Genomic DNA, 57,661 nt, shown 5'->3' on the forward strand with positions numbered 1-57,661 from the left:
CCAAAGCAGCAATCTGTTTTCAGGGAGCAGAAGACAATTATGGAGGGGTCTGGTGCTGTTTCGCTCAGAGTAACATGTGCCTCTGAAAATCAGATTATGAAGAGAGGAGAAGCAGGAGGCCCAGGGCAGCCCAACTCATTAATCATTTTAGAAAAAAAAAGACATTAAGTGAGAGGGGACAGGACTTGCTCCCTCTTGGGAATGGTATTTTTCCCGAGGCTTGTGCTTCGTTTTAAATTAATCATGATTCAAGATACTCCCAAACTGTTGCTTTCTGCACTTGCTTATCCTCTTCTAGCACACTCCATCTGGCCTCTTTCCTATGTGCTCAGCCCCCGGTCCCTTTGCATTTCCATTATGAGAATCTGCTAGACAAACCCCTCCCAAACCAGCCCTTTAATCATGCCAAGTCTGAGTTTGCCTCAGTGACTATTAATCCAAACTGAAGGGCATGACTCCAGTATACCTATGTAACCCTTAGTATGTGATCGTAGCCATCAGTTAGATCAGATCCCCTATGCAGACATATAAAGGAAGCTGTGCCTGCCCCCAACGAGCTCACAATCTAAGCCTAAGGAATACATGCAGAAACTATTTCCAGCCAAACTCATTTAGTGTAATGCCCCACCTCTAAGAGTGCCATACCCAGTTGATAACATTAGCAGTTAACACCTGCAAGAAGGAATATTTTTAGCCTGAAAAGCTTAAGTACCAAAATTTAAATTGTGATACAATCCCTTCTGCAGGTCACTGGGATCTGCAGAAATAGGTCCTTAAGCAGTCTGGTTTTGACAGGACGTCTAGCTATTTAAAGTGACAGTTGCTGTACTCCATATATTTACAGAACCCAAAAGTGTTTCTGCAAAGTGCCTAGCACGAGAGATACATGGTGTGAGATCTCCACCTCTGCACTGGCCAGGCTAAAAGGGCGTGAGCAGCGAAAAGGGGCCCTAAAAGCCCCTGTTCCAGCCAGAGGAGGCCTCTCCCGGCACAGGTGCTGTGAAGGACCCTATTGGAAGCTCTGGCACAGAGTTCACATTGGGCCAAGCTGCAGCACACAGTACTGTGGAGAACCCAGACCGCCAAGGCTATGGTGCATAGGGCCACCCTAGGAGGCTGCCATAATTTAGGCAGGCCCTCAGGGCTGTGTAATTTAGGCCAGGGCCTCTCCAATCCCTGGAGCAGCCCTGGATCAGGAAGGCACAAAGGTGGCTTTAAAGCCATCATAGCCCTCCTCCCCCTGGCCTGTACCTGTTAGAGGCTCAGCACATAATCTCACCAGCTGTAAACTCTGTAGGAGAAGGGCAATATAAATGTAGACTGACATGATGAGTACATCAGGGAAGAGATGGTTGGGGTGAGGACAACAAAGGGTATGAGCAATGGGATAACCTGGCAGCTCATTTCAGAGGTGCACATTCTGATCGTTCAGTTACAAGTGATTATATATCATGGGATTATTGACTCACTCGTGGGCAGCATGGAAGGAGCGAGTCATAGAGGGATTAGTTAGATTAAGTTTACTTTTAATAGAGTCTAAAACGTTGCAAACAGTTGCTTACCTTTGCTTTCTCTTATCCTTTGCGTCCGTCCTTGTCAACCTGGGCTTGTTACAGAAACATTGATACTCCTGAAGAGACGCCAAGACAAACCTTTTATAAAAAGCATCTTTCAGGTAAATTGCCATATATACTCTCTTAAAGATTGAAAACGTTGGTATCCAATGTGATTCAGTACTGAGGCAGGTATTCAAATCCAAGATATAAACTATACGGCCTAGTCCTAAACCCACTAGCCTCTTTCCACTGATTTTAGTAACTTTAGTTCAGACCCCTAATTTTCTTGGAGGACATACATTTTTTCATGTTTCCTAACAATAAAACTGTGTATGGCTTTTAACTGATCATATACAGTTGATACAAAGTGTATTTTGTACTTTGCTCTATTATGTATCTTACAAATCCGGATTAATTTGATGTAGCATTGATATTTCTGTACCTATATAAAAATAACTACCACCTCCGGGTTTGTGACCCCACTTAAAGGGCCATATTTGGTCATCTGTTTTTAAGCAGAACTACCTGTTGAAGTTGGTGGGAAATTCTGCTTAAAAATATACAGCACAATATGGTCCATGGTGTCACTCCTGCAAGTGGTGCACCTGGTTTTTGTTTTAAGTACTCTAAGAACTGGTTCCATACCACACTGAGTTGCTTTTCAGCATTTGTCCTCTACATGTGGTTTGCTTCCCTCAAGTATTGATTTTTCATAATTAAAGAGATTTTTTCCCCTGCCTTTTATCTGCCAGTCTAGTCCTGGGCATTATTAGTCTCCATTTATTGTGAGCTGATATTCAGCTCGGCACCATATAAATCAGAGGAGAGAAAGTCCCTGCTCCAGGAAGTTTACAATCTAAAATGATCAGCTATGAAGTGGGTATGTGTCAAGAGGATGGTCACACACAGCCTCATGCTTGTGTTGATTATTTGCCACCAAGAACTTTTCCTCCCAGCAGTCTGCAATATGCCTTACACTAGTGGCTCTCTACCTTTCCAGACTACTGTATCCTTTTCAGGAGTCTGATTTATCTTTCACCTCACTTAAAGACTACTTGCTTACAAAATCAGATGTAAAAACACAAAAGTGTCATGGCGCACTATTACTGAAAAATTGCTTACTTTCTCATTTTTACCATACAATTATAAAAGAAATCAATTGGAATATAAATATTGTACTTATATTTCAGTGTATAGTATATAGAGCAGTATAAACAAGTCGTCAGTATGAAATTTTAGTTTGTACTGACTTTGCTAATGCATTTTATATAGCCTGTTCTAAAACTAAGCAAATCTCTAGATGAGTTGATGTATCCCCCCGGAAGACTTCTGCATACCCCCAGAGGTATGTGTACCCCTGGTTGAGAACCACAGCCTGACACGGCCCCAAAGAGTGGATGGTTGGCTTCAACACACATACCCAGTTGCCATAAACCTTCCTTCCTCCTCCTCCTGCTAACTGACTAAGCCTCTTCATCCATACTCCCCACTAGTGACAAGCAACCTGACCTCCCTCCACAATTCACCAAACCCTTCCATCTTCCCTATAAAAATGAGCACATACTCCCATTAGTATAACAAAATATGATCCATCCATCTGTCCAATCCTGTCCCCACCTCAAAATGGACCTGCATGCCATCCTTCCCATGTGGCCATGCTAATCATAGGGCCAGCCCTGTCTGACAACTTATAAAACTGTAGAAACTTGAAGCCAAAACCTCTTTCCCTAAATATCCCAGACCTGTTGTTCATGCACACTCATTCAGCTATGGAGAGTGCTCTAGCAAATGTGCCTGATTTGGGAGAGGCATTATCAAGAGTTTGTGGTCCTGCACCGAATGTATGGCCTACATTTCAAAGGTGATTAGTGATTTTAAGTGCCCAAATTGAGACACCTTAAAGTGGCCTAATTTTCAGAAAGTGTTGAGCTCCTACACTCTGAAAATCATCTCCCCTTTAAGTGTCTCAAGTTGGGCACCCAAAATCACTAATCACTTTTGAGCAGTTAGGCCTATGGTTTTAGGTGGATCTATCAGAACTCCATGGTGCTTAGCTTTGTCTTCAAATCAGGCAAAACAGCTAGGTTCAAATCCAAAACTCAAGGAGACAGAAAACAAAAACAAAAAAATCAGGAGCTCTGAACCAAGAGTGAAATAGTAACAAATTCCTGCAAGCCAAATCTGCTGAGTTAGACACAGCTCTGCTCATCAGCTCAGCCTTGGAGACATGGATTTGATTTTCTACATGCACTGAAACATGTGTTTTGCACATTTTTAATACAAAAATTCATATATAAAAATTACATGGACTTTGCAAACAGATATAAAGATGAAAAGATTAGGTCTGCCAACTCTGACAGTGTTTCTTTACCAGTGTTAAATGATCAACAACTTAATTTCAGTTGATAAAAATACTGACATATTTCAAAAAGAAAAAGATTATTCATTGACGCCCACAAACAAAGGAGAAACTTTATAAGGTTTAATTGCTGAAGCTGAAATTTTTGCTCATATAAGCTGGGAACCTGAAACTACTAAGCCTGAAGGAGAAGTGTTGGGTTTTTTTAAGGCCCTTAATACCAAAAGTTATTTTCACTATATAGAAGAAGCTAGTAGTCAAACATTTCCAGTGCAATACTTCACTGCCTGCAAGGGAGGATCAGAGAGATGGGGGAAAGGAATCAGGCTAACACAAAAAGATGATAAGGTACTTGAAATAGCAGCTTGCCAGAGTTCCACCACTTCATCCAGTTTGGAGCACTCTGTCAATGTAGAGATGCACACATTCTGGAGATCAGGAAAACAGATGATCAAAAGGCCTGGAGGATCTTAGTTATGAGATGGTGAAGAGCTTAAGCCTACGTTGTTTGGAGAAGACAAGGTTATGGAGGCAAACAGGGAATCTTCTTGCATGTATAGGTTCTTAGAGAGGTGACAAAGGCTTCGGTAATGATCTATTTATTTTATGCAACATATGAGAAACACATGGACAGTCTGGAAACGAAAGACACATGCAAACCAAGTTTAGGTTACATCAAAGAAGGACTTGCCCCCATTCCCCATCACCAGTGTATGAAGCAAGTGATTCTTGGGCACGAGCAGAGTTTAAATCACCACCAAATTTGGGGTCATGAAGGAATTTCATTCTACCACACATAAGCAGGGAACTTACTGGTTTTCACCTCTCACTAACACTTGAACAGATTGTTCTCTATTAGGATAAGATGGGGGTAAACATCCCATGTGACCAGATTGTTGTGGCTATAAAAGGTAAGAACATAGCACAACGGGGGAATCCTGATGGTGTTTGCCTGTTTCTAATATAGTACACAAAAACACTGTTGTGAGAGTTAAGGTTTCTCTATACACAACACACCTACCACAAAACCAAGAAAACAAAGTTAAATCATCCAACACAATATATCTTTCATTCCTCAACCCAAAGACACACATCTCACTACCAGAATGACCTTTATAACAATGCCAACACTGCACAACTTTAACTCTGCCCCTGTTAGGATGCCAACTCATCAATATCGCCTTCCCAAGACCACCACCAACATTAAGAGCCAAACTTCCCCCAGCATTCACTCCTACTCTCTATTCTGGAAAAACACTCATTCGTATTTGGGGAAGAAGTTAAACGATTTTCTTGAAATTGTTCAGAAAATTCAAGCTATACTCAAGAGATTATATGCCGAAAGTTTGGGGCAGATGCACTGTTTTTCCCACAAAACAAGCTTGAACTTCCATTTTAACTGCAAAACTGAACACAGCCTTAACTATGACTGTACAGTGGTGCTGGCATATGATGTGCTGCTAAGAGCACAGCTTGGGCTACTTAATTTCTCCAAGCCTGAGGGCTTTTAGAAGAAGCCCAATAAAAGAGACATTAAGGAAATGTGTATCTTATATGCATTACATCCAGTAGTATAGTAGTGGAGAAAGAGTGAAGGATTTTCCTCCTTTAATACAAGTTATGACAAGGAGATGAGGAGGGAGAACAGCAGAAGGATTGAGACAGTAGTGTGAGAATTCCAAGGTATTTCTGCCCTTTGGCTGCTGTTCTGAAGCGCTGGAGAAAAATCAACATTCCAACTGAAAGACCAGGGCCTTGTGTAAAACCTAGGATTTCTCTGCAAATTCAGGTCTTAGATCTGGATGCTCTTCAACTCGGTGGCAAACATTTCTTCCCCTGCATCCCTTTCCAGCGTACTTGATAAAAGTGAACCAAACTCTGTGCATGTCAAGCAGGCTTTCCTTTTATATCCATGTTATGCTATTTACATCATCTCCATTTGCAAGTGAGTGTTTCTGTCCCAATCCTTGATTGTTAACAATTGCTGTGATCTATATCAGTTCATTACCTACCTTGTTTACACTAGGAAGTTGACCCACTGGTGAAACGGGCAGCTGAACCAGCTCTGGAAACCAAGGTTAACTGCAAGCGTAGCCAGGACCAAACCATGTTAATTGCGGTTTCAGAAACCATTAGATTGAGCATACCGTAAAACGTAACTCTCTTTTCTTAATGTATTTAGAAGTACAGTGGTGATGTAAAGTACTATTATAACATGACAATGAATATACCAATGGAAGAAACTGGCAAGATCCCCAATGTTGTGATTTTGTTTCACTGGATCATATTGTGGCTTCAGTTTTGAGCAGAACGCTCCGAGGATTCCAGAGTGGAGTTCTGTTTATGTTTATGCAACAATATAGCCTGCATTATTTTAATTTAGGTACAATTAGAATGTGTCATTATTACAATGTTCTGTATCTTGTGCGTATACCAATTACATCCATTTCCTTTATCATTCTAAAGGGTTCAGTAAATACTTTGTCTGCAGTTCCTATATATCAGGAGCAAACATTATGCGGCAGATAGAGGCCTTGAAAACTGGAGTACCAAATTGAAATTTTAAAAGACTTTTTTTGCTCTGAAAGAGTTCAAATCTAATCTTTCCCTGAAACTGTGTGTCAAAAATGCTGTTCAGAGTTCATCTGCTGAGTACCAAAATGTAAAAGGTAAGTTTTGTAGAACAGGAACAGTCACTTAGTCTTAAGAGTAAGTGCATGATTAAATGCAAGAGATTGCTTTCTCGGACTTCAGTTCCAGTTTTTGCTAGTTTGGATTCTTTTCAAGTAAGGATTGTTTTAGGATGGTTGAGATATCGTCTGCAGATGGGCCCATGACTGTCAAATGGTGTCAAAATACCCAGTCAGCAGGTTCATGGGTATGTTTTTGATCTATAAACTTTCTGTGCTTGAAATTAGTAGCATTGGGCGGTTATTTGTTTGCATAAAGGAGATCTATCCAAACCCCATTGGATAATGGCAGTGTTTTCTGAAGGGAAGTCGCTCATTTGGATTTGCCAAGAAATTCTTGAGTAGCTCCAAAGGGTAAGAACCAGTCAACCACAATCTTCAAAAAAATGAAAGTAAAGAAGAAACCACTGCTTCTGGCGATCGCTGCTGGCCTCTTGCCATATGCTGCCACAATGACTGACAAAAGGGGGCAGGCAGACAGCAATGTCTGAGATACAGCAGCTACAACCAAGTGACCTCCAGCCAGTCAGCAACTCTGTTGACATTTAATAGCTGAGCTAACAAACCCACCAGCTAATCTTTTCAACCATATACCAGCCTCATGAAGCTGAATGAAAACCACCCTGAATATCAGCCTTTTTGGTTTTGTATTCTTTTCCCATTTTTTACTAGTATAGGGATACCTCTATCTTAACATGCTCGTACTTGGGGTTTGGGTTGTTGTTGTTGTTTTTTTTTTTTAACTCCAGAAGATGGCTGGTAGTGGGCATGTGGATAGAATCCATAGAATATTTCCTCAAACACCTAAAACTGCCCCAGGTTAGCATTGCTATCTAAAGGATCGCACATATTTCAGGGTTTCAGGGTCATATGCTTAAATCCTGAAACTTATTTTCATCTAAATTTTTGTAACTGTTTTAGAGGAGATGGGAAAGACTGTTGCCTAATCATCTGTCATTTGGGCAGGGAATGCCACATTGGCCATCAGAAAATTTCAACCTGGGAGTGATTTGACCCTTCCTGTTGCTATGACAAATATATCAGTTGGCATTGAAATTGACAATGTCCTATTATTTTGGGGCTAATAGCTAAGACTGTCTTCCAAATGATTAGGTAAAGCTTTTTAAGAATTTTAGGTTTATCTGGTATGATTTAATCAAACGGATACTTAGATTAATTCAAAGATTTGATGTTAATTCATGTTATTTTAATTTCATAGAATCATAGAAGATTAGGGTTGGAAGAGACCTCAGGAGGTCATCTAGTCCAACCCCCTGGTAGTCAAAGCAGGACCAACCCCAACTAAATCACCCCAGCCAGGGCTTTGATTTGTTTATATGTATTTTATGCTTTTTGCTTGTTTAGTTTAGCTAACAAATATATAAAATCAGAACATTATGTGAGATATTCTTCCCCAGACACTGGGTTCTCTACAATGAATCCTGCAGTAGATAACAGACTACTCTGTCACCCACTTGGTGGTGGTCCATAGAAAAACTGGCCCCAATAGTCCTCACAGTATGCACCATGAAAATCGATTTGTATAATAAAATTGACAAAAAAGCCACACAGAATAGGAAAAGCATATTTAATTTTCTATTAAACATTTGACCAGAATACATTATTTCTCCAAAACCGAATAAAAAGGAATAAGAATTTTTTACAGTATTCGGTAAGAACTTAAAAGAATTATCAGCTCTAGGAACATTTTATCAATAAGTATTTAACCAAAGCAGATGCTATCTGATTTTCCTCTCAATCTTATTTCAAGGTGATGAGTCGTTACAATTAATGCTGTGAATCTCAAAGCAAATCTTGGTCTGACCACTAATTTTGAATGTTTTTATTTACTTCTAGAGGTTTTTTGTTTTTTTCTTAATTTCCAAAGCAGTAGTATGGAAGATATTTTAAAAGCAGATTCCTAAGAGTTTAAAAAGAGTTATGTGGCTGTAGAGATTCCTCTCAGAAAATAATTTTAATTAAAGAACCAATTTGTTAGATTTAAGTTCAATGACAGCAAAGTGACCTCTCTCATTAAAAATACGTAAGGCTTTTAAAAAAAAATTCAGGCTGGTTAACACCAAATTTTGTTTATATAATTCCTTGCATTATACTGTTTATAACCATGAATGCCTCAGTTTAGTCTAAAGTCACAATTACTACATTCACTTTGCACTAGACAGATATATGGAGTTCAGCAAGACAGTACTTAAATCTCTATTAACGTTCTATTAAGTTTAGGAAAGATGGATTTGATTACCCAAATTTAGAAAAACCTGTACTACTGTTACTTTCAATGTCTAGTTCCACTCTGGATTTTGACAAATATAGATATCAAGTCTTGTGTGTGAAGTGCAGTCAAATGAATTCAAAGTTTAGCTTTGCCTGGCTGAAGCTGTAGGCTCTGAAGCTTCATAGCCATGCCCATGTTCCCAGAAATCTTCAATTTACCTTGAAAGAAAGCCTGCAAAGAGGAAATGAAGAATATTATTTTGTCCTTTGGTTTTGATGCTTCTAATCCTTTCAGGTGACAATGTCTTGTCCTTAGTGCACCACTTCATCCAAAGTTTATACTTAATATTCGGAGGTTTTAAACAGTATGGCAATACAGAATATAAAGACTTTGTAGCATGGGCTGTAATTTCTTTATAGACTAAACACATCACCTCTGCGGCACTTACACGTAGACTCAGTTAAAGAATCAAGGAAAGGGAAAAAAATTGTAGAGAAGCAGGCATATAACAATTCCCCATGTGAAAATGCTGCATTATGTTTTGTACCTTTTAAATACTGAATCCAAAATGTGATTATAATGGAAATCGCCAACCCCAACTGTCTGTGAAGAATGAACAGAATATCTAGAATACGGGCCTTTGAGAATTAGGTCCCAATCCTGGAGAAATGTATGCATGTGAGCAGTCCCAATAAAATCAATGAGATGATTCACATACGTAAAGTTAAGCGCATATGTAAATCTTTTCAGGATCAGGGCCTGATGGAACTTCCTGAAGTTTATATATAGTGCTACGTAATTGTGGTATCTAAGCAGTTAAGTATATTAAATGTCAGAAGTCTCTTTTCCTACATAAGGAAGGACTTGGACTCCACAAAAGCATGTCAGAACCCCTGAAATTTCAGTGACAGACCACAAAACAGAGTTAATGGTTACTTCATACAAATTACATAGAAATATTGGAAAACAAAAATGTATTTGGAAAAATTAGGATTTCAATATTCTATCTAAATATCTTACCAAGCTTGACAAAAAAGTTTTGGGGTTGTTGTTTGTTTGTGATATTCTCAGCTTTGCATAGCAAGTATACAGTGCAAAGAGAGAAGTTAATTTTCATAAATTTCATTAAGCCACCATCATATATGTTGGAGGGGGCTGGTGATGAGGAATGCCAGACATTCCCAAATTGAATGGGATGGCTAACTACTACTTTTTTTCATTTCAGACTGCATCCTTTCTGTATACCATGAAGCCTCCTCATAAGTGATTCATAGGCTACACACTGGAGCTCACAGTGGAACATGGTTAACATCAGCTGAAAAGCCTTCCCAGATTGAGCATTATTGGCACTACTGTCCCCAAACAACATTAACTTTTCTGTAGTGACACAACACAGTAACTATATGATTCTGATAAAGGCACTTTAGGGTTATGTGGTGCCTGATCAGATTAAACAGATTTGTAAAGAGATTTTTTTCTCTCACCCCCATATTGTATCAGTACAGGACAGTTAAGGTTGTTTGGATTTCTGTACTTTCACATATTTGGATATTTAAGTTTAAGGTTAAATCTGAATTCCTGGGTTTGCAACATTTGTTATTTGGGATAATTAGAAAATCCCTATAATGTATTTTACCCTAAATTAGTAGTGGGTAAATTCAACCTTAACTCCATTTTATCACACTGTTAGTCTGGGAATTCCTTGAGTAATTTTAATAATAAAACTCAAGGGAACTCCCAGACAAAAAGCGTTATATATGAACCACAAGCAAGAATCCCAAAGAGAACGTTACCCTGAGATATTTCTGATGATTTGAAAATATAAAGTATCAACTTAAAATTAAAAATAAATTTAAACTTTTAGGCCAGATTCATCAGTATGTTCTGATGGCTTTATGCCACGCTGAAGCACAGCAAATCAGCAAGAGCATACTGCCCAATTCAACTGGTTTTTTTTGGGGGGGGGGGGGGTTGGTTTGTTTTTTTTACAGCTGCTTTGCATCACCAGAGCAGCACAAAACAGCCACAGCGTGTACCTCTGTTTCTTTCTCTCTCTTCTTGCCCAAATTCTCCCTGCTGCTTGTGCCTGCCTCTATCTCCCTGTACACAACACCAGTTTCTCCCTCCTTTGTGCACCCCACAATCCCCTGCATACAGATACTAATTTCCCCCTCCTCTTCTCCTGCAACCTTCAGACCTCAAATTTCCCCTCCTGGCCTATCTGGTGAGTACATCCAGTATAATGTGTAGCTTTTCAAAACAATTATTTAGGATTAATGGTCTTTTTTGCCTTTATTTCAAAAATGAAAGTTTATCTGTCACAGAGGCTGATTAATAAAAATCGGAGAGACTCAAGAATCGCCCTCTTTCTCAATGGCCATCCTCTCCCATGGTTTTCAATGAGACAGAGCATTAGCTGCCACCCTCAGTCAAACTGACCACTGCCACCACTTGTTTCCAATAAGTGAAGCCCCCTATACTATCAGAAGGCAGAGAGGAACACTATGGGAAACAATCCCTTATAAAAATGACCATCTGAGAACAGCCAATGTCTTCCATCCTATTGAAAATAATGGGAGATGACAGCCATTTTGAAAGAGACCAGTTCTATGTAAAATTCTATGCAGAAGAACAAAATTCTTCATCTCCATGCTAAAGGAGAAACTACCACTTATGAAGAACAGGGGGAAAAATGACCATTAATCCTAAAATTGTCTTCAAAAATAGCCTGCACATAAGATTTCAGTGAGTTTTTAAATATCAGAAAAGTGTAAAACATCTGTGTTATTCCATTATTAAGATTATTCAGGACAAAGATAAGGTCCAACATCAGGTGCTAAATTACTCAAAGGACTCATTTTAAAGTAATAAAATTTGCTTGTAAACTAATTAATATATTTGCTTGTAAAGTCTCACAAAATTGTAGTCTGTATTCAAAGAGTGAATGCTGTGATTTTGGTGAGGATATGCTGTATTCTTCGTACACAACAAACTGGTTGAATCTCTGGATTAAGTGCAAAAATGCTCAATTCACCCTTAACTATGGAACTGTGAGTGGCACTTTCATAATTTTCTAAATGTCCCAGTAGTGCAGTTACAAAACAGCAGGAATTTAATAAACAGTTTCAAGAATGAGAGTAACATTTTTAGAAGCAATATATGACTAAAGCACCTACAGAATCTTAGAATTGTGGCACAGTAACTGCCTTGTTTTAGACTGTTCAGTACTTAGGTGTTCTGTGACTAGTGTACTTTCTGCTATTCATTTCTTCAGCATGTAGCCTTGTCGTCATAAGGCTGAATAATGAAGCAATTCCAAACAGGAAATTTATTCATTGCACTTACTGATTGCCAGGTAAACATTCTGCCAAGTACACTGGAAGTACATTAGTGTAAAAACCTATATTTGCTATCCTTTAGAGCTAATAGGTGTTCAAAAAATACTCTTGCATAAAAAAGTATTGATCACTTAGCCAAAAGATCCAGAAAAAAATAAAGGTGTTGCTTCATAGCCTATGTAAAATAAAAACAATTCTAGATATTCATCTTTTCATTTAATCTTCATTTTACTTACTGTCTGTGGATTTATTTTGCCCGTCATTAAAGCCAACAAGTCAGAATCAGCCATTGTAATTATACAGTCAGCTTTCTTATCTGTAACACATAACAGAGACAGAGTTTGACTGTTTAGCTTCAAGTTGAGAGAGACAGAGCACTCTCAGGCATGAGTCACATTAAAGCTCCTGCGAATGTAGAGTAGTGGAATGATATTAAAAGAAGTCATGGTCTATAGGGTCACATGCTGCTTATTAACAGAGCTCAGCAGAAGTTGGAAGGAAGGGATAAAATATGAGTGAGCCTCATTAGCAGGTATAGCAGCATAGGTACTGCATAATCACTTTGTAGGGTGTCAGAGGGAACTTGATTGAGAAACCCTGTTACAGAAGGATCAGCAGGAGTTCCAGACAGGGCTTTACAATATAGCCTATATAGTCAGGCAGTATTTAAATCTAAGTATTAAAGCATTTGCTACAAAAATAAGCCCATTAATAATAAAGGGCACTGGGATTAGGTGGGCTGGAGTATAGCAATAAGATTTAAAATCTCTCTCTAGACTGCTAGTACAAATCAGACCCAGGTCACTGGCAACTGGAAGTTGCTAATATCTGAGGACTGTTTGGGGCCTGTAAAGTGAGTCTGTGATCACAATCCAGTTCCAAAAGGATTCGAGTCCACAGCAATAATCCATCACAATTGTTAATCTCAACTGAGATGAGGGAGAGATCCTCAACCACACTTTAGCCCGTTTATGCTGGGGAAAGGATCAGACATAAATGGCCTCTAGAAGTCCTGGCTGGTTGGGATTTCCCTATTGCTGGCACTGCAGAAAAACAACTATAAAACTGTCTTATGAGGACCTCTTCACATGCCCAACTACAGGGGGTGTGCCAAATGTGAGAGGGAAACATCAGATGTAGGGTCCAGCATGCAGTGCGACAGTGATCCTAGGGGCCACCACAGCCCCCAGAGCTGCCTAGGATCAGGAGCCTCTTAAGGCCTCCCCTTCTCCTGGTTTGCGAGTTTTGTGTTTATACCTCTGAGGGTATGTCTACATTGGAATCAAAGACCTGCAGCTGGCTCAGGTCAGCTGACTCGGACTCACAGGGCATGGGCTGTGGGACTATAAAATTGCAGTATAGACGTTTGGGTTCTGGCTGGAGCCAGACTTTGAAATGCTGCGAGGGAGGAGGATCCAGAGCCCACGCTCTAGCCAGAGTATCAACATAGCAATTTTATAGCCCTGCAGCTCAAGCCCAAGTCAGCTGACCTGAGCCAGCTGCGGCAGTGCCACGGGTCTTTTATCACAGTGTAGATGTACCTTTAGAAATGCAGCACAGAACTTCACCTTCAATGGGCATGACATTATCTACTCTACATAGTCCCCCCAGAACCAGCTTGATGCTCATTTGCAGGGAAGGGAAATGTCACTTCCTGTTCTGCTCTTGGAACTACATAGGGGATTTTAATATTTGTGAAAGGTCCTGAAAACTAAGAAGTATTATTTCGTATTAGGTTTGGGAAACATTATTTAATTCCCCATTCACTGAGAAACAGATCCTTGTGATTAGTTAAAAGTTAACTCCAGGAGTTAGATTCATATTTTTCACCCTTTTGATTTGTATTGTGAACTTAATTTCTAAGTAGAAATAAAAACTTTAACTTGGATTAGATGTTTATTTTCTCCTGAGACAGTTCCTACACAAACTCCAAGTTGAGGCATTTCCTGCCCAGAGCTTTTCAAGAGGAGGCGTGCGTGTTCTGTTTTCCTTTGTACATTTCTTAACAAAAAGCTCACAGCCACAGCTGCTGAGTTAGTGCAACCCCAGGAGATTTCAAGATCACCTTAACCATAAGCCAGCTGAAAATGTTATCATCTATTTCATCTGTATCTGTAACCACGAGTTTTCACTGACTTTCTTGAGTGGATTTTAATTATGACAAAAGATAGGCCAGTATCTATATATAGCATTGTTCTTTAATGCATTCATAACAGAAAGAATAACGACTGAAAACATCTTCTCCTTAAACTAACAATACCTTATTTAAATTCTGTTAACTCAGCTGCAGATTTATGTCCAAGGACAAAATTACAAAAAAGACATGAACCATCCAATTCTCTGAAGTACATTCAGTGAACAAGTTTGAGATATTTTTACTCCACAGCAGTGGAGAGGAGAACGTCAAATACTTCCACTCTTTCTGTAATACCATTATATATAATTTCCCCCACCAAGTTTTGTACCCTTACCCATGCAGCCAATGTTGATTTATCTTGTAATCAGTGGGTGCAGCAATTCTGGACATGGGCCAGGCATGCTCCAATTTGCAGCTGCAATTAAGCCTGCCCCCCAAATTTCAAGAACAATCTTCTATCTGTCCATTCAGGCATTTCTAGGATATCCATTGGTGTAGTAGCTACCCAGTTTTGTTTATTCTGGCATTGGTCCTTCCAAGAGTCATGTATGTTATAATCTCCTCAAATGCTGCTTATCTAACTGGGAAGTCTTAAAAAAGTGTCATAGGAAACATGAGGACAGAAGGAGAAGAAGAGGAACAGCACTTAATCTTAGCCATATCCAAACAATGAGGATTAAAACTTAACTTCATTTGTCAATGATGAGGTGGGGATATTAAAAATAATGTAGTTCTTGTTTAACTAAAGAAGTTCATATTTTGTATGTAACCTTCAAGGACCTGATGGTTCCCTTTCATTCTGACAATATGGGTTATACCAAAAGACATACTGTAGAGATAACAGCACTGACCTGAATTAATATCTACAGAGCCTTTACCATTTTTCACATCTACTATCCAGGTTGCTTCTTTACCATCAGGACCATCTTTTACTTTGAAGGCAAAGATACCACCAATTTTCTTGACAAAATGTTCTCCTTCCTGTAATGATTATGCATAAGTTACATTTGATGGACAAGTGAATCACTTCATTCCATCGGCTTTGGCACAATTAAAATAATTTGTTTTAACAGATGTTTACACCAAGTAGCAATAGATGAATCTTTCAACTTGTTATTAAAGCTCTATTCAATTCATTCTGCTAAGCTTAATTTAACACACGCAAACCTGAATTTCTATACTATAGATATTGTACATAAATACATACTCTTTGGAAGTTGAATATCTGTTAATTTTGAGATCAATGGTAATATATAATTGCTTTAATTAATGTAATCATTCCCCATTTTTCGGAGTTACCACCTCCCAACATACTGATAAAAGTCTACTAAAAACAAAAAGAACAAATAATTCCAAGGTCTCAAATAACTGCCATTTACAAATATAAGTTTAAAAGCAAAGATCAAATATATTATAAAAACAGGTAAATATTAATACTTGCTTGGAAATTATAGGCTTGCCCTATTATAATTTTTGCTTTAAGCTTGGAAAAAGGCCATGTTACTGTGGAGGAAAATCTAAAGGGGGCCTTAAAACTCTGGTCAAGCTAGTAGGCCTAAAGTATTGGCCGAGCATGTTTCCGTTTTTTCAGGGCCGAATGGAAAGTCCCCAAAACGGAACAATGGCTTTCTGTGTATAAGGGGCATGAAGAGGTGGAATGGAAAAGTCCCCAAACAGAACAATTTGCAATAGCCAAGCTTAAGAAATATATAACCGCAATAGTACTGTTAAAGTCAAACCGCAAAAGAACCAGACTGTGAATAACAACAACAGGAAAGGCCGAATAAGGGAATATGATTATTCTTTTTGCTTTTGACCTGTATTCCAAATAAGGTAATTAAGACGAAAGTATGTGTAATTTGTTTGTGATTTTAAGCTTTAAAAGCTTGTGTGTTCCTTGAATCAGGGGGGCAGCTCCGATAGCTGTCACCCCCTGCATGCTTGTATTCAATAAAGGAAACCTCAGGCTTGTTCTGATCCAAACACAACGCGTGGTCGTTTTTCCACGACATTACTATTCTTTCATTATATCAAGATAGAAAGCAGCAAACACCAAATAAAAGCTGAAAATTATTAACAGTAACTAGGTGAGCACAATACACAAAGATCAACAACAGAAAAGGAGGAAAATCAAAGACTAAATAAAGTAACACATAAATGCAACAGATTAGCAAAGTTTGAATGAGAAATACAAAGAAATTGAACAAGTGGATAAGGAGAACAAAGTGAGATATATCAAAAACATAAGAGACTTTAATTAAACAAAAGTAATCGATACGACCCTAAAGGACAAAACTGGACAATATCTCAATATCTAAAGGACAAGAATGAGTTATGGCAAAAATATATCAAGGAACTATGATGACAGGCCTGAAAAACCTCAACTAGAGATCAATCAGGGAAGCCCACCAACAACTGATGACGAAATCATGGCAGCAATAAAAACGCTTCTGAATGGAAAAGCACTAGGATGTGATGAAATACCAGCTGAATTGTTAAAAAAACATAGGGGATGAAGGGTTGAAAGCCCTGGCATAGGTAATGAAGAGTATGAATGACTTTACAACTTCACTGTGTATCAAAATCCCAAAAAAGAACACCACTATGGATTGTAAATACTATAAAGCAATCAGACTAGTATCGCATGCCTCTAAGACACTTTTGTGAGTTGTTCAAGACCAAATACAAGGAAAGATTGATAAGGAAGAAAGTGAACAACAATATGGAATCAAACATGAATAGGGCACCATAAACAGCATTATGAATACGAAGCTCATCTTAGAAAGATCAATAGAAATGGGGAAACAGCATACTTGTGTTTCATTGACTTCTAAAAAGCCTTTGAGGGAACCACTACAAATTTCTCAATATAGTAAGATCTGTAGGGACTGATGGGTACAAACTCCGAGTAATGAATGGCATTAGAAGGCAATTATATTGGGAGATGAAAATGGGAAACCTAATAGAGGTTAAGAAAGATGTGAGACAAGGTTGAATAAAGTCAGTGACATTATACAACATTCATGGCAAGTATTTGATTAAATTAATTGAAGAAATAGAAGGTTTTAACATGAATGGAAAATGGGTGAATAACATTCGCTAAGCAGATGACAGTATTGTTGGCTGATTCAGAAGACGGTCTGATGAAGTTAGTGAAGATTATATATAAATATGGCAAAGAATATGGCCCAGAGTTTAATATGGACAAGACAAAAATTATGGGCGTATCAAGGATCCTAGGAAAACATGCAAGATTCCAGTGAACAGCACAACTATACAGAAAGTGAGAAATTATTGCTACTTAGGAAGCATCATTACAGAAGATGGAAGATTGGATACTGAAGTCAGCACCAGTACAGCTAGAGCAAAAGACATTCTGGAAGAATAAACATCTGATGAGAAGGGACATGAATCTGAAGATTAAATTCCAACTCATAAAAACTTGTATTTGGTCTGTGTTAAATCACAACTGTGAATCATGGACAGTCAAAGAATTAATAACAAAAATTCAATCCTTCAAATTATGGTGTTACAGAAGAATTCAGAAAATATCATATATAAACCACATAACTAACTAAAAAGTACTGGAAATGATTGGCACTCAGCAAAAGTTAGATTTTCTGACAAGAAAGTTTTTATTTCAGGCCACATTTTAAGTGGTTGAGAGTGCGATGCATGTTTACAGGCACTGGAAGGGAAAGTTGATGACAGAAGAACGTGAGGCAGAAAAAGAAGAATTCAGATGGTTGATGTGGTATCTTGGGCGGATCACAAAGACGATTCACCCACAAAGAGATTAGCAGAGGACCATACAGCATGGGCTACCAAAGTTGCAAACCTCCAGTAATGGAGAGGCCATATTAGAAGAACCCAGTGAACTACTAGCACCTGCCCGCAACTGGGAGCAAATTGTTTTAAGAACAAAGATCAGTTTGATATTCTAGAGTAATCAAAGTGTTTTTGTAACTCACTTCACCTTCTGTGTACCAGAAGCATAGCCTAGCAAATTCACAACAAATCACATCAGTTTCAAACTTTATATTACTAATGAAGAGAACTGGACTACTTATACGCTTAAAGTTAAGCACATGCTCAAGTGCTTTGATAGACTGGGCCAGTGTGCTCATCACCTTGTAGGATCGAGCCTATAATGAGTAGCTCCTCTCCCAGCAACCTGTCAGAGGTGGAGGGAGGATGGGTTGAAATTTTGCAGGCATAGTAACAGCAGCCTCTCAGCCCCAAAATCCTCTGTAGAGGTGGCAGAAGCTCCCCACACTCACTCCACCCAAATCAGTATTGGTGAGCTTCCCACCCAGCACACAGAGCCCTTTATCCATGTGGTTATTGTCAGTTTGGGATAAGTGCATCTGCATTCCCTCTCTGTGGTCCACTCCAGGAATACTGCCCAGTGAGGTCTCAGATCTCTAGCCATCACCTGTCTCTGGGCAGGAACTCTTGTCCCACTCTCTTACGCATGGGGGTTTTAAGGCTGCCCAGCCCTGTGTCACACTGTAATATCCCCAGAAAGCCATCTGTCTAAAGGCCAGCACCTGGGCTGTGCTTTCTCTCTGAAAACAATGACAGGGTTTTTACCAGTGACCACACAGAACTTTCTCAGCAAACAATAGGACCAAAAAAGCATTAAAAAAACCCATGTAAAAAACAATAAGAGTTCCTACACGAATGCTAAAACCTTACCAGAAGTCACCCATCAGTCTGATGGGGCCCTAATAAGACAGTCTTTCCAACCTTTCCACAAGGGTTGGTGCCCCCTTGGAGAGAAGGTCCTGTCCATTTGCTGGATCAGTAAGAAGGACCTGTATCAATTCAGCTTTTTATACCAAAAGAGTCTCTGGAAAACCCAGTTTGAACGAGTATATGCAAACACCCCAGAAGGTGGTGCTTTGGAGTTGTTTACATATCCCAGGTTATTACCTCCCACAGTTTTTAGTTCCAGGAAGAACTGTGATAACCCACCCCCAGAGAGCAGAACACAATCATACATAATTCATCCATAAATTTAGTACAATGGTCCCCAAAAATACTGCATAGGATTGCAATATCTGTCACAGTTACCACCTACACAGTGCTTCCCGCTCCAAAGTGTGGAGTGGCAAATCATTCACACACAGACACCCAACTGTCAACAGCAACAACCAATTTTCTCCCTCAACACACATAGTGATCCTCTTAGTAGACTTAAGAAGGGGTCACATCTTTCATTTTAAAAACATGCATGGATTCTGCAAAAGTTGATGCTCCTTACACTGAACAGATCTCGCTCTGGACAAGTACATTTTTCAAGTCTTTGCATGCAGTGAGGCACTTGAGGTGTGAATTAAAGCTAGATGATGAACCTTATCTCTGAAGCCAAAGCATAAGAAATAAAAAGTTAAGTCTCCCATTATAAAGACTTTAAAAAAAGAAATAAAGGGATTTACCTCTTCAAGTTTCTTTTCAATCTCTTTGAAGACAAGATGGGCCTTAAATCCATCAACAGTTGCTCTGGTGGGAATAGCCTGGATGCGCTGGCTGCTGAAATGAAAGGAAACCACTCATTTAAATCACTTAGGCTGTCTGTCACTGCAAAGAAAACTCAAGTTATCTACATTCAAGTTAGCCTGGCTCAAATGAGAGCAGCCACACTACAAAGTAACAGTCAAACTGCACAGAGTGATTATGTTAGCAGCTGATGAGTTATGCAAACTCAAGCTGTAGCCTATACCCGGACAGGCCAGCCAGCTAAGTTAATGGTGTGTGGGGGGGGGGGGGGGAAATGGGATTCAAGCTATAATGCAAGTTAACTCTGCAGTAAACACAAGACCTTAGAATCATGTGAAGAACCTAACAAATAACCCTCTATTACATACAAATCCATCTCATTTAGAGCTACATATAAAGGCACCAAGTTCTGCTCTCATTTACCTGGATGTATACCCAGAGTAACTTTTAATTACTGGAGCCACTGAATACAGTACATCTAGCTCTGATGACTTAAACCAAGATTGCACCATCATGAAATAAAATTTATTAAGATCTTTATGACCATGAAATGCAATAGCTTTCCCTTTGTTACCCAATGTTAACATATCACACTACAATTGCATAGCTAAATGATGTGAACAGAGGAGCCTAACTTTTTTAATGCCAACATCTGACATATGTTTAGTGCAATTCTTCTATTAGAGGTCTTTTACAGGCAAAGCCTTTTGGAAAAACAACATTAATAAGAAGGCAGCAATTGATAGCTGTCTAGATTTTAATTTCTATACTTTGAAAGTTATCTTCAGGAAAAAAGAAAAAAAAAATCTCACGAGCAGTTCCCCCAACCAAATTTTTGTAAGATGATAATTATGTCAAAGAAAAGTCAAATAAATGGGTTGTAGTAATAATTTCTAATTGCAGTTATTTAGGAGGAACACAATCAGCTGAGTATGCAAAACCTTTCCTCCCACACAAAGGAGAGCACTATTGTCAGTAACTCAGGATATGCTAGCAATGTAGAGACAATGCAAAGACTGGCCTTGCTCCAAAGAGCTTACAATTTAGAAAGACAAAAAAAAGGGGGCGCAAGAAAGTAAATAATTGTGGCAGATAGTTTTTTTCACGTATACTGCAGGAAATGGCCCTAACTGAATTAAGTTTAAGTATCTTTGAAGTCCATTATATTAAATGCAAAGGTTATGTATTATTGTGGGCCAGGATTGTATGTAACCTCTTTAGGGGGGAGAGGTGATGTGAAACCTGGAAAGAGTTATGAACTTCAAAGGGCTATATTGAAAGTGGGCCAGACAAAAATGGACCTTTGGGACAAACAGTCAAGCAGTTTGCCTGGGAAATCTCTATAGGAACCTGAACGCAAATTCCCCATCTCTGATTATGCAAAAATCCAGTCTTTTGAAGCTACACCCTGAGCAGAAGACCATTGTCTGCTGATTACCTATTCCCAGAGTCTCAAAATTAAAGGTACAAGCTATATAAAGGAAAGACTGAACTATTCACGATGGTTCCCAAATCCTTTTATTTTTATGGACTGGCATATTTTGGTACAACTCCTGTTCATATTAATAATTTAAAACTACAACATATATAAAGTTTTGAAAATAAAAACAGTTTGGAATTGCTTTACAGGAATGGACCAATTATGCATTTACAATGGTATGGCATTCTACAACCCTGACCAAAACTGGATGAGCCACAGGAAGGTATAAAACTTCTGCAATGCCACTTAAATATGCATATTATACAACAAGGGAATTTCTCTATGACCACACCTGATAGTTCACCAATGAAAACCTGATGACCCTTACAGCTACTATAGAAGATATTTTTATTCATATAGATTTACCATTTTTAATCTTACCAAATTCTTGGCCTAGATAATCCCATGACAGAGTTCCTCAGATTAATTACCTGTTTAATGTTTACCACCCCCCTTATCCTTTTACTATGGGACCAGAAAAATATGAAAACTCAAATGGACTTCCATATACCTTTCATTCATTTATATATCTGTAGCGTATCTTCTCTTATTTTTGCCTGTCTGAATTATGAAATTCTATATCCTATAATCTCTCTTTGTATGGAAACTCCCTCATACGCCTATAATCCCAATTATCGTTCTGCTGTAAGAACACGTATACATACACTTGTTCCTAAACTAGGGGGGGGTTTATGCCTACAATACTCTTTTTAAACAAATATTATTGCAAAAATATTTGTACAAGCAGAAACACCAACCCCAATTCCTATGCAAATATTCCACATCTGTTGTCATCACCAAAGCCATCAAATATTCACATCACTATCAAAATCTGTGATAGGGATTATTAAACCCTTCCCAATAGTAAACAAATTTCCAATAAGTAGTAACAAACCTTACACTGCACAGATTTTGAAACAGGCATCTCTGTTGCTAGTAGGACTGGAAATCCTGACCCCACTGAAGACAATGGCAAAACTCCATTAAATAAGAACCCCAAAGAAAAATATCAGGCGCTTGCTAGTTTAAAAAACAAAATCCCACTCACATGTTCTCTGTGAAACTAAGATTTTTCTACTACAAAAAATAACTGCTCTTGAACAGAAAAGGCATGAAGCTACTGTTTTATTTCGTATTTCTTATCCAAAATAACTATTATTTGTACATCTAAACAAATAAAGGAATCTATGACTACTGACTACACTATCTAGGAACGGTCAGTGACCTGTGCATTCAAACTGGAGCATTTTGAAGTACTAAAGGTATGAAGGTTGTAGCTTTCATGCCGCTTTATGGCAATTTAATTGCAGTCTTAAAATGTCTGGAGTTTTACAAGAATCATATCAAAGTATCAGTGCTAGTTTTTCATATCCCTTTTCCTTAAATTTATTTAGAATTTTGGACATGGAGACAGATACTTATTAGAACACACTTGGGGGGGGGAGGGGGGGGAAGAAGCCATCATGACCAACACCAAAACCACTAAAAAAGTTGAAATAGACTGCAGGAAAAATAGCTGCACATAAGCATTGAGAAAGAGTTGTGCATTCAGGAACTGCATTTTTCCCTGCTGTGAGGGAACAAACATAATCCAAGCAGTCTATTTAGTAGGGTACTGAGAAAACTGTATTGCATGTGCAAAATAAGCCAATTATATGCACATTTTCATTTCAGCACTACCAAACTGGATCTACCACACTATTTAAACATTACATCCTACTTTATGCTGCACTCAAACAGAAAATCTCTGTCTTCCAAAGTAAAGAACTATGCTACCTCTTCTCTGATGACATTTATATAAACACAAATAGATAAAAGCTCACCTTACAGCTTCAGGAAAACCCATTCTGTATAATGTTACAACTACAGCACCACCAAGGCCTATGTTATGTTGCAGAGCAACCTTTGCACCAGGAACTTGTCTCTTCCCAGCTTCCCCTCTTAGCTGCCAGCAGAGTTCAGCACACTGAGCCAGACCTAAAAAATCAAACACAGAGAAGGCAGATCTTAAAACATTCCAACTATTGAAAGAGCAAGCAACAAATACAATAATGTTTTATATCATGCTACCTCTTCAGCAAACTGAAATGTAAAGAACTCCAGTTGCCAAAATCCTAAGAAAAAAGCTTTTTTTTAAAAAAAAAAACAGAAGCTTAAATGGTGAGGTAATATCTTTTATTGGACCAACTTCTGTTGGAGAGAAGTTTTCGAGCCACACAGAGCTCTTTTTCAGGTCTGTGTGGCTCGAAAGCTTGTCTCTCTCACCAACAGAAGCTGGTCCATAAAAGATATTAATAATATCCTGGGACCGACACAGCTACAACTACACTGCATACATCAACTGAAAGGAATACAAAAACTAGGAGTGCTTAGGGCTAGAAAGTTATACTGATTTAAAAATGAACAATCTTAAAAATGCTGTTTTCTTTTATGTCAAATCCAATACTGACCATGACTTAGGTAATAATATTATTTAGCTCTTATATAGCTAAAATATGGGATAATATGACAGTGTTTCAATCTATTTTGAAAATATTTGTTTCATGAAGTTTTAGTACACGTCAAAATGTAATACTGTAATAAGATTGCTTAGACAAACATTTCTTATCATTGATATAACACTTAATAGAGAATTATTTCTGCACAATACAAAACTTACCATTTGATAATTCTGACTGTAGTTTTAAAAAGAACAAGCAAACAAGAAGGACACTATGAACCTGGGCAAGACTAAAAATTGACCAATACTCAGAGAGTGGTGCTTCTGGAAAGTTTTAGCTTAAAGAACACTGTCAACTTTAATTTTTTTGATAAAGCACCCTCCTTTCAATTGTTCTATAGGCATGAACTTTTTTTTTAATTCCTTTAAAAATATTTAATAATTTTTGCCTCCCTATTGAAATTTGTAAAGATCTTTTCAGCAATTAAAAAAACTAACTATAGAAGTAAAACAGTGAAGCAGAATATGGCCTTGGATCGAAGGTCCATTAAAATCAGTGGGAATTCTTCCATTGATTTCAATGGGCCTTGGATTGAGCCCTATTTGTTGATACGTCGGGGTACCTAAATTTTTTGACTAATTTGCCTAAGTTTATTTTAAAAAGCCCACAATCACTGTATTTGTCTGTACTTTCATCTTCCTTGAAAGACAGGACAGAAATTGTGCAATTTCTCCAGTGAAATAAACACCCCGCAGAGTTAGCTTTATCCTGACTTTGGAGCTGCAATACTGGCATATTTTAGTACTCTTATACCTGACTTTGGGCTTCAGGCTGTCTCTCTTAAGCAATCTTTGGTTTTAGAAAACTAATATTTTCACAGTTTTAGGAAAAAGAAAAATACATAGCATTTACATCTGTGCACGCATACTCTATAAACATATGAGTTTGTGACTCAAAGTGATGCATTTTTCACTTTCATCCCCTTCAAATGTCCACTGTATGGAAGATTAGTTTCCTTATTCTTTAACCATTTTATGGTAATACCTTCCAGATGAAGTCATTACTCAGAATGTCAAATTCTGGCCTACCAACGTGAGGGTCCCTTCAAGAAAATTCCAATTCTTTAATGAAGGCTTTATTACAAAAACAGCTGCGTGACAGTGTTTAGTCTTTAAAAAGAGACTAAGTTCTGAAAACCATATAACGAATTTTTAAGTAGTTCTATTTTTCACACCTTGATGGCAGTACTATAAATCCTTCTGCTAAAAGTCTGTCAAAAGACTGCATTAGCAGAACATTCTTGACACTTTTAGGAATTAGAGGAAAGAAGTACTTCTTTCAATTCTGCTGTAGGAATAAATAAATAAATAATAGTAATAATGAAATACTTCAAAGGCTGGCAGTAACAAGCTGAATTCAAAACCATTTGTTAAGTATTTCTTACAGAAATAAAAAACTGATCACAAAGACTCCTGAACAAGTTAGGGGTTGTATTTTTTTAAAGTAAAAAAAAAAAAAAAGCCATACTGCTCAAGTAGTGCTTTGTTTTTACAGGAAAGTATGCTGGCATACAGGGCCATGATGTATTTGGATCTGGATAATAGGCAGTAGGTTTAAAACAAAGAAAAGAAAGTATTTTTTCACACAATGCACAGTCAACCTGTGGAACTCCTTGCCAGAGGATGTTGTGAAGGCCAAGACTATAACAGGGTTCAAAAAAGAACTAGATAAATTCATGGAGGATAGGTCCATCAATGGCTATTAGCCAGGATGGGCAGGGATGGTGTCCCTAGCCTCTGTTTGCCAAGAGCTGGAAATGGGTGACAGGGGATGGACCACTTGATGATTACCCTGTTCTGTTCATTCCCTCTGGGACACATGGCATTGGCCATTGTTGGAAGACAGGATACTGGGCTAGATGGATCTTTGGTCTGACCCAGTATGGCTGTTCTTATGTTCTTAACAGCTGAACATGCCATGAGCGGAGGAAGGGCAGGAAAACTCGGCAGGTGAGGCAGACGGCACAGAGCTCCAGGATGTTGATGTGCATCTGCGCCTCCCTGGGGGACCAGAGGCCCTGAGCCACGTGGCTGTCCAGATGAGCACCCCAGCCAACGAGCAAGGCATCTGTGGTGAGAGTGGTATGGGCTGTGGGGGAATGAAAGGGATGCTGGATAAGACTGTGGACAGGTTGCAACACCACATGAGCGAGGTGAGGACAGAGGGAGGAAGCAAGATCAGTTTGCCTAGGCTGTCTGACTGAGGATCATAGATGCAGTGGAGCCACAGCTGGAGGCAATGCATATGGAGGCAGGCATGTAGCGTGACAGAGGTGCAGGCAGCCATTTGGTCCAAGAGAGAGGGGGCACTGATGGACTCGTGTGCATGGACAACGGTGGAGCTGCGTGATGAGAACAGTGAGGGCGGTGAAGCAGTCCAAGGGGGAAAAAAGGTGTGGGCCGCGACAGAGTCCAGACGAGCCCCTATGAAAATGAACATGCAGGTAGGGGTAAGGACCGATTTCTCCTCATTGATGCAAATCCCCAAGGCGTCTAGGAGGATATGAAGGGTGCGGACAGTGATAAGGAGGCAGGCCTGGGATGGAGCCACGAGGAGCCAATCGTCCAGGTAGGAAAACATGGAGTGACCCAGGCGACACATGTAGGCCGCCACGATGGCGAAAACCTTCGTAAAGACGAGGGGGGCAGTGCAATCCCAAAGAGAAGGACCTGGAATTGGTAGTGTGAACACCCCACCGTGAAGAGGGTCCAATGGTGCTGCCGGTGCCGGAAAGTCCTGGGGCTTCTCATAGACAGAGGGAGGGACGGTGTGCATTGGGGACAGCCGGTGATGAAGGCATGGTTGTCCCCCCACGATTGCTGTCGGGGTCCCAAGCAGCTCAGTAGGGTCAGGCATAGGGGTTGCCTGGCATCAGCAGTGCTTGCAAGTAATGGAACCATGGGTTGACCAGTGGGGCGTACATTGGTTGATATGGGTGGCGCCAGGGGTCCAGGCTGTATGACTGGGCAGGCAAGAAGGCAGAGTCCGGCTTGGAGGACCACTCCGAGGCCAAAGACAGATCCAGTAGAGGCAGAGTCGTCGGAACCATCAGTGTGGGATGAGATGAAGCCAGATGGTCCAAGAGCAGAGCAGGATGCTGAAGGAGAAGGGGCTCATCCGTGGGAGCCGGTATTCTGGGAGCAACAATATGCCTGAGTGTGGACGGGAGCTGGCATATGGCAACATCAATTCAGCTGTTGGCATGAGAGGGGACAAGCGCCCCAGTGTATGTAAGACTGGGCATGCAAGTCCAGACATCCCAGTGGAGTGGACGGAGCCGGAAGTGACGGCAGCAGGCCAGTCACTGCGGCCAGTGGCAGGGCCGATGGAGCGCGGTGCTTGGACTTATGCTCTGAGTGGGATTTTTTGTCGCTGGAGCATCCGAGTTGATGTGTGACTTCTCACCTGACCTGGCACAGCTCAGGGAAGCAATGATGTGTTTAGAGACAGTCCCCGTCGGGGAGCCGCCCTTATGTCCATAGCTGTGCCTCTTATGAGCATGGTGGGTCTTGGGCAGTAGTGGTAGTGTCTCTGGAGCCGGCTGGGAAAGGCCCAGGGAGGAGCTCACCACCTGTATGAAGCGCCACTCTGATGGATCTGTTGGTCCTGGATCCGGTTGTGCACATGGTCACATTACCTCCTCCATACAGAACTTGCAAAGGCAAAGTTCTCTGGCCTCTTGAGGCCAATCCGGGAAAGGGTGGCAAATGAAGCAGCGGGCGGCAACGTGAGCTTCGCCCAAGCAGTACAGACAATGTTGGTGCTCGTCACTCACAGAAAAGGACCGTGGGCATGAAGCACAGTATTTAAAACTGGCTTGCCGGGGCATAGTCCCTGGGTTGGGGAGGAGCCCCGCAAGGGGAGAAGTCCAACAAAGAAAACCTAGCTAACAAATGGACAACCATATACAACTAGTAAAAACTATCTACAGACAATGATTAAAGAACATCTCTCTTGGTAAGCTAAGAGCAACGAGGAACAGGGGTTCTGACTCTGGCCATCCAGCGGTAAGAAGAAACTGGAGCAGCATCAACCCGCATAGCCTCTTAAAGCCTCAGACACGCCACGCGGTCAATGCACGACGCACGTGCAGGTCAACGGATACTACCATGAACCGTTCTGACTCCGGCGTATGCATACCCATGTTTGGAATCCACATAGGGATCATCGCTCGAAGAAAAACATAACACCTAATCATCTAAGCTGGCACATCCAAAATCAGTATTAGAAAAGTTCTCAGTTAACAATATTGCTGAAAGTTAAAACATACTATATTAAATAGCAAATCAGCAGAGAATACACACATAATTTCTAAAAAGCCTTTAGAGTTTTTTCCCAGAAATGACCAACTGGCTCAGTGAGAAGCAAAATTACCCAATATAGGATTTCAAGGCTCTATCAAAAATCTGATGGGTTCTCCACACTTTTAACAGTGGTGGTGGATGATTTGCTTATAAAAATCATAATTCTTTTTCAATTGAATTGAAACAATACTTCAAGTACTCCATGAAGTGTTAGCTGGTGTTTAAGGTAAGGATTGTCCCAAATAGATCCAAATATATGCAGGTCAAAATAAAAATGAAGTTTACAAAGTTCACAATCAGTAAAAAGCTAAGTACAAAGTTCAATGCCAGCCTGACCCTTCATCATATAACACCACAGAAACTGGTTTAAGATTTACATTTTAAGCATCTTACATTTAGATTATAACTGAATAGCTCTTCAAAGAAGTGTTGCAGCATTTATGAATAAACGTATATTATGGTAAACACATGGGTACGCTATAATCACATTTTTTTATGTTAAATGCCGTATACTTTCCTATATACATATGGAAAACATCTAATGAAACCCATTAAATTGTGGCAATCCAGAGAGAAATTACAGATGGTCTTAAACTAAAATTATTATTGAAAAAAGAAGTTGGGATATGTCTTGCTAAAATGGCACTTCTAAAACCACAGGTATTTAGCTTCTGAGAAAGACTGCTGAAGTACAAAACTGGAAGTTTCAAAGGAATGCATGAGAAAGTTGGTTGAAGGTTCAGCTTTAAATTACTGCATAAACATAAAAGTCTTCAGCGGACACATTATATAATGCAGAAGATAATATTCACTTCAACTACTTTGAATCCCTTTCTCTGAATAGGCAGCTGGAGACAGACTTTGTATATAAAATAAAACTACAACATTTTAAAACTAATAGCTTGATTTTGATTGGAGTAGTCTCTAAAACAGAAAAATATATGTTTATATCTCAGTGTAAACTGTATATTCAAGTACTCTCTGCAAAGTACAAAAATGTATTCTTAGTATAGTCTATTGAAACTTAAAGAAAAATTAGTAAGTACTCAAGTCTCGAAAGAAAAAAAATTATATCTTAACTCCGTATGCTTTGTCAACAATATGAACTTTCTCTTGAACATGTTTGCTCTCTCCGGACAGATTAATTAGGTCTGTGCAAAATACCTCTGTACATCTAGCTACTTAGACATTTTAAGTCAAGTGAAAATGGATTTTATTTTAATTAAGAAAAAAATTCTAGCCCAGTCCTTTTAAAAAAAATCACTAATTAAGCAAAAGTTATGTCACATATCATCCTCTATTATTTGAACTATTAATTTAGTTAACCAATGAAATGTATATGACAAATACAAAATTCATATTCATAGCTCAAAGGTGGCAAACATTAAGAGTAAACTGCATAAAGTCAAGAGAGTATTTTGACCTTTGTAAGTGAAAAAAACAACCAATAGCAAAATAACTTCTTACATATTGGAAGTCATTAGACAGACACATTATATTCTCAGACCCCAGCACTCCTTCTGCACAATTATTTCACCATTCATAATCACCGATACCTTCAGAACCTGATGGAGAAACTGTCAGTTTCCACATGCAGACCTCAAAATCATTAGAAATATAAATTCTATATGTGCCTTACCTGTGGCACCCAATGGGTGTCCTTTAGAAATCAAACCACCACTGGGGTTTATCACCCATTTTCCACCATAAGTATTGTCTCCTCTATCAATCAGCTCCCCAGCTCTTCCTATAAAATAGTAATTGAAAAGGGGAAAATAACTGTAAAAAAAAAAAGTCACCTTATGGTACATTTTTAAACCTTACTGTTACTTCTGGATATTATTGCATATGTTTTGAGTCATTTGCTTCCATTGCCCACTAAATATATATTTTAGAACACTATATAAGCTTTTCAGTTTATACAATAATTAAATTAATAATTGGTAAAATTATAATGAAAAGAGCAAATGTACCTGAAAAGGAGCAGTTAGTCATTACAAATACTGTTATGTTTTTCATAGGAAATCACAACTTGCAGTAATATTAATGAGACACAAGGTGGGTGAGGGAATATCTTTTATTGGACCAATTTCTGTTAGTGAAAGAAATGCTCCTGGGGGAATTCTGCACCACTGCGCAATGCAGAATTTTGCAGAAATTAATGTTGGGCACGCAGAATTTCCTTTTCCCCCCCATAGAAATGGGCTGCAGAGATGTTGGCCGCCACTAGGGCTGCAGGACCCAGCAGAGTCCAGCTCCTAAATAGAAAACAAGGCCAGAGAGAGGGGGAGGGAACTGGACGGTTCCCAGCAGCTGCAGTTCCCAGGACGCCTGGAAGAAAAGAGGTGGCATGCAGGAAACTGTAAGCCTGGGACCCAACATCAGGCTGTTTCTGCTTCTGGATCCTTGGGTTCTAGAAGGGTAGGATCTGAGAGTGTCTGGGCCAGGGGGCGCAGCTGGCCTCTGTGGGGGGGTGTCCGGGCTGGGGGGGCCCCGCAGATGGGCTCTGGGGGAAAGGGGGTATGAGTGTCTGAGCCAGGGAGGGCCCCACGGCTGGGCTCTGGAGGGGAGGGAGGTATGAGTGTATGGGCTGGGGATAGGGTTACCAACCCTCCAGGATTGTCCTGGATTATCCAAGAATTAAAGATTAATCTTCAATTAAATATTATGTCATGTGATGAAACCTCTAGGAATATATCCAACCAAAATTGGCAACCCTAGCTGGGGAGGGGGCATAGCTGGGCTCTGGAAGAAAGGGGGTGTGAGTGTCTGGGTTGGGGGGCCCATGGCTGGACTTTGAGGGGAAGGGGGGGGTGAGTCTCTGGCCCCCTGGCTGGGCTCTGTGGCGGAGAGGTCAGAGAAGCAGGAACTGAGTTGTCATAGCGGTTTCTTTAAATCTCTGCTCCTGGGGGAATTTTTGTGTGTGTCTGTATTGTTACAGACATACTTGCTGACAGATATTTTGAAATAAATTACCAAAATAATTGAAACTGGTGTGATTATACAGTGTTATTTTGACAAATAAAATTTGCAGAATTTGAATACTGCGAGCAGAATTTTTCATTTTTTGGCACAAAATTCCCCCAAGAGTGAAGAGAGAAGCTTTCAAGTACACGACCTGAAGAAGAGGTCTGCGTAGCTCAACAGCTTGTCTCTGTCACCAATAGAAGTTGATCCAATAAAAGATACTACCTCCTCCACTGTATCTCTCATATCCTGGGACCAATATGGCTACAACTCTGAAAGCAGTAATATTAATGGCAGTTGTTGGCATGCTGCAGACTCAATACTTTTAAATACATACATTCTTACTTAACAGTTTCAGTATTCAAACAACACAAACCACATGAAGTACCAGATTTTGATTCTTAGGGGTGAACAAATAATCTTGTGCATTTGGATTGAGCAATTTTCCCACTGAAGAGCTCTCAGGGTATAAGAAGTTAAAAAAACATATTCTCATGACATTGACTGAAGAGTGAAATTGATTAGAACACAAGGAAAAAATGCCATATAAAATATGCTACTGAGTTATAAGTTAATAATTGATCAAATGGGAGTAACAGGAGCAGTGTATTGCATTTTCTAGGTGCACCATGACACATGTAGAACAAAGAGTGGGTGCTTCTTTTTACTATTGAGTGTACATATCTAAATAAATAGAAAATGACTGCAACCATTTTTGCTGCTCCTGGTGCCACAGAGACCCAGCAAATAATAATGTGGTATAGAGGAACAGGTCAGAGAAATGGAAGGGATAGTAAGAAGAAAAGGACAGAGGAAGAGATCTTTTTAAAGCTTCGTTCAGTTAAAAATCTTGAGTCTAGTCTTGCAGGCATTTCTGTTGAATCCTCAATCTCAGCTTGCCTGTTCATAAATAAGACTATACACCACCTAGTGGTGTTTAAGTAAAATCATGCTATTTTTCAGAAAATGATACACAGAGGATGTTCTCAACTTTTTAATTCAATTTTTGAAAAAATCATTAATAAGTTTAAAAGCTGAACTTTTTAAAATCTGAAATGTAATACTTCAATATATTTTGAACATTAGAACATTAGAAAAGCTATACTGCGGCAGACCAACAGTCCATCAATCCCAGTATCCTGTCTTCCGACAGTGGCCAATACCAGCTACTTCAGAGAGAATGAACAGAACAATCATCGAATGATCCATCCCCTATTGTCCAGTCACAGCTTCTGGCAATCAGAGGTTTAGGAACATCCAGAGCATGGAGTTGTGATCCTGACTATCTTAGCTAATAGTCTGTGATGGACGTATCCTCCGTAAACTTATCTTATTCTTTTTTTAAAACACAGTTATATTTTTGGCCTTCACAACATCCTATGGCAATGAGTTCCACAGGTTGACTGTGTGTTGCATGAAGAAGTACTTCCTTACACTTGTTTTAAAGCTGTTGCCTATTAATTTCATTGGGTGACCCCTGATTGTTGTTGTCATGCTGTCTGGAGTGGCTCAAGACTGAGTGCCAAACTCAGAACAGACTGTCAAAAGCAGAGCAGAAACCCCAAACTAGCTGTATGTTCTATAATTAGATTTCACCAACCCAGTAATAAGTGTGAACTCCTAAAGCACTATAACAGTCTTACCATGGAATCACTGGCAGTCCCCTTGGGCATTCCAGTTCATCTTGCCACCCAAGCAAGCTGGACTATGTGATAGATGGTCACTTCATACCAAAAAATCACAATAATATTCAGGTTACACCCAGTCCCAAAGGACCAGTCACTTACCCTAGGTAAACTGTACTCAGATCTCAAACCAAGGACAACACCTGTTGCCAATCCTATAATAAACTAACTAAAGATTTATTGACTAAGAAAAGAAATTATAGTTATTTACAAGATTAAAGCAGGTAAGCATACACACACAAATGTGGTACAATCTTAAATTCAAAAGGTAATAGAAGTTTCTATAATAAGCAAGTTTTTATGTCCTTTGGGGCTAACCCAAGCCAAGAAGCTTGGGAATCTCTTGCTTATGTCTAGGAATCTTTTCCCCTCAGAGTTCAAACAGCATAAAGAGACAGTTTCTCCTTGTCAGAGATTTTTATCCCCACTCACCCCAGAATCCAAGCTGATGGGACGAGCACTCCTGCATATAGGTGACTAGGGGGAGCAATCAACAAAGTCTTTGTTCAACAATGGTTCATTTGAATGCACTAGTTCTTCCTGATGGGCAGGAGATGATACTTTTTGGGGTAAACTAATATTTCACACTTGGCAATGCTTCTCCCGTGACTGTGGGGAATTTACAGTCAAACATTTTTATAGTTTAAATGTTTGCGCTGTAACATCACTTTATGACATGGGATACTGATATACATGCAGCATCCTATAAGCATTCCATAAAGTCTAAACACTAAGCACATTGTTATAAATCTAATATCTATTTTGATAATGCTAACACACAGGTAAACAAGACTGGTTTCAAACTATGCATTTGTAGGTGTTCAGTGAGGAATAGGGGCCTTAGCATGAGTTGGCACCTGGTCTGCCAGCGTCACACTTGTGTCATGTAAAGGGGTAAATATCACTTCCCTATTCACTTTCTCCACATGATTCATGATTGTATATCCCCCTTAGTTGTCTCTTTTCTAAAATGAGCAATCCCAGTCTTTTTAATCTCTCCTCATATGAAAGCTGTGCTATACCCCTAATCATTTTTGTTGCCCTTTTCTGTAAATTTTCCAATTCTAATATATCTTTTTTGAGATGGGGTGACCAGAACTGCACATAGCATTCAAGGTGTGGGCGTATCACGGATATATATAGTGGCATTTTGATAATTTCATTCTTATTTTTTATTTTTTCCTAATTTTTCTTCCTGTTAGCTTTTTTGATTGCAGCTGCACATTGAGCCGATGTTTTCAGAGAACTATCATTGTGGACTCCAAGATCTCTTTCTTGAACGTAAACAGCTAATTTAGAACCCAACATTTTGTATGTATAGTTTGAATTATGTTTTCTGATGTTTATTACTTTGCATTTATCAACACTGAATTTCATCTGCCATTTTGTTGCCTAGTCACCCAGTTTAGTGAGATCCCTTTGTAACTCTTCGCAGTCTGCTTTGGACTTAACTATCTTGAGTCGTTTTGTATCATCTGCAAACTGTCACCTCACTGTTTACCCCTTTTTACAGATCACTTATGAATATGTTGAACAGCACTAGTTACAATATAGATCTTTAGGGAGACTGCTATTTACCCCTCTCCACTGTGAAAACTGACCATTTATTCCTACCCTTTGTTTCCTGTCTTTTAACCAGTTTTTGACCCAATGAGAGGACCTTCCCCCCGTTTCTGCTGTGATTGCTTACTTTGCTTAAGAGCCTTTGTATGGGACCTATTCAAAGGCTTCTGGATGTATTGTATTTGGAATCAAGAAAAAAAAATCATATCTGAGACTGAGTCCCTCCTTTATTCTCTGTGAATACTTCTGAAACAATTGATCAGCAAAACTATCTTTAAATTTCAAATAAAGCCACATAACTTTGCTGTATGATTGGTTTAAATCTATATTTGATGCTTCTTGTTCAAACCCCTTAAGTAAAAAAAAACACTACAACATTAAAATTTAAGGTCTTACCTTAAATACAAAATGTTAATGCATAGTCAGCAAACTTATGGAAAACTAAGATATTAGAATAGGAGACACCTTTTAGGAGATTTCTAATTTTTTTAGCCCCCAAATTTTCCAATTCAATATACCTTTCTAAGTGTTGGTGGATTTTTTAAAACTATAAATGTTGACTAAGTGCATCTGGGAATTAAGTGTGAAAGAAAAATTGAAAAAAAACCTGTGTTTACTCACACTAGCCAGAAAATTAGGTCATAGCAACCTAACTGCCACTGGAAGCAGCACGGAAGCACCAATGGTGTTAAGAAGGTTGAGAAGTAGCAAGATCAACTGGCCACAGCAGTAGCTGGAAGGAAGCAGAGCAAAATCTAGGATAAATGAATACAAGTCTAGGAACAGGGAACAAGAGCTTGAGCAGCTGAAAAGAGGGGGACCTGAAGCAGAGACACAAATAAGAGGGAGGAAAGTGAGTCAACTCCCCCCCGCACACACACCCTTCCTTTTAAGAGAACTCTCCCCCTGCAACTTGCTAACCACATGATTTTTTGCACCATGTATCTGTGATGCATTAATTTGCCTTTTGATATTCATTTAGACTACCACATGGAGTCATTTGTCCAATTACAGTTTTTACAATATGTTTATTTATGACTTATTAATATTTTGCTTTTCTTCACTCTTATGAAGTTACAGAATAATGCTCTTACCATACAGGACAGATTCATGCAATGAAGCAGTAATAACATTTGTTACAAACACCAAAGTTACAAGACATGTTTAATGTTGTTCATTTTAATAAACTAAAATTCTTCATTAATGTTATTACCTTCCCGACAAAGTCCTAAAGCTTCATAAGTAATGAGCTCATTAGATGAGAAACAATCATGGAGTTCAATCACATCCACATCTGTAGGTTTCAGACCTGCTTTGGAAAAACATCTTTTCGCAGCTTCTTTACTCATATCATAGCCAACCTACAACAACAAATTGTGAGTTACACAGTTCAAGACTTTAGACTATGCTCATCTGCTAGTTGTGACCGGAACATGTGCTATAAGTGAGCTGGCCTATAAGTGACGGTAATCTATTCTAATATTAATGTGCCTCGTACTGCAGTCTTAGATTTCCATTATGTGGCATAATTTTGCAGCAAGAAATCTGAGATTCTAAACTTTATTGTAGGAACAGTCTAAGTGATGGCTCCTCTGTGTTCTTCCTCCACTCCTTCTCCCTACATGTAAAAATATACTCAGCCAAAATTATTTAGTCATTAAGGGCAAGATATGCTGCTGGTATAATTGGGCGCAATTCCATAGATGTCAGAAGAATTGCAAATGTTTATGTCAGTTGAAAGTTTAGCCTCAAATCTCTATTTAGCTAGTAATCTGTACCTCTGCTGCCAGCCTTTAATGCTAATCTTCAATATCTTCAGCCAAATCTTTGACTTTAATGCTAATATTCAATATTTTTTAAATCAGACTTTCTGGAATGCATTACTTTGATTTGCACCTACTGGGCCAAATTTGGCCCTCAATTACCCCTGTGCAACCCCACTGACATCAGTGAGGTTGAATATTATGTGGTAGATTCCCAGATGGTGAAAACTGTCACAGCTCCATTAACCTATGCAACAAAGGACAGAATTTGGTCCTTAATTACAATAGACTGACTCATACTAGAACTATAGATGCAAATAACCCCTAACTTTTGAGAAAACTTGGCTCTGCATCCAAACTTTGCAGTTTAGGCCTACTTTTGGGTTTAAGTTAAGCAAACTAGCATAACCCTTCTGTAGAAGAGAAGGAAAACTAGATACATGGGTTCAAGTCACAAACAGATTATTCAATGATTGCTGCATCTGTCTCACAATTTTTAGGTTCTCTCCTTAATTTGATGTTCTAAACAATTTGAAAAGTGCAGCGTAACACTAAACTTTTTACAATCCTACGCTTAATACCTATATACGTACAAATCAAAATTGTTTTCTTAGCATTACTCCACGGATGTATCTTTTATCCTAGAAGATTTTTTTTGAAGTGTACAGTATATAGTTTATTTTTACTTCATAGTGAAGTACAATGCATGTGCTATCTGGATATTTTTATCATGGAAACATCTGTAGTAGTATTAGAATCAATGTGCATAAGAAGTGGGGAGCAGGGGAAAAGAAAAATTTAAACCTACCGCCTTAATACAACTATTCTCCTCAAATGTACTTGCAAGATCAGTGACCATCTCTTGGGCCACAATTTCCACTGCTTTTGACTCCAATCCATGTTTTCTCACAAACTCCTCATTAGCTAAAACCACAGCTGCAGCTCCATCAGATGTTGGGCTAATTGAACGTAAAAGAATGATTTACTCATTGCACACAATTAACAATGGTTTTCCAGAAAAAGAGTGCTATTCGTGGCAGTAGTCATTGATATGTAACCAAATTAGATCCATAAACTATTCCAAAGTGGTTTGCTGACATCACCTTGACCTTTCCATCAAAAAGTTGGCTGAACTCTTCTAGCAAAATCTTTTATTGAAACAGCTTTCTTCAATTAAAAGAGGATATTGCTCAAATTTCTATTAGAAATGGTGCTGACTTTGGAAAATTTCTTTCATTGGTGGACAGAAAAGGCAGCAGTGAAGAAAAAACCTTGTTAAACAGCAGCAGAAATGCACTGTTTGAAAACGGGAAAATGAGGTATACTTTTGTCTAGTGAGTTATAGTATAAGAATTATCTAGTTAAAGTTAGAGCAAAATGGGCTGAACTTTGTTTTATTTATTTAAATTTTAATTTATAAAATGCATCTAATACTCTGAAGATAGATGGTACAGCATTTGAAAAAAGTCTACTGCTTATAATCCAGTGGCAAATTAAAATATTTTTTAATATAAAGTGCTTCAGCATTTATTTCTACACAGTATCAAAGTCCTGTTCTTACCAGCACTGTAAAAGAGTCAAAAAATCATAAATTTTGCGAGACTGCAACACTTCATCTAAACTGTACTTCTTTTGGAACTGGGAAAACCTAGGAAAAAACACACATCTTATTTTAGCATAATCTCAGGAAGAAGACATATTAATCATAGCTACACCCACTGTATTGCTTTCATACTGTAATTTTACAAAGCGTAAGGCAATGAATAGAGAATTTATATTGGAGTATTGTTCTCATTGTATATAATGGAAAGTGTCTTGTCTATTTTATACTTTTTTGAGTTTTACTGTTGTGCAATACATGATTTCTTTCAAATTTGGTTTTCTTGCTATATTTTCATTACCAAAGTACAATATTGCACTCACGGGTTGTTAGTTGAATGGCTATGATTCTTCCATGCAATTTTTGCAAAGTGTTCTTGTTTTGTCCCTGAAAGAAAAAAGTCAAGTTATACTGAGAGGCTGTAATATTTTCTCACAGACTTATTAACAAGTGATAGGAATGCTGTATTCAGTTCAAATTCTTATGGCACTAGCTCTAAAATCTCTGTTATAACAGATCCATTATATTAAGGATTCTTTGCAATACAGCTGGGTTTGGGTCAGTAAATGTTTCAATTACTAGATGAGAGATTATTTAAAACTGGCTGAATTCCAGCTGATAAAATGTCCAATTTAGATATCTAATGCACTGTACTGTCATTATCAGACACACAGAAAATACAAAAGAGGCTAACAGCTATCAATTTTAGCCAAATTTGAACAGAGATATGTTCATATATTACTATTTGTCCACTTCACAGCAATTTAATTACACTGAAACTTTTGTCTTCTAAATTATTTCCATAAATCATCTGAAATAAATTTTAAATACGAGATGTCCAATAGTTCGTCTGGCAGGAATATGTGCTGCCAAATAAGAGACTAAGTTTTGGAAGCCATTACGGCACTGCTATTCCTTTGGTTGGTGAGAGCTGAAGGAATTGCAACGGTGGTACTCTGAGAATGTAAATTGAGATATGACTAATACACAAAAGTAGTCATAAAACTGTTAATGTTGCTAAACACATCCATACCAAGCACAAAACCACAAAAGCAAATAAATTAAAAGTTAAGCCTCCTTACAGTACATACCCTATACAGGCACAAACCTTACTACTATCACAACTACTGTACAGCATAGAGTATACACCACAAGCTTAACTCTGCCTCATGAATCTACTTTTCTAAAAATATCCCTTGATCAAGATTCCCATTTCCCAAACACTATTAGTTGTGGATGTTGGGTATGGCAAGTTACTGTACCTGGTGAAAAGGAAGTCATGAAATAACGGTTTATAACTAAGCACCCAAACAAATTTTTCACTTTTCTTTTAATACTTTATTCTGCAATAGGATTTTTCCTCACAAGTTTGAACAGTACCATATTTTTCCATATGTTCTTTTCCAGCATTTCCAAACAACTGTGGTGCTCCTGGAGCTGCAGACAAGCCATATTTGTTTATCATCACTTCCATATGTTTATCTATTGGATTTGTCCTGTCTGGGAACTAAAAATAAAAATAGTTGTAAATTAAGCAACTGGCAAGTTTAAGGTGAATTATCCATTTCCTTTATAAACTACAGTATTCCTGCAAAAATATAATGGACTTTGAGAAAAAGAGAATCTCTCTTTTAACAGCTCAGGTGGACAGCACTCTGCCTAGGTAGGATATTTTGAAATTTCAATAACTTGCCTACTTGGTAGAAAGGACAGAGAAGCAGAAGACAGTCAGCAACTGCATTATGGGAGGTGGGGAGAGAAAAGGATCTATTGAAGCCCTTAAAAAAAGCCCAGAGGGCATTTTGGGTCTATTGGATTCAGCATGGGACTAGGAGTCAGAAGACTTGGCTTCTCTTTCTCCTCCTCCCCGCCACCCCCACCCCCAACTTGCTGTGCAATTTTAGGAAAATCACTTTAACCACTCTGTACCTCAGTATTACCATTTGTAATTTTCTGCACCTCCCCTCAATTTTGTTTTTAATATAGACTAGGTCGGTGTTTCTCAACCTTTTTGATACCAGGGAACAGCTTGCTGCCTTCCTAAACTGTATCAGAGAGATCTCAGGGACTGGCGCCAGTCCACAGATAGGTCATTGAGAAACACTGGTTTAGGTCAGTGGTTCTTAATCAGGGGTATGTGTAACCCTGGTGGTATGCTGAGGTCTTCCAGGGGATAGATCACCTCATCTAGATATTTTCCTAGTTTTACAACAGGCTACTTAAAAAGCACTAGTGAAGTCAGTACAAACTAAAATTTCATACAGACAATCCCTTGCTTATACTGCTCTATATACTATACACTGAAATGCAAGTACAAGATTTACCGTATATACTCGATCATAAGCCAGTTCGTTTATAAGCCGACCCCCCCCCTCTCCCCACAAGTTGGAGAAGTAAGAATGGAAAAAGTTTTATAACCCGTTCATAAGCTGACCCTATAATTCAGGGTTCAGCAAACTTTGGCTCCCGGGCCATCAGGATAAGCCGCTGGTGGGCCGAGATGGTTTGTTTACCTTGAGCGTCCGCAGGCACAGAGGTAAACCTAAGTAAACAAAGTGTCCCGGCACGCCAGCTGCTTACCCCGACAGGCCGGGACAGCAACTGATGGGGAAATTTTTTCGGGGGGAGAAGCTGGGAGTCAGAGGAGCAACCCTTGTGACCACCCCCTACATGACCCTACCCCTAGCCCGGAACCCCCACACTCTCCCCATCCCATCCCACCTTATCTGGGGAGGGCCAGGGGAGGATGTCTCTGGCCTGGCTGGAGATGCTCCGGCGGGCCGGACCAGGCGACATGGCTGCAGCATGTTCCAGCGGGCTGGGCCGGGCGGCACATCTGCAGCGTGCTCTGGCAGGCCGGGCGGCGTGGCCACAGCCTGCTCTGGGGGTCGGGGCCAAGCGGCACGGCAGCAGCCTGCCAGCCCCGGAGCTACAGCTGCTTCGGAGGCTGGGGGGAGAGCAGCGTGGCCAGAAGCGGAGAGACTCTGGCCCCGCCTCTTCCCTTCTGGCTCTGCTGGCTGTGCTGCCTCTCCTTGCTCCCTCTGTTGGGGGGAGGGGCTGTGTCCCACCTCTCCCTCTCTATACCCGTTCATAAGCCGACCCCCGTCTCTGGTGCTTCCCTTTTTTACTAAAAAAATTTGGCTTATGAACGAGTATATATGGTATATTCCAATTGACTTATTTTATAATTACATGGTAAAAATGAGAAAGTAAGCAATTTTTCAGTAATAGTGTGCTGTGGCACTTTCGTATTTTTATGTTTGATTTTGTAAGCAAGTAGTTTTTAAGTGAGGTGAAACTTGAGGGTACGCAAGACAAATCAGACTCCTGAAAAGGGTACAGTAGTCTGGAAAGGTTGAGAGCCACTCATCTAGGTCACATACCGCAGGTGTTAGGAACTATTGAACATTAGTCTTCCGATAGTGATAAATTTACTGGGAAATTAATCTCTTATCTGTGGATACAAGATTTGCACATTGTACATTTATATTTCCCAATAAATGGTTGTGAAAGGTACCTTAACTATTTTGATGGAAATGTAGATAATTTACCGTAAGCAATCTGTCTGATGATATCTTAAACAAATTGATGTGTACATGGGGATTTGGAAGTCTTTTATACATTTTAAACATTTGTACTCCTGGATTACATTCAAAAAAAGTGCAAATATTTTAAAGACACTTACTTTAGCTTCAAGGGACCCCCTTTCCATCTTCTCAAAGCCAAGAGCCAAAGCACAATTTGCCAAACCTTAAAATAAAGCTTTCGTTATTTGAAATATGACTAAACGTCTAAAGATCATGTACGATAAATATGAAATTTCCAAAAAAAAAAAAAAAAAATACAAAAATTGGTACATTTTCCTTCTTTTTCTTCACTTCTGAATTTGAGCCAAGTTTGAATGAAAATGGTATTGAGGTTACACAAATTATTGATGTCAAATAGGAAATGTACCTTAGAAGATCAGATTTCTTTATTTCAAACCATATAATTATTTTAATTCTGAAAGATCAATTTCTTAGCATTGCCAAGTGTTCTCACCTCAGCCACAAATACTGAAATACAATTGTTTAGAGGAAATCACGGTTAATATTTTTAAATATAGAAATAACACAAATATCATGTGTCCTCCTCTCCCCTTTTTTTGTGCTATAAAACTCCCTGAAGAACTAGAGAAATAGAGTGTAAACTCCCTCACCCTCCAGTTGAAAAGGAGTAGATATAGAATCTTTCACAAAGAGTTTTTCCCTAAAGTGTTAGTCAAGAGTTTGAGTTATTTAAGTTAACACAATACAAAACCAAACGAAATTTAAACAGTCTGACTAGAACTCCCTTCTGCTCTCAGTGGTTCAAGGTTTCAGTCTCTCATGATGCCATAATCCCACTAGTTTCAGTTCTCCAAAAAGTCCTTCCAGTAAAACTGAAAATCAAAACCTGATATTTCAAGCATAAAACACAAGCAGAAAAAAAAAAAAAGTTATTATACACCAAAAAAGGCGCTTTCCTTTCCAAGATCACCTTTTAACTAAGAGAATTTTCAGTGCAGTATTACTTATTACTTGTAGTGTGGGAAGGAAGTATAGTTCAAAAGGTAACTAATAAAATAAAGAGCTGCAATAGACAAAGAAAAACGGTCTTAAAAGAAACAAGCACACACCTTCTCACTGTTCTGCTGGTAAGCAAGGCAGGGGGAGAAGATAAGAAAGAAAGGCCTTGGAGGGAGGAAAGCAGCAAGGATAAACTGCTTCAAACTGTGTTTTGCTAAAGCTAGTAAGATAACTGAAGGATATAAAAAGAGCCAGGAATCTGAAGATTCTTTGTTAGACCTTAACTGATCATGCTAAAGCACGCCAGGATGAGATGATGTGCGCTGGGTCTGGCCTATTTGTAAGTATACTGCTCACATGCTTATGAATACTTTGTTCCTGTAATGGGTGTAGTGACTGCTTATCTTTAGGCTGTTAGGCATGTTTAGAACAATTGTATAAAATACCATTTGGCCTCTGGATTTAATAAAGGAATTTATGGTTAAATTAGTATCCGGTGGCCTCCTATATTAATAATTTCAAATAATAATTCCAACAGAAATTGTCAATATTTTGTAAAGAAAATGCAGAATAACAAAAAATTGAATGCTGGCACTTCCATTAAGTTTTACTTTTAAAAATGAAAGTACATTCATAAACAATTTTAGATTACTTAAACCAATGTTGCTTACTGTATTAGGCTACTATCCTGCAATCTACTCCATATGGAGGGATCACACACACAGAGCATGACAAAATTGATCAATAGATGATACCCATCACCCTTCCCAGTCTGAGGAGGCAGGCAGAGAATTTATGTAGCTCTGCTTATGGAAACTGAATAAATGTAATTTATGAAATTTGGAGAACATACTATTCCCTTTCATCCCCATTTGTTTCAGAGTGCGATTCACAAAATTAATGAATTTATTATATATATATATATTATATATATATACACACACACACACATACATATTACATCACTGCTAATTAATTCTAAACAAACATAGCTTACCTCCCTGGATCACTTGCCGGGCCATGAACAAAGCAGTGGATCCAGTGGAACAGTTGTTGTTAACATTAATGATAGGAATGCCAGTTAATCCCAAACTGTGGTAGATAGCCCGTTGACCACATGTTGAGTCACCTTTAGACAAAGATGAAACATTTAAAAGAAAGTGGAGAGTAGTCATATAGTAGCAAAAATTCTAACAACATAAGGGTAATGCTATACTTTGATTCTTGAAAAGACACTTCTAAAATCTTTGAAGAGCACAATTTTCCAACTCAACCGATAGCAACAGGTAAGCTAAGATAGCACTTAACCTTGTTATAAAGCGGTCCAGTCACTATTGCCAGGTTGTACAAATAACAGTCTACAATATAATACCTGTTCCAGATACATACACTCATGACACTAGGGGAGTTAGTTTCCCAGACACATACGAAGCATCACGAGGGGTTAAGAGTCAACCTGAGCTGTGTTCAAAGGGCATGGACTCCATTTCCCTAAATATTCCAGCAGATTTTCTTCTGCTCGTATCTGGTCAATCACAAACACATTTACTGGAAGACAGGTGGTTAAAGTGGTGTGCCAGATTGAATTTTCTGTAAAGAGTATTGTATTAAAATAAAATGAAATTTGAAATTAGTTGCTATTAAAATAAGCTAGAAGGACCATGTGCTTGCCTATTACGTGTTTAGGCACATACCAATATGGCAGTATTTATTACCAAATGTCTTTCTAGACAATAAATACAGTTCTCTCCTTCACCCTAAGAAATTAACTCCTCAGATTCAAGCTTACCTTTGCCTTTTCCTGGCTGGTTAAAATTCTGAAAAGTGATTATCTAGGGAGTATATTTCCTTTTCTTCAATTCCAGCTGTAAATGTGTGAATATTCACTTGACCCCAAAATGCCCATTTTGCTCTTAAATGGCAAAACAAACTACTCAAACTACTGTCTATACTCATTCATTAGCCCATTCGTTTATAAGCCAACCCCCCAAGATGGTTAGGTAAAAATAGCAAAAACTCTATGACCCTTTCATAAGTTGACTCTATATTTCAGGGGTTGGCAAACTTTGGCTCCTGGCCCGTTACGGTAAGCCGCTAGCGGGCCTGGGCGTTTGGTTTACCTGGAACATTCACAGGCACAGAGCCCCTCAGCTCCCAGTCCGCAGTTTGCCGTTCCCAGCCAATGGGAGCTGCGTGCCTGTGAACGCTCCAGGTAATCAAAATGACAATGTATTAAATACTTAATTAAATGATTCCGGAGAGTTTAAAATCATCAAATTTTGGTGTAGACCCATTTATAAGCCGACCCCCGCTCTTTGATGCGTCACTTTTTTACCAAAAATATTTGGCTTATGAACAAGTATATGTGGTACTTGATTTGCTACAAATGCTTAGAAAATTCTTTGTTAACTTATATGATTAATAATTTTTCAACGTAGGAGGTTGACCAATATTTCTATTTAAATCTTTAACTACTCGTTTTAAGAAAGTTCTTGGCTACTTTCTAATGATTACAAAAATATAACATAAATCCTCAAAGAAACTTAATCACCTTAGTTTTATTTCTTCTTTATTTCGTCAATAAAATGCCACTTATTTACAGGACTATAAAAAAAGTCACAGAAATGCTCTTCACTGACCTGTATCCTTCTCTTTGAAATGACCCTGAAAGACTGTATTTTGACATTCACTCTTCTTGGCCTAATTTGTTTTAAAGAGAGCTTTGCCATGTTGTTTGGCTTCTTAGTGGTAGTGTTACTGCTAGAAGTAGTTTAATTACATAGTTACATCATTGTCTGTTGTGCTGTCTACTCAAAATTGGGTGATTTAAGAAAAGAATTCTCAGAATTTTAACCTTCCCGTTGAACTTCCCTGTTATACCATTTCCTTTCCATAATTTACTTGAAGGAGGACTGACTTTGCCCAAATAATAATTAATCTTTTTTCTATAACTAGCTCAGGATTTTGGGCAAACGTGCTCTGCAAAAAAGAACATTTATAAATGTATCTTTAAGTACTGTGAAAAAAAAATACAGAAAAGATAAGGAAGAAAGAACAACAGAAATGCCTCCTGAGAAAACGACTTGATCTCTAAAAAGGTGATGTTCTAGCTTTGCAGGCAAGGTTAGCATAACTTCTCAACCTCCAGAGGTGGCACCAGCTGGCAAAACTATACTGTCATTTAAACTACTGCAATGAATGACATTACCATAACAATTATAAGAATGTATAGATTGTGTACAACTCACATAAGGTGCCGGAGATGATCAAACACAAAAGGTAACACTGTAGGGACCTGATCCTGTAATGGGAGCTACTTAGGATATTCGCACGTGTACCACATTGCCTTGAAATCTATACCTACCAATGATTAAAATAACTGGACACTCTACAGGTCACTAAGGCTTGAATCTGTGTTCATTAAAAATCTGAGGCCCTAATCTTGCAAAGACTTATACAGGTGCATAGTTTTAAGCATGGCTCTGTGTTAAGGCAGATCCAGGAATGGGGAAGGAGGAGTGGATGTTAGGTTTTGTACAGGAATGGACAAATTTCATTCTCACTGATGAGACTCCTCATATGCATAAAGTTAAGTAAGTGGGTGTTTGCAAACTCACACCCTAAACAGGTAACATAACTTACCGTAAACGTAGCCCACACATGCCTGCTCCACTGCTGAGTAAGGAACACCTGCATCAGCTAAAGCCTTCTGACCTAGAGAGAGGGTTTTTTTTTATATCCAGCAGTCAAAACTTTTTAAAAAGTAAATAAAATATTTTTTGAGAAAATGATCCAAACAAAAGTTATAGAGAGGCAATTAAAGAAATTAAATCAAGGGCAAATCTATTATTTATTCTCACAGGGACAGACTTAAATACTCTTACAGATTTCTGCAGTCTAGAGGAACATACAAAACTTAGCTTTTCATCCTCTACCATAGAAGTCTAATTCATTTTTTATTGAATGTAGCTCTGATTTCTGCAAAAATTTAGAAGCTAATCTAGTAAAATAAATTCTTCATCCCTCTGAATAAAAAGGCACATTATAGTATGCATCTATGTAAACAATATACAAAAATAGTATTACGCATGCACTACAGAAACAAACTTAAAGGCCCACTGTGTTTGAAAGAGGAAACAATGTATCTTAACCGACTCATTGTTATATCAGGAATCTGTAGAAGACTCTAGTATATTTAAGACAAGAAAATCTTGTCTAATACGTAATTATTTCAATGAAAGTGTCAAAATGGCTGCATAAGGTCTAAAGATAAGATGATAATGCTGGAATATAATAAATATTTGAGCCCTGTGATGTATGCCCAACATTTTCTCGGGCCACATAGTTCAAATTTCGTTAGTACATAGTTTTAACAACAGAAGCTTCTTCCTCCTGGCTGTTAAGTGATCAGCTGGTATGCCTATGCATGAAAGTTGATATCACTTATGTACATTAATTTTAGCTAGTGCAACTACGTAGGATATTGTTTATTTAAATATCTAATTAATTTTTTAATCCTATGTTCTTGGCTCTGATTCTGTGTGGCAGCGAGTTCCACAGGTCAATTATGCGCTACGTAAAAAAGTATTTCATTTCATCGGTTTTAAATTTGCTGTCTTGAATGTTCATTGGTTGCTTCCCTGTTCTTGTATATTTTACCCTGTCTCATAATACAATTCAGAAAAAAAATGTTAAAACTAAAAGTCATCTTGGCCATTAATTACCTGCCTCCTTAGCCATGTCAGGGTAATCCCAATCTTCCCGCACACCAGGCTTTTCAAACTGGCAGGAAGAAAAACAAGATTTAAACTTAATATAGATATTTTGCTCAAATTGCTACATTCAAGTGTCATATGAGTAAATTATGTTTTGATATCTGAACACCCGGGGTGAAATCCCTCTTGCAGAGGGCTCATGCAAAGTCATTGTTCCACAGAAACTACACAGTGTATAGCACAGTGTTCCCCAAACTGTGGGGCATACCCCTATGGGGCTGTAGAGGAACCTTTGGGGGGGCATGCAGTGAGGCCCAAGCCAGCCCCCATGGGGAGGGGACAGGGAGGAAGCACCACACTTCCAGCCACGCTTCGCCCCCAGTCTCGCTCCTCTCCCAGCCCCATTCAGCCCCCAGTCCTGCTCTGCCTCCAGGCCTGGGCCAGCCCCCATGGAGGACAGGGAGGGAGCACCATGCTTCTAGCTCAGCTCTGCCCCCATTCCCTCTCCGCCCCCAGACCAGCTCCGCCTCTAGTCCCAGCTCCTCCCAATCCCCAGTTCCTCCTCCAGCTCTGCCTTCAGGCCAAGCTCCTCTGCTGAGGAAGACTTGGCTCTGCATTAATGGGAGGGGGGGGCGCAGACAGATTCCATTAATGGGAAGGCGGGGGAGGTGTGACTGGAAAAGTTTGCACACCCCTGGTATAGCATGAACAGAGACTATGCAGGCGAGGCTCATCTCTTCCCGAGAACCAAGGCTGTGCTCTGTGCTGGCCAGAAAGGAGAGACTGGCCAGGGCGTTCTTGGCTCTGTGTTAAGACAGATCTGTGAATAGGAGAGAGGCACAGACGGAATGAATTTCATTCTTACTGATTAATACAGTACTTATAACCATCACTAAGTTTTGACAAAGGATTTGTCCTTTTACACAATTTTATGGCTATGTGCAAATATATATGTACCTTACAAAAGCAAGCAAGTTCAGTGTTATTTTGTGTAAGCCTCCCTTCCCATGCCTGATGTCATCTCACTATGCATCATAACCTAGGTGTCAAGTCATGTCTAGCCTTCATTCTTGCAACAGGGACTGTACTTTTATTCTCTCTATATAAAGAGACAAACATGAATGTGCTACATACAAATGTTTAATAAATAGTGATAAAATATGTCAACAAAAGATTTTATTTCCATGTTTAGATCATTAACTGAAACATAATTGCTTAAAAAAAAGTGAAATCCATTATCCCCTTCCCAATGTTTTTTAAAATATCTGTGTTCACTTTACCAATATGAAAATGTGATTCTACATCTGCCTATGCTCACCTTTATAGCCCCAATCCCAGCCCTTCACATTCATTATCTCTATTTTTCAAAACCTCTTTTTAACAACATATACCAATACCCTTGTAGTGAAGGCCAGAAAGATTCAGTGAAAGGGAATGGATCCATGTACAATCTTGTACTTTAGAGTGTTCTGTGTTTAATAACATCCCTTATTCAAAAGATCTTTCTCTACCTACACTACTATATTAGCAATTTCTCAGACCCTATTGATGTTTTAATTGAGGTTGTCACAGTCTTGGCTAAACTCTCTCTTCCAGATGCTCACCATGAAGTTGTGTTTGGATCTACATACTGAATCCAGGTGCTTTTAAGCAACTCTGTGTCTGGGCAGAATTCAGCCACAGTGTCTAGCTTTGGCCTCTCAGGTATGCTTCTTGGGCACAGACTATCTGGTACCACTTCTAAGGAAAGGGACTCTGTAGTCCAGCTGTCATAAGCTCCAAGACCATGTGACAGTTAAAGCACGTAACACAGATTCTGCAGAGGAATTTCTAAACAAATCATACTTTACTCATAGACAAATCACATGAGAGACACAGGTCTAGGCAAAAATGAACACCTGTATGCAATTCCCTCTCTCAGGCTTGGTCTACATGACAAAGTTTTGCCAGCATAGCTATATCAGCTAGGAGTGTGAAAAAAAATCACACCCCCTTGCTGACACAGCTATGGCAGCAAAACCCTTGATATAGACGCAACTATGCTGATGAAAGAGTAATTTATTCAGTATAGGTAATGTCGTCTAGGTGGTGGCGTAGCTATGCTGGCAGAATTTGTTTTGCCGGCATATGTTATGTCTCCACTAGGGATCTCTGCCTGCATAGCCATGCCAGCAAAGGCTCTGTAGTGTGGTGACTCCAGGGGATTGTCCATCATTCCTAAGCATTTGTTGGATTTTGGTCAGTATCTTCAAGGGTCCTAGATCCACTTTCCTGGACCCTATTCCTCTGATTCAATCTTCTCTTCCTGATCACGGATCTCTGACGCCTGCACCAAGTTCCCTTGAGCTGTTCAGGTCCAGCATCAAAAGGCTTCCCCTTAGCTTAGTGAGCAACTTCTAACAGTTTTTGTCTTTATTCCTTCTTTTCTGCTAAGGGTTTCCCATTGCTTCAACACCACCTACCAGACAACTGAGGAGCACTGTTTTCTTGCAGCTCAGCCATCCTCTTTACCATATCTACTGTACTGCCAGAGTTAAGGACCCTTGGTTACTCTGCACTGTTCACCCTTTGTCAAGGCCTCTCAGAATGTCAGTCAAAGATGGAGGCAAAAAGAGAACAGGGCACAGTTTAGTCTTACAACCAAGATGATGCTCACAAAACAAAATGAAGTGTGTAGTTCAATGTAGATACATACAGACCTATACTAAGTCAAAGACATTATTATATTTTTTGACAAATTAATGACAAATGATCTATGAAAATGGTCATAATAGGTACATTAAATGTTTATCTACTGGCCAAACATGTGAAAGATTGTCAACAGAAATATTCCCATGAGGCCAAATAGTGTGCAACTATATGATACTGAAAGGCTCCGAAACAAAAAGCTAATGAGACTTTTAGGCGTGGTTTCTGACAAGCTACACAACTTTTCCTAGTCCTTTGTTTGAGCACACCACATGGGGCCTCATCTTGCTCTCACTGCAGTCCAAAAACTATATTCTTTGGCCCACTCAACATGATTAACAGTCTGCTTAAAAGAGGATAAAAACTAGAAGAGGATATTTATGTCAAAACTAGTAAAGCTGTGCAAAGAATATGTTATTAGAAATACAGCCAAATTGTCAAGAAGATAATGATTTTGATCTACCAAATCCTGTATGACTTGGGTCCTGGCTATGTGACAGACCAACTGTCATACGTCATTTCTTCCTTCTCTCTCCTCAAGCAGATACCCTCTAGAGTCAAAGATTTGAGGAGACAGCAACAGGGTATTCTCAGCAGAAGACCTTCAACTCTAGAATTTGCTTTCCCCACTATTCTAACGAAGCCCAAGTCTGGTGATTTTTAAGGCATAGCACAAGGCCCCTTTCTCTTCTCAGGCTTTTTTTCTTTTTCTTTTTTTTAAACAAAAGACATATTATCCTTTATTTTTCTAAGTTCTCTACCTAGACTTTGAGTTTATTTTTTATTTATAAAATGCCTTATTACAATCTCCACATCAGTTCAAATTAGCAACTGAAACATATGTTCATTTTACTAAAAGCATAAAAATGTCTTACTGCTGTTGGAAATAAGTCCTTCTCCACCAGGGCAAGTTTATTATAAATAAGAAATATACAGTGAACTAGCAGCTGAATGATTAAATACAGTAAAAGATACTTATAAGCATAGGTGCTGACTCCGTGGGTGCTCTGGGGCTGGAGCACCCACGGAAAAAAATTGGTGGGTGCTCAGCTCCCGCTCACCTCCGCATCCTGCTTCCCGCCCCTCCCTCCCAGCGCTTGCACCACGAAACAGCTGATTCGTGGGGCAGGGAGGGAGGGGGAACGCGGCGCGCTGGGGGAAGAGGCGGGGCCAGGGCGGGGATTTGGGGAAGGGATCTAATAGGGGCAGGGAAGGGTGGAGTTAGGGAGGGGACTTTGGAGATGGGGTAGGGATGGGGTGGAGTCAGGGCGGGGCCAGGGGTGGGGGGGGGGGCACGGGCACCCACCAGCGCCGGAGAAAGTTGGCACCTATGCCTATAAGGTGCACTGGAATTAAATTTATTGAGGTATTTGAAATCTTAATATTAAGCATCCAACATTTAATACACCTCTACCCCAATATAACGCTGTCCTCGGGAGCCAAAAAAATCTTACCACGTTATAGGTGAAACCATGTTATATCGAACTTGCTTTCATCCGCTGGAGCGTGCAGTCCGGCCCCCCCCGAGCGCTGCTTTACCGTGTTATATCCGAATTTGTGTTATATTGGGTCGCTTTATATCGGGGTAGAGGTGTATTGTCTTCCACTGCCAAACTGTCCTCATGCAGGACTTCTCAACAGACTGCAAACTTGGCTAATGCTGAAGAGCTAGCCATAAATTATGCATTTACGCTACATATTTAAAACATATGTTCTTGAATTAGTTTAACAGAAATAATGGTTAACAAATAAGAATTCATCTATGTGCACTGAACAAGAAAGGGATTAGATAGACAGTAAAGAGTCCACCACTCTCCTAAAACTACGTTTCAAGAATGGTTGTTGAAATAAGTGATACGTTGGGGCAGAGGGCCCGGGGGGGAGAGGGGGGGAATAAAGGCCCCTTAGATGCTTTGGAGAACCTATGTATGACTTATGAATTCTAGTTGATATTATGAAGTTATTATAAGAATGGCTCTACTGGGTCAGACCAATGGTCCACCTAGCCCAGTATCCTGTCTTTCGACAGTGGCCGGTGCCAGATGCTTCAGAAGAAATGCACAGAACAGGGCAATTATCAAGCAAACCATCCAATTGACCAGTCCCTGCTTCTGGCAGTGAGAGGTTTAGGGACACCCAGAGCATGGGGTTGCAACCCTAACCATCTTGGCTAATAGCCACTGATGGATCTATCCTCCATGAACTTTTCAAGTTCTTTTTTTAGACCAATTATACTTTTGGCCTTCACAACATCCTCTGGCAACAAGTTCCATCGGTTGACTGTGTGGAAAGAAGTACTTCCTTCTGTTTGTTTTATACCTGCTGCCTATTAATTTCTGTTATGCTGTATGGAATGGCTCATGACTGTGAGTGCCTACCTCAGGGTAGGCTGTCAAAAACAGGGCAGACATCCCAAGCAGGTGGTATGTTCTATAATTAGACTCCGCCAATCCAGTAACAAATGTGAACTTCTGGATCACTATAACAGTCTTACCATGGAATCACAGACAGTCCTCTTAGCCTCTCCAGTTTGTCGTGCCACCCAGGCAAGCTAGACTTTGTGATAAATGGTCACTTACACCCCCCCACCCATCCCCCCCAAAAAAATCACAAAATATTCAGATTGCTTCCAGTCCCAAGAGACCACTCACTTACCCCAGATCAACTGGTATTCTAGACCTCACACCAAAGACGCACTTAATAAATGAATGCACTTAAAGTCTTTGATCCTTGATCTCACACAATAGCTCATTTGCGTTTAATGAACAGGATTTAACAAAATATATGGGAATCACAGAGTAGGTCACTAGTGGGGGAGTAGCACTGTGTATGAAAGAAATCAAACTTTATTGTAGAATCTCTATGGATAGAAATTCCCTGCTTGAATAATCAGAGTATAGCAGTAGGAATAGACTACTAAACATGTGACCAGGATGGCGACTGTGATTGTGAAAAGCTCATGGAGATTAGAGAGGCTACAAAAACAGAAACCCAATAATGGGGATTTCAGCTATCCCTATATTGGCTGGGTACATGTCACCTCAGGACAGAATACAGAGATAAAATGTCTAGACACCGTTAATGACTTTCTTGGAGCAGCTAATTCTAGAACTTACAAGGGGAGAGGCAATTCCTGACTTAGTCCCGAGTGGAACACAGAATCTAGCCGAAGAGGTGAATGTAGCTGAACTGCTATAGTAGGGACCATAATGTAATTAAATTTAAACATCCTTGTTGGGGGGAAATACCAAAGAAACCGACCATAGTAGCATTTAACTTCAAAAAGGGGAACTACACAAAAATGAGGAAGCTAGTTACATGGAAATTAAAAGGAACAGTCACAAGAGTGAAATGCTTGCAAACGGTATGGAGAGTATTTAAAAACACCATAATACAGGCTCAAACTAAATGTGTACTCCAAATAAAAAAAAAAAGTAAGAGGAACAAAACAATACCATGGCTAAACAGTAGAGTAAAAAAGGTGATTGGGGAAAATAGGTATCCTTTAAAAATTGGAAGTCACATCCTACTGAGGAAAATAGAAAGGAGCATAAACTCTGGCAATCATGTGTTAAAGTATAATTAGGCAGGCCAAAAAAGAACTTGAAGAGCAACTAGCAAAAGACACAAAAACTAACAGCAAACATTTAAGTATCAGGAGCAGGAAGACTGCCAAACAATCAGTGTGGCCACTGGACAATGGAGGTGCTAAAAGAAGACAAGGCCATGCAGAGAAGGTAGATGAATTCTTTGCATTGGTCTTCACGTGAGGGAGATTCCCACACCTGAGCCATTCTTTTTAGGTAACAGATCTGACGAACTGTCCCAGACTGAGGCGTCAATAGAGGAGGTTTTTGAACAAATTGATAAATTAAACAGAAATAAGTCACTAGGACCAGATGATATTCACCGAGAAGTTCTGAAGGAACTCAAATATGAAATTGCAGAACTACTAATTGGTATGTAACCTGTCTTTTAATTCAGCCTCTGTACCAGATGACAGCTAATGTGATGCTGATTTTAAAAAAATGCTCCAGAGGCAATCCTGCAATTACAGACCAGTAAACCTAACTTTAGTACCAGGCAAATTGGTTGAAACTATGTTGGGGTTGAGCAAACATGGCTTTTGTAAAGGGAAATCATGCTTCACCGACCTACTAGAATTCTTGGAGGGTGTCAACAAATATGTGGACAAGGGTGATCCAATGGATGAAAGTGTACTTGGACTTTCAGAAAGTCTTTGATAAGATCCCTCATCAAAGGCTCTTAAGCAAAAGTAAAAACAAAGGGTAGGAATAAATGGTCAATGGAAAGTGGTAAATAGCGGGCTCCCCCAAGGATTTGTACTGGGACGATGGTGTTCAACATATTCATAAATGATCTGGAAAGGGGGCCAAACGGTGAAGTGGCAAAATTTGCAGATGATACAAAACTACTCAAGATAATTAAGACCTAAGCAAACTGTGAAGAGTTAAGGGATCTCATAAAACTGGGTGATTGGGCAACAAAATGGCAGATGAAATTCAGTGTTAAATGCAAATTAATGCATATTGGAAAAATAATCCCAATTCTACATACAAAATGATTGGTAACAGCTAATTTAGAACCTCTCAAGAAAGAGATCTTGTGTCATTGTGGATAGTTCCCTGAAAACATCTGTTCTGTATGCAACGGCAGTCAAAAAGCTAACAGAAGTTTAGGAACCATTAGGAAAGGAATAGAAAATAAGACAGAAAATATAATGCCACTATATAAATCCATGGCACACCCACACCTTGAATACTGCATGTGGTTCTGGTCGCCCCATCTCAAAAAGATATACAGTATTTGAAATGGAAAATTTACAGAGAAGGGCAACAAAAATGGTTCGGGGTTTGGCACAATTTCCATATGAGGAAAGATTAAAAAGACTGGGACTGTTCATTTTAGATCAGAGATGACTGAGGGGGGATATAATAGCAGTCTGTAAAATCATGGATGGTGTGGAGAAAGTAAATTGAGAACTGTTATTTACCCTTTCAAATAAAACAAGAACCAGGGATCACACAATGAAATTATGACTAAGGCTATGATTTAGTCATGGGTATTTTTAGTAAAAGTCATGGACAGGTCATGGGCAATAAACAAAAAGTCACAGCCCATGGCCTGTCCATGACTTTTACTAAAAATACCACTAACTAAATCTTAGCTGCTGGGAGGGGAGGGGGGGGAATGCTCCTGCAGATGCGGCTGCTCCTGGGGGAGAGAGGGCGCTCCAGGGTCCCACCGATGCTGCTCCTCCAGGGGGGCGGCAGGGGGGGACGCCGATGCTGCTGCTGGGGGTGGGGGGGAAACCATCATTTGAATTACACGAGGCTTTTTCCCTGTTTGATGATATACACAGCCACAGAGGTTTACTTTACAATGCAAATGCTTGCTATCAATTTATAACATGGGGTATAGCTGAGTGAGAACAATACATGCAACATCCTACAAGCATTTTAAAAACACTGAACACATGCTTAACAATTCAACATCTAACATTTATTTTGATAATGCTAACACACAGGTAAGCAAGATTAATTTCTAGCTATGCATTTGTAAGTGTTCAGTGAGGCCTGAGGTCTTGGCATGAGCTGGCACCTCGTCTGCCAGTGTCATAATTAAGGCTGCGAGTCTTTCAGAGCAATTCGCAACTGGCAAGAGCAAACGGGACAAATGCCCAGTTTTGCCAAAAAGGCTGTCCAGACCAGGGCTTAAAAAAGGGACTGTCCCAGCCAAAACGGGATGTATGATCACCCTACACCTAGGAAGGGATGGAGACCCTGAGATACTAGGGGAGTTTAGGGGCTCTGCCCAGCTTAAAGATGAAGGGAAGACTTTTGTGTTTCTTTTTGAACTTTAAAAGTTAATAAACCAGATCCTAAGGAGGGATGTTGCTATTGAACTTGTAAAATACTCATTTGGTTTATTTAGGAAAAAAAGGGGAAAACTGAGGTGAAGGGCTGGGCGACTCATGGGAGGGACACAAAGGGGGGCACCAGCTAAAGGGGGGTGGAACATGACCCCCCCACGACTCCACCCTGCCCCCAGCCTGGGGGGGGGGGCACGCTTTCCCTGTCCCCTCCCTATCCCACGGGGAAGGGGGAGAAGGCTCTGTCCTCCTGCTGCCGGGAACTGCAGCAGCAGCGAAAGGAGAACGTGGGGCTACCGGGCAGCCTCACACCAGCATCTCCTCCGGCGCAGCTGTACCGCCCCCAGCCCAGTCCTGTCCTCCAGCAGGGCTGTACAGACCCCAGACAGGAGACGCAGCTGTATGGAAGGGCTGGGGGCGGTACAGCCACGCCGGAGGAGCTGCTGGCGTGGGACCACCAGCGGCCCCATGTTCTGCTCCTTTTACCGCTGCAGTTCCCTGCTGAATGTGGCCCCCACCCAGGCGTCTGGGGAGGGGAATGTGACCCTTCTTGCCCTTCCCAGGCATCGCCAAATGCTACAGCAGGAGGATAAAGGGCACTGGTTCCAGGGACTGGGCAAGGAGCTGTGTGGTCTAAGCTCTCAGGAGGAGGTGCCAGATCTTCACCCTCATGAGTGTACCCAGGGGCCCCAAGGCAGTGCTTGGGCTCCAGTCAGACTGGGGAGGCTTAGAACACATGGAATCCAGTGGTGGTATACAATGGGAACTTACATCAGCATAGCTACGCCTGTCAGGGGTGAGACGGTCAACGTCCTGGTGACTGCCAAGGCATCCTCCAGCAACAACTCTTGACCACAGAGCCCCCCTGACCATGGCACTCTGGGAGGTCACCCACAGCACTCACCTTTAAGGCTGGCCCTGCCAGGCTTAGCCTTAGGGAAAATGGCACCCTGGCACCGCCGCTGCCTCATCCGGCACCCCTCCCCATTACCCCTAGCCCCGCCATTGCCTTCCCCAGCCCCTCCCCATCACCCTTGGCAAATTACCTCCACTCATGGGTAGTGTCTACACCAGGGATCAGCAACCTTTGGCACGCCAAAGCACGTAAGCACCCTGGCGGGCCGGGCCGGTTTACCTGCCGCGTCTGCAGGTTCGGCCAAATGCGGCTCCCACTGGCCGCAGTTCGCTGCTCCAGGCCAATGGGGGCTGTGGGAAGCAACGGCCAGCCCATCCCTCGGCCCACGCCGCTTTCCGCCGCCCCCATTGGCCTGGAGCAGTGAACCACGGCCAGTGGGAGCCGCGATCGGCCGAACCTGCGGACGTGGCAGGTAAACAAACCAGCCCGGCCCGCCAGGGTGCTTACCCTGGTGAGCCGCATGCCAAAGGTTGCCGATCCCTGGTCTACACTGAAGTGTTACAGTGGTGCCGCTGTAGAGGTTTAAGTGTAGACAAAAGTCCAAACCTCTGGAACAATGGAGGTCTGCAATTACCTTTTTTCCAATAGCCCCATAGGTTTTACATTCAATTACAGTAGATACAGAAAATATTTCACTGGTGCACTATGGAGTTCCACATCTCTACAGTGCCACAAGCAGTAGCTTAATTGGAAAAGATTATATATTTTACTAAACATGCAAACTAACAAGTTTTAAAGCACTTCTTCCAAAAATGCATTGGATGGTCTATTCCTGAGGACTAGCCACTTGCGAATGGATCTCTAACAAGGGCAAGTGGAGCCATTTCAGTGATCGGCTCCCCAAAGAAAGTCTTTGGATTTTGTCAAATCCAGAAAAATGCATTCCACTCTTACATGCTCCCCTAACTCAAAAAGAGAGGAATGTGCTTGGCTCCAACTTTGGGGGAGGAGGGACACCTATTAACCAGGACAGTTTGGAGGCAAGGGGCAGAAGAGTCATGCCTAAAACCATTCTGGGAGACAGGCGTGAGGTTAAAGCATGAGAGGAGTCGAAGCCGTTTGCTGCAACAGGGAGCTGGCCCCAAATCTCGTCCCCTCAGAGCATTCAGGGATGGGGGAAGGGAAACATCCTGTGCCCAGATTATCGGACCGTCCGGATGTTCGGGGCTTTGTTTTATATATGCAACAACAATACCACACACACACTAGGGTTACCATTCGTCC

At 39.9% G+C, this 57,661-nt stretch overlaps 1 protein-coding gene across 3 annotated transcripts; it reads right to left on the reverse strand.

The window, feature by feature from the left end:
- Positions 1-8,176: 8,176 nt before the first annotated feature.
- LOC113406559 (non-specific lipid-transfer protein) lies at positions 8,177-48,119 on the reverse strand. 3 transcript variants are annotated; one of them, XM_026651869.1, is made up of 16 exons: positions 47,898-48,119; positions 46,950-47,007; positions 45,868-45,939; positions 43,223-43,354; positions 41,364-41,428; positions 39,059-39,185; positions 38,002-38,065; positions 37,640-37,726; positions 36,887-37,037; positions 35,529-35,676; positions 29,740-29,847; positions 23,119-23,272; positions 19,755-19,845; positions 15,165-15,294; positions 12,413-12,492; positions 8,177-9,069 (listed from the first exon to the last, which is right to left on the reverse strand). In XM_026651869.1, the coding sequence occupies exons 2-16, from the start codon at positions 46,963-46,965 to the stop codon at positions 8,974-8,976; spliced, it is 1,521 nt and encodes a 506-aa protein (XP_026507654.1). In that variant the 5' UTR covers positions 46,966-47,007; positions 47,898-48,119; the 3' UTR covers positions 8,177-8,973. The 3 variants fall into 3 exon arrangements, with proteins under 3 accessions (XP_026507654.1, XP_029767451.1, XP_026507653.1); XM_029911591.1 differs by having other exon boundaries at positions 19,755-19,848; XM_026651868.1 differs by lacking the exon at positions 47,898-48,119 and adding an exon at positions 47,633-47,670 and having other exon boundaries at positions 19,755-19,848.
- Positions 48,120-57,661: the final 9,542 nt, after the last annotated feature.

Source organism: Terrapene carolina, unplaced genomic scaffold (genome assembly GCF_002925995.2).
Source record: "Terrapene carolina triunguis isolate 2854851 unplaced genomic scaffold, T_m_triunguis-2.0 Scaffold103, whole genome shotgun sequence".
Taxonomy (NCBI): Eukaryota; Metazoa; Chordata; order Testudines; family Emydidae; genus Terrapene; species Terrapene triunguis.

What these genes read in the sequence shown, in the direction of transcription:
- LOC113406559 (XM_029911591.1), bottom strand. An exon ending in TTGAAAAGAAACTTGAAGAG is followed by an intron (nt 15,295 to 19,754) that starts GTAAATCCCTTT and finishes TAATCATTACAG; the next exon opens with GAAGGAGAACATTTTGTCAA. An exon ending in GCAAAATAAATCCACAGACA is followed by an intron (nt 9,070 to 12,412) that starts GTAAGTAAAATG and finishes TCCTCTTTGCAG; the next exon opens with GCTTTCTTTCAAGGTAAATT.